The sequence below is a fragment of the Phalacrocorax aristotelis genome, chromosome 7 (genome assembly GCF_949628215.1).
Source record: "Phalacrocorax aristotelis chromosome 7, bGulAri2.1, whole genome shotgun sequence".
In the NCBI taxonomy this organism is placed as follows: domain Eukaryota; kingdom Metazoa; phylum Chordata; class Aves; order Suliformes; family Phalacrocoracidae; genus Phalacrocorax; species Phalacrocorax aristotelis.
Genome location: NC_134282.1, coordinates 6549252 through 6621340, shown reverse-complemented (window position 1 = coordinate 6621340; position 72089 = coordinate 6549252). Strand labels below are relative to the sequence as shown.

Genomic DNA, 72089 nt, shown 5'->3' with positions numbered 1-72089 from the left:
AGCAGAGGTCTCAAAGCCAGGTGGTTAATGAAATTGAATTTAGGAGCGAATGTGATCTGATGCTGAATGCCCTAAAATCTGCATATTTGACTTTGGGGCGGGAGGTTAGTCATAAAGTTGTTAGGCCATGCTTGCAGTTAAATTGTCTTATTTTCTCCTCTGAACTATTTAGAGGGATCTTATTATATTCTTTTCCTTCTTTCCCATTTCTGTCTTGCAATAATACTTCATCTGTTTCATTAATAAGTTCTGGGATGTCACATTTATTATATTCTTTTCCATTTTACCTAACTCCTTAATTTTATCTTTAAAAATGGCTGCAGTGGGAGGACTTTCAGAGCTGGTAGATATTCTTACAGTAAAACTGCTAACAATAAATGTGTCGGCAGGGGCTAGTAACGTTCAAAATGCACAGGTTTTAGTGGTTTGGGGTAGGCTTGCATCTAAGCCGGGCTATTCAAGTGAACAGTACTCCCTTTCCTCCTGCTGATGGATGGCAGTTTTGGGGGATGATTTGGGAGCTTCCCAGCTCCTCATTTCAACAGGACTGCCGAGAGGATGTCGTGTTTTCCAGTTAGCAGAATCTTCTCTGCGTGTTCATTCTTAACGTGTCCAGCACATCCCCCTCCGCGGTGCGAGGGATGACACCGCCACTAGGTGAGATGAGGGAACAGTTTCATGGATCTGAAATACTCGACAGCAAATGCCAGATTTCTGGCTTTTTCTCCAAACAGAGCTCTTGGAGGTGGTTTCTGTTGTGAATTACACTGCCCTGAATCCAGACTCATTCAGGTGGCTGAGTGACGCCTTTAACGTTATTCTCCCAACTTCCTATCTTGAAGTTATTTCCAACTTGGCTATAATATATGCAGCCCCGCTAAGCTGTTAAATAAGAAAGAAGCTGCATAGCACTAAAAATATTTAAATTGCTGCCTTTTCAGATTCTCTTGCAGCTGTCTAATGGGCCTTCAAATGCGCCTTCATTGTTTCTCCGAGCACATTGTGCTGCGAGCCCTTGCAGATAGATTCCTTCTGCTTCCAGAACTCGTCTCTGTACCCTGCCTGAGATCAAAATGAATGCTTATTTCAAACTAATAAACAGCCTGCATTTTCTGACAGACTGTATTCACTAGAGTAATATCATAATGTATTTCTTTTGATGTGTTTGTTTCCCAAGTTGTCAATTAGCTGGAGAGAAAGTGTCACTCTCCCCACCGTCTTTATTTCTGTGACCAGATCTTTTTTGGTACATCATTTGTCAAAATGTCAGCCATGTAAGCTTGCTGGGGGTTTTTATGTGTCTGAAAATATTCTTAAAAGATGTTCTTTCATTATCTAGTGTACATTTAAAGCAAATGCTTTGAAGTAATGTTGTTAAGCTTTGGAAACTTCTGAAGTTGACAACAAAACAGGCGACTGGGAAGTTGAAATTCTTTGGTTTCAGCAATAATGGGTTTTTTTCCCTATTGTTAAAATATGTGACTTGGAATTAAAAAAAAAAATAAAATCCTGGTTCTCCTATTTTCCACAGTAGTAGATGCAAACGTTTCTTTCTTTTTCCCCATTTGCAGCTGTCGGGGTGCAGGTCTCATGGCCTCAGGGATGCGGTTTGCCAGCCACATCCCGCCGGGATGCCATGGGCGTGTAAGGATCCAGGGTCCCCTCGGGATTTTGGGAGGCTCCACGTGGGCGGAACCTCCTCATCTCGTACGTTTTACCGTGTCTGTGCTCTTCCAGCAGGGTGGCAATAAAAGCTTTAATTGTACCTGAAAGTTAAACCGAGTAACTACTCGGTCCACCTTGTACTAAAAGCATTTTATTCCATGGGTCCTGTTAAAATTAAATATTTATAAGTTACCTATAAAGTAAATAAGGATAAAAGCATGGTACTTGAAGTAAAAGGACTGAGGGACTAGAGTTTCCCAGCAGCGTTTTCTCACCGTGTACCACAGTTCTCTCCACGGTTTGGCTGCAGCGTGTTTGAAAACTGCTGCAGATTTGCTGCAGCACAACCTTATTTTCATTTACAGCAGATACCCAACACGGTCTCCAGGGAGCATCTAAGCATGATGATGGTGTTCTCATGCACATTTTGCAGTAAGTGAAAGAAACTGAAGGGGATTTCTTTACATATTTTATTCAAAAAAAAAAAAAATGTTTACAAGAAAATCATAAAATACCAGGCTATAGGAAATAAAGTTTTATTTTGTCCTCATTCTTGAAGATAATTGCAAAAATATTAAGAATATAGTAGTTTAAGCATTGCTACTACAGAGGTACTGATTTACTAAATTTCATTATTATTTAAAATTATCTCAAAAAACCCAAGGAAGCACAGTGCTTATACCCATACAGCTACACAACTGAACTGATGGCTGCAAAGATATCTATGTGAAGACAGGACATACAGATAGCTGTGGGTTTTCTAAGCATAAATATCCGCAAAACCAAATATGCGCAATCTCACAATGGTTACTTCTTACAGAGCCACCATAGTACGAGAATAGAATCCTTCAGAGATGATGGAAGGCACATTACAGCATGTTACATTTTTATTATATGCATTATATATTAAAAAAGCTAAAAGTGGTAGCTTTTGTCAAGTAATTGAATATTTTCTTGTTGACATTATCAGTTCCGCAGAATACGTAGATGCACGTCTGCGTGTGTAAATATTTATCATAATAGACACATTTTATATACGTACATGAATGTGAAAGCCACATTTCTAGCAGCTGAAAATATTTCCTCTCTGGGGTGTTGTTTCTGCACGACAACAGCAAAAGGGATATTATGATTCATTACCCAATATGTAAAGGAACTTTGAATCAGTCTATGTTGGAAATATATAGCCTCAAAATTTGACTTTTTCTATGTGTAGTGATTAAAAGAAAGCTTCTTTTGGTTTTGCTCCCCCTTTATTTAAAGAAAAAATAATTTCCCTTTTGACCCATATATGTATTTGTATTCTGATAAATATGCTCTTTGGTATGGTGGAATGCATGTCCCCTATCTAACATCTATTAGTAATAAATAAAAAGATCTCATGGGAATTATCTAGCGGTAGGAAGAGAATTCCAGCTTTTGTTCTTCTCTTGCAAGGAAATACCGAGTAGAAGGAAAGTATGAATTACCTCTCCAGAACTGTAATGGAAGACTCAATAAGAAAATCATTAAAATGCATTATGAGAGGCAAAAAGCCTGACCCAAAATCCTTCTCATAAGATATTAATGAATGGTTCTATTTTCTAGGTACTGAGAGAGTATTTAAATAAACCTCTGGTCATGCATGTGGTGCTGCCAGCGGAAGCCTGCACTGGCTGATGGCAACATTCATTTTCTGAAAGTCATAAAAGCCGAAAAATGTATGAAGAACTACCACAAACTTAAGCTTGTTGGAAGACAGCGTAACAGGGCCTAAGATGCATCCAGTAAGGAAAATGCTGATCTGAAAATGTTGTCAGTATGCAGACGAGAAATAGCAAACTTAAGCAGCAGTCAGAATAGTCCATTGCTGGAAAAAACATGGGCATCTTCTTCTGGTAGGTTTTTTTTTCAGCATAATTACAGAGATTTCAGTGAAGTCCTAGCCGAGTCACGCCCTGTGAGACAATCTAAGTGCAAAAAAGGCTGAGAAAATGCAGAGATGTTTTGAGTGATCCCATGAAAGACGTGCATTTAGCCGGTCTTGCATTGACACCGGGGAACCGTAACTTGCCGAGGCTCTGGGGGAGTCGCTTCTGCTCAGTGTTCGCTGGCTTCTCCCGCTAGCCTTCCCCAGCTCCTCTTGGCAGCGCCGGTCCCGAGCAGCGCCGCGCCCCAGGGCCGTGCCCCCGCCTCTGCCAGCGCAGGGGCGCAAAGCAGAACTATTTCCGCAATAGTCAGTCATTTACCATGGCAAAGGGTATATCGTGTCGTGCCGACGTGGTTGTGTAACGCTCGTGAGGAGTCATAGTGCTGATATAGCTGTATATCAGTGTGGGATATGTGTGTGTGTGTATGTATATAGATGCATAATATTTTAAAATTATTTGCAAATTAGTTTTTTTAATAGAACCATCAAAGCAAAATAAAATACACTGAGACTTAGATTGTCTCATTAGTTTGAACTACGCAAATGTTTGTTTTCTCTCACGGACGTAACATCCAGTGCCATAAATTATTCTCATATGTTGGATGTCTGTGTGCGGCTGTTTATTTTGGGGTGAGTTAGTTATCCACAGTCAGAGGATCCTCACCAGAACCATCTTTACTGGTCTGGCCGGCTCATACAAGAAAGAGCCGCACGCGATGCTCCCGGTGCACACCACGGCAAGGGGACGCGCCGGCACCGCCAGCTCCCGTGGGCGCCTCTCAGCTGCACCTGCAATAAGTGACCCTCCATGTGCCGGCCGGGCTGTCGGTACCAGCCCGCGGCCCTGCACCACACACCACGTGGCTCTGGTGTAAAGACACGGGAGGTCCCCCTGGTCAGCGCGCTTCTCCTGTCCCGTTCCCGGGACCTGCACGTCGCTGGGAGAAAAAGTGTTAAATAGCCTATTTTTCATCTTAGATAATAACAGAAAAAATCTGAGGTGTTCTTCGAGCTCCCTGTTACAAAACAATATACCGGGGCTCGCAGCCCCGTTCACCTTAACACATAATTTTGTTTAAAATGAGTTAAAATGAGCCTGGCTAAGTCATGTTTCAAAGCGTATCTGCAAGTGTAAAAATCACTGGGTCAGGTAAAATATTTTAACTACGGGTATTTTTATAACTGCAAATCAACATTCCTCACACTTTCATGCACTTTTTACAGCCTTCAGTTATCAAGGCAGATTTTTCTGACTGAAGTGTCACCCAGCACTACCGCGCTGGAGCAGTGTTAGTATATTTGATTGATATTTAAAGCATGCTGTAAAATAATCCCTTAGCACAGAGGTATTGCCCCAGTGAAATAAGGCCTGTGAACTAGCAGTCTCTCGAGTTTTTCATGCACAACAGAACCAGCACAAAGATGCTCAAAAAAAGGATTTAACAGAACTTTGCGGTCCCAGACTCTCCCGAGTCTCGCCTCACTTACCCTCTCAGCAGTATTATTTATCATGTATTTTTAGTTTCAGTGAGATGATCCTTCTTTGTGACCAGCTTGGTAATGTCCCTCAGTTTCAGAAATAATTTAATTTCAGGTTATTCTCTTAAAAGCATTCCTTTTTGCTTTATTCGCTAGGCGCTGCCATGCAGAACACGCTGAGATGAAAAGAGCCTGCAAGAAACCAAACATCCTCAGGGATCTTGAGGAACCAGCTCAGCTTTCCTTGGTGGCAAATAACCTCAACCTAATGCCGGCTCTATCACCATCATTCATTAATGTTACCACTTCCTTAGGAGCTTGCCACTCAAAAGCGGGAAAATTGGGTTATCTATGGAGAAATAGTTCTCAAAATGAACGAAAAGTGTTGGGTGATTTCAGTAGCAGAATTTTTTCTCCCTGTTCCTATTTCAAAGTTTGGAAACTTTGCAGTACGCCTCATGAACGATGAACTGCACGGGATAAACTGTCCTTGGGAGTGTTTCATAGGCTGATACGCGTTCACGTAAGTGGGGGGAAAGGAAGATACATGCAAAGAGAATGGTGGTACCTCCAGATACATTCGGTGGATGCTTTGAAATTAAGTATGTAGCCTTGCCTGTATGAAACTCCGTGTCAAAATACAGCGTGAACCAAGACTCTAGTCAGTAGTTTCATGTCACGTCATTTCACCCTTCCAGGGCATCTTCCCCTTTTGTGCAACTCTGCTCTCTGATTTTCTGAGAGGCCACGCCCGGTATGGAAGGATTCATGAGTAATTTTATAATCAGCTTTTTATTTATTTCTGTATGCACACTAGGTAGAGAAAATATTTACTCTTCATTTGGGATATGACAAAGAAGTGGGGTGGGATGTGTGATGGAAAAGAATTTTTCAAAAGAAAAAGGTAAAAAAGAAAACCTTTGTCTGTGTGCCAAGTCTGCAAGTGCCACATGAATTATAAATCACTTAGATCTGTATAGTTTGAAACTATTTGGGGAAAAAGGGATTGATAACTCTTTACTAGTCCGTGCATTATGAATACAGAAATTCAATTCTCTGTTCTGAATTCTTTTGGAGACATGTATTAATAAGGAAGATTGTTACCTGCGTCTATCCTGAAGCAAGAAATCATTTACTGCAAGCACTTAAAACAAGTAATTAATAGTTTAGAACCTTCTAAGTCATGCACTGCTGATAGGAAGAAAATTCAGTCCATGCCACAATTTTTAACATGTTAATTTTTGATTTATGCTAATTTAAAAAAATTATTATGATTTGCATAACCACACATTCTTTTGAGTGGTACCCTTAACTTGGGAGGATTTGATGATCTATTTGCAAGTATGTATATTCTGAAATAGAACATTTCAAGTTTGTTAGCTCAAGCTCTCTAGAAGTACTAGACGCGGGTAGCTTAGGGTTGGAGCCTACATCAAAAGTTAGATGACTAAGTGGCAAACCGGGTTGCGTTTTGCCTTACTCCAGCAGCCGTTTGAGCAATTTAAGAGCTGTTTTCTCCAGCCAGGCCCTCTCTGCAACAGCAGTCATCCAGTCATTTGTGTAGGAGAAGCTTGCTTCAGCTTTGTACATGAAGGTTGCCGCAACCCCAAACAACCCACTTGTCACCGCTTTCCCTCCTACATCACCAGAAGCCATTTGCATGATCAGAAGGAGGCGGAAAAAGGAGACATAAGCAGGTGTAATTCTGAAAAAAAGTGCCAATCAAATTATACAGTATGTCTTTTTAGTTGTTATTGCTGTTTTATTTTACCCTGAGGTTTCTGAATCCTAGCAGGAAAGTGGAGCATCCTTCAGGGTGTCTGTCACCTGGAGGGCATAACCCAAAGCAGAGGTGGTAGCGGGACGCTCGCTCGCTCCGCTCTCCCCAGAGGGAGCGATCCCTCCTGCCCCTGCCCGTGTCCCGCCCGAGGGGGCTGACATTCCCGTTGCGGTCGGTCTCCGAGGGCGATGGGGGAGTGGAGGAGGGAGGTGAATCCAGTAAGTGAGGATGGAGTAGGCTGGGCAAAGTCCGTCATAGACAAGTTGACTTTCTAGATGTAGTCTGGAATATCAGTGTTAGATTCTGCGTTGTTGGTTTGGGGTTTTTCAATACTGACTTTAATGTAAAACTGTACAAACGTCCTACAGTATTATATCCCAGATCTCTATAGTGGACTATATTCAAAAACAAAGGGCCAAACAAAGTGACTGCAACCGTCCCTGTGGGGGGCAAAAAAGAAGTTTTTTCACAGAAGAGAATTCTATTTTGATGTATAGGGTGGAGTTACACAAGAGCTGCAGGAGAAATGGGACAAGGATAACAAGAAGGAGGTAGTTATCCAAGAGTTCAAAGGTAGGCAGCTGATCAAAGGTTAAATACAAGAAAAGGAATTATTCTAGTCAAAGATAAGACATTGTAACCTAAATAGATGTTTGGCTTCAACTAAAACTCTTGGAAAATGCTTTTGCGCTGCGGGTAAGTTCTCAGCCAGGCAAACTTTTTTTATTGCTTGAAACGTTATATGGGAAGAGAGTGAGAGATTATGCTATCACTGAAGGATGGGATATCTCAATTTTCATTTGAAAATGTTTCTAGTTATAAAAAGTAGAGGGCAGAACTGATTAGATCCATTTAAAATTGCAGTGTGTAGAGGTGGCATGAAAATATTTCGTTTTTCTAAAGTTAGAGATGGAATAGGTAGACCCCGTAAAAGCATTTTCTCAAGCCTGATAGCAGCACGGCGTGCTGAACAGAAAGCAAAGGCTGGCACTGAAAATGAGAAAAGGAGGAACTGAGGGGGAGATTAGCTCAATTGTGAGAGGTATTTCATTAAAGGAATCAGATGGAAACTTGTAGAGGAAGCAAGAGCTGCCTGGTATGAAAAATAACAAAACATGCTTCCCGAGCATCAGTGCCTGCTGCAACGGAAAATGAACCCAGGAATATTGGATAGCAACAAATTAATCTGAGAGCTTGTATATGCAGCGCAGGAAATTCTATTTTCTTTTCATTCATTATTTAATATAAGGGAAATGTATAATATTGAAACAGCAGAAAAACCTTTGACTGATGCCTTGCTGTAAGAAAGCTCTTAGCTGTGGTTTAGCCTTTGGACATCAGTCCTTCTGCCAACCCGAGGCCGGGGCTGACCGGTGTGTCCAAACATGAGGCAGCTGCCAAACCAGCGTTTCACTCGGTCGCCTCAGAGGTGGGGGCGACGGGGGACCACGCAGCCACGGGACGAGGGGAGGGCAGCGGGGCTGCGGGAGGCCACTGGAATTGGAAAGAAGAGGTATCGGGGTGAAGCTGAGGTGGCACGGGAGGAGGGGAGGGGAAAGCTCTCCTGTTGCTTGCCAGCAAAGGGTCTCCAGTTAGAGTGGCCCACAGCTCACTTTCCTTGTTTAAAATAATGAATTGTCAGTAGGTGACAGAGAAAAGCATCCAATGCTGCAGCCCTAGGGTGTGGTTTTGAGAAATTCAGAGTCCGCTGCCATCCAAAGCCAACAACCAGAAACTGTCTTAAGCCAAGAGGCAGGAAAGAACCAGGCGTGCCGCAGGCATGCACCGTTTCCTATACCACAGAGAGACGGCACAAGACATAGCAAAAAATTATGCAGATCAAAAGCAGTTTCTGTGAGTTGCTAGAGAATCATTTTAACGAGGGTTTCTATTTCTCCTAGGATTTGCAAACATTGTTATCATGTTATTACCCAAGGAGATATTATTTACTGGTGTTAATACAGGAGGCAAACCTTTCCCCTCACCTGGCTCTGATTAATTAGCTTTACCCTCTGGTAATGCCTGGGTCGGCTGCTGCTGCCCAAGCCCCTGATCGGCGTCGCTCACCCCCCCGCAGGTGGCAAAGGGGAGGGAGGGAGGGCGTTAATCCCAGCGCAGTGGGTAGTGGTGGCAGGATCAGACAGCAAACCCAACGGCGTTTCCTAACAGGACAGATCCTCCCAGAGCTTTTTTTTTTTTTTTTCTTCCTGTCTGTTCTAATCCAAACGTCCCACACAAATGATAAGATAGAGGTGTCGGGGTGTTGCGGGGAATTGTGTAGATCAAATAACAGACAACAGAGAGGAGAAAAGAGATGTTGCAGCTGCTATTTTAAATGAATGTACCGAGTTGTGCAGTCTTTTCAGAGGAGGCAGAAAGTGTCAGATAGCATTTATTAAACATATATCTGCCAGTGTAAATATTGTTAAGAAATGCCATTTATTTTCTTATGAATCTTTTAAAAATAAAACCCAGCAGAATTAAATATATTAACGAAAGCAATAACAAAACAAAAGACGTGAAATGGTTGGGCTTGAGAAAAAGCCCAACTCTTTCTCAAATTTCCATTTGCTGGGTTCATGGCAAACATTACAATCGCAAGTCACAGTGTTTTACTGTCCATTACATTCATATTCATGAGAAAATAACACAGGCCGTCGGATTTTCTGTAATTTTTAGGCAGCAGCTTAGAACATCAGATTGCGTTCCTCAGTCCTAAATTTTTATCCAAGTATCAAAACCCGATACGAGGTTATTTTTTTTAACGGGCTGTTTCAAAGTGAATTGAACTGTCCTCCTGACACCTTGTACAGTTACAATCCCCAAAACCAGGGAACTGGAGGGCTGTTGCATCAGCGCCTGTACACGTCTGATTTAATTCCAGCTCCCATGGCTGTGTCCTGACGAGCCCTACGCTTGGATACTCAGATCTACACAGAAGCTGAATATTTTCTATGTTACACAGCAGATCCTCCAGCTCAGCTCTTCCCATGCCAGTGCAGAAATCCATGGACCCAGAGGGACTCATCTAGACTAGATTCTTTGCTCTCCTCCATCCCCATAGTATTTTTAAGAGGCAATTTATGGCAAATAATGTTTTTAGGGCATCCCACAGGAATGTCACTTTTATTTGCCTTTCCTGCACCGAATGCTCAATGCAAATTGCTTCAATTTTTAAAAATAGCTGGAATATATTAGTATCAGCTGCTTTATGGCCTGACCCTGAATATGGGGTTTATATCAGTGGGAGTAAATGGTGCACTATATCCGCCTGAAAGGTCTCATGAGATTGTTAAAAGGGAACCGCTGGTCAGAGAGCATTCCTAAATTGCTTATTACATAATTATTATAATGTGCGTAATGCCTCATATGCATTAACAATTCAGCTGAAATGACTCTGAATTTGAGAATAACCATATAAGTTAAAACCCCCTTATTTTACATAATAGAATTTATTAACAATTTAAAGAAAATATATATAGTGTGTGTGTATACACTTATACACACAGTTATTAATTATAAACGTGTAGCGTATACCAAATGTGTATTTACACACTTAACCTTTCCACAAAGGATAATTTGAAGTGTTACGTCCCACTGAATTAATTTTTAAAGTTTCAATTTCAATTCATCTTAATTCAAAAATTCACAACAGTTCATATAGCAATATCTTTGTATTACTATTAGCAGTGAGAACACCCCCCAAGCTTGACTTAATCCGCAGAACAATACGAGATTAGTATTTTCAGCAAATGTAAGGAGAAACGTACAAACTCTTCACTACTGGTGTAACTTCTTACTAAAATTTCCCAGTTTAGCTAAAGAAAACACTAAAATTTCATAAACTGATGTTAGAGAGAAAAAAAACAAACCACCCCAAACCTTGCATTTTTATAAAAGAGAATGAAAATATTTCTCTTCGTGCCTATCACTGGGGTTGGGCGAAACTTTAAAACATATGGCCATGCTTGTTTGCTCGCCGCCTCGAGGTAAGTAAAATGGAAGGAAGGCAGCGAGAACACCTCGTCCCAACGGGGAGGTAGAGGTGAGCTCCTTGCAGCCGAGCAGTGAAGACCTCTGGAAACGTTCCCCCCGCCCCACGCCGTCCGGAGCGGTGAAACTCCGCGCCCTTGTCACAAGCCAGACCGCGCTCCCGCCGTGTTGCCAGATGTTGCCATCCAGCTGTTCCTTCCAGGCTCCAAGGAAAAATCCAATTAACTGCGCGTGTGTGGCAGCTTCATTAGAACAAGCACAGCCAAGCGTGACATGGTTTTGTCTTTTACATTAGTGGAATAGTAATTTCAGGGCCATCAATGTCTCTTTAGCACAGTGATGTCTGCTCCTGTTCAACAGAGATACGCCACCCCCAGACAGCCCATCCACTCACTCGTACACGTTGTACCCAAGAGAGGTCCTTTGGAGTAAGAGCATCATTTGGAAACCCTTTGGAGTCACACTCAAGGCAAATGTGAGCTGATTCTTCATCATTTCCTTCCCACACCAATTAGTGGCGGTTCTCCGGTAAGTTGCTGTAAGTGGGCACATCGGTTTAGCAGTGAAAGAGCTGCTTTCAAAACGCAATAGTTTCATGGAGGAAGAGCTAAGCGAAGGGAGGAGTTCTTGTATTGAACAGCTCACTGCTGATATCCCTCAGCCACAACATGAGGTGGGAGGAAGGACAATCACATAGCAGCAGCTCTCAAAAGGCAAAAAATGCAAGCATCCCGACTACCTTTTGGTCAACGAGAACCAGAAACATTTATAAAATCCACTTTTTATATAGCATATGCTATAATAAAGCTAACGGTGAAACCTGTAGCTTCTGTCATCTTCCCAGGTAGCAGTAATAGCAGGTGTGGTACTGCAGGAATTAACCCTGCAGCTTACAGACCTGGGTTCTGACCCAAAAACATTCTGAAAACACTGGTATTTCATTATTGTTTCCATAGGTTTTTGAGTCAGAATCTGTTTAAGGTAAGTCACCCTCTGGCTATTACAGGGCACTCCTCTGAAAATGTCCTCCAGCTCCTCAGCTGGCAAGGATGTAATTTACAGAGCTGTCACCGCGATAGTGCTCATCACGTCATGGTTGCTAGAAAGAAAGCTGCCAGCTATTTCCAGGCTTGTGCTTCGTCTGTTGTATTATTGAAGAATTTTTGGATTATTCCGCTTTCCAAGCATGAGAAAGGTAATGAGATCTGAATACTACACATTGCAACAGCCACGTAACCATATTTAAAATACAAAGATAAACTACTAAATGGTGCAGGAGACTGCAGAGAGGTTTGCTATACTTGCTGTCTGAGAACTAGGAAGGAAAAGGAGTGAAATGAAACCCCAATTTTACGGTTTCTCTGCTTTCTCGCTCTTTAAGACCAAAAGCAGAGCTTTCTTAGCAGGGGAAACAGAAGCCAGGTGGGAACCTGCCCCAAAAGAACCACCTTGGCCTTTGCAACCCAAACATGCCACATTTCTTCAGAGCATGTTCTCCCTCGTGTCGGCTGCGTGGGCTCGGTGCACAGGGGCAAACACAGTGGTTGCCTGGCTGGTTGATGAATTGGTAATAATTGGATACAAAATGCTTCTGTACTGCGAGGTATTGGAGGTCGTGCTAGCTGTCATTGGAAATGTAATTTCCTCTTGATTCGTGGTGGAGTTAGGGACCTGGCCCCCATCCGTCCCATCGCTGGCTGGCTGGTGGCCTTGCGCTCAGGCTAATTCGGGGCGATGGAGCACCGCTCAGGTTTGTACGGCACCTTCACTGGTGCGGCAGTGAAGAACTGCAACATTAGCCATTCCTTATGTGGATAAAGAAATAGTTGAGTTTCTGTAAACCAGTCGGGATTGTCTGCTAGTACCTGAAAAGCTGCGACCTGGAGGTGTTTCTCTGTATCTGCTGCGCTCCCACAGCGACAACACTCACATTTGGTCATCTCGCAGAAGCACGTTAGCCAAAGCTGGAGGGATCTACCCAACCACCTTTAGCTTTTACGTGCAATTGCTGTACGTTACGACGTTTCCCAAGTCCTTTGCATGCCGAGGGTAGAGCAACTGGAATGTCAACGCTTTCGTTTAATCTCAGCGCCTAATCACACAGCTAGGAGGCAGTTTCGTAAAGTTCATTAACCTGTTACTTGACCTTGATTTAATCTCCAAGCCATGGTCGTGGTCTTCAGCTGGGTTCAAAGGCCATTTTTGCTCTGGGAAATGAAGCTGGACCTGTGCTGGGACCTGTGCCAGGTGCAGGAGACACAGGTTTTAAAAACCAGACCTAATGTTTCAGGAGTTGAGCCAAAGCCCATAGAAAGAAATTCACGGACTCCCGTGAGGTTTGGATCAGCTCTGGGATGAGCTACTTAAACCTTAAACACTGTTTCAAGACAAAAAATCCTATACCCATAAGGTCCTGTTTGCACCTGGCTGTTCTCAGGTGTGGTTCCCCTGAAACCTGAATGTTATTAAAATAAAAATTAAATTAATTAATAAAATAAAAATTAAAAAGTGTTAAAAATTAAAATTTAAAAAAATTTCTTGGTAAAGAGGAACCCCACTTATTAATGATGAAATATGTATTTACGTATGCAGATATATGCACGTGTGTGTATATATATGCGTGTATTATGTTTATGTATATAGCATGGATAAATAGATATGTGTGTATATATATTTCTGTATATATGTGTGTATAAAATGGTTATGTGTTTACATACCTATGTATAAAGATACTCTCTCCCTCAGGCAGATTTCAGCTGTACGTATGACATGAAGAACCCTGCTGAAAATGGTCAAGGTTAAACTTCCAGTTTGCTAAGGAATTAAAAATGCCACCGCCTCGTTAGGAAGCGAGCTTGCCTTTTGTTCATCCATCCAAACCCTGACGCAGGTGCAAAACGGTACCGGCTCAGTGCAGGGAGCTTCATCACCCAGTATCCTGCTGCGGCCGTACCAGTTCCACACGGGACGCGTGCGGGGTGGTGGTTTGCGTGCACCCTCCTCACCTCCAGCAGTCTGTTGGGTCTTTGACACTTCTCAGCTGCCTACACCAGGGCTAACCCACAACGTGCCACTCCTAATGTAACTCTGGTATGTTAATACTAGGGAAAAGTTAGCAAAAAATTTTAATATGCAAAACAAATTTACAACTTTTCACAAGTACTCTTTTCTTTGGATTTATTTTTTTAAGAAAGCCCAGGACAGCAGCCCATAAAGTTCAGAAATAGGATATTGAAAGCAGAACTTCATGGCTTTCAGGAAAGATACTGTGCCTTCAGTGAGAATTTTCCGGTGCAATGGGCAGCAGGATTGCGTCAGACCGCTGGGTGCCGTTATGTTATCTTATGACTAATTTTTTAAGCACCAGAAAGCCAGATTACACAGAGAGCGATAGCCAAAAAATGCTGTCCTCAACACGAGTAGTATGTTTGTTGCTGCTCACTTAATTCTGTTGAAAACTGCCCTGTGACTCAGCACGGCTCAAGGGCTTCAGTGGGACTTCCTGCAGCAGGAGCTGTTTCACAGCACCTGTGCGTATCTGACCCAAAGAGAAGCATCGCATGAAGAAATACTATTGACCTGAAGAAAATGCCACCCGGTTCAGCGTACAGCTTCTCTGGTCCCCGCCGAAGGACCGCGATGCTGCACAGATATTTCAGAAGTGAGCTGCGGGCCAGGCTCTGCTGGGCTGCACGTGTGGTACAAACTGCGGGAGGGGATGCTCATTTCCCAGGCCCGTTGGAAGAGACACGGCAGGGAACACCTCCCTCAGGTGCCCGGCGCGTGTTTGAAGCTGTGATGTCTCAGTCTGTGCGAGTTCCTCATGAATTATTATCTTGGGGACTCAGTAAAAGCCTTCCTGAAATGCAGGTAGCTCAGCTGATGTGCTGAGCTTCTCATAGCTGAGAAAACAACAATGAGATTCCCCAAATAAAAATAATAAGAAGAAAAATGATGAGAAGAAGCTCTTGGAAGCCTTTGGCTGTACCTAGTGTTTCACACATCAGTCGGGAGGGCGCAAAGTGGTAGGACATAATGTGACAGGGAATGGGTCGAAGGCTCAGCAGCCAGCACCTCCTCTCTCTGCAGCGACGGGACATGTCCTTCATCTGCTTACTTACGCAGCTGGTCATCGCTAGCTCTGGAGAAACAGTGCAGTTTGTTCCTTCAGACAAAAATATTTCTCAAAATGGTAACTTTAGCCCTAAACGATCATTTTCTCTGGATTGCCAATTTCATTATTACTTTATGGGGAACTTTCAATAAATTCAGCTCTATAGTTACACTGATCCACCTATGAGGTATTGGCTACTTAGCTCTTTTACCACAAAATTTTAAAGCAGAGAGGAATCCTTTAAATGAATCTTAACCACGGCCACTAGAGATTACTACTACCTCTGACAGCAGTTTATTCACATCAAACTTAATTGTAAATGAGCTTTACCAATCTGTTTAGATCACATGCTGCATTCCTGGGAGAGAAAGTGTCTTTTACACAAATTACTACTATAGTAAACATACAACAACACTTCCTTCAGTGAAATAAACACTCGGAGACCAACACTCATTAGTTAACCTTGAAACCTAAGGTTTAATTTTACAACTTCAGATCAAAACACTGGGGAACACAACTGTCTGGCTAAACTCGTAATAAAAAATAACAAACCTCCCAAACCCCTCAACTTTAAGTGAGTTTTTCAAGTAGCTTAGTGATTTATAGATCAACAATTTGGACATCATTTCATGCTAAATCAGTAATATGAAAATATTTACTTTTACTTCGTTTGGCCTTAAAAGCTTCTCCGCAATAGTGACTTATATAGGCATAATTTAAATCAAGATGAAAGTTAAATAAATAGAGGCAAAATTATGGCCCAAAATCCATGCAGGTAAAACCAACGGTACCTTTTTTAATGCAATTTGGCATGCATGAAGTCAGCCAGAAATTCTACTCTGAGAAAACATGGAGTTTTACATTCAGTCTCAATTTTGACAGACGAAGTTACACTGAAGTGCCATACTGTTCAAAATAGATTTCGTACCCCATAGACATCTTCTAACTTTCAACAATACTGAAACATGACAGCTTTATACACATGATGCCTTAATATGAATCGACTGCACTAGTATGTTTTTATAGTAAAAAGTATTCTAAGGTGACAAAGAGGCACACTGAAAAATAATTTTAAAATAGTGAGAAAGTTCAGCGGTATGGCTGGTGTTATTCTGCAGGCAGTTTAGCTCCACTGCACAGTGTAGTCTTTGCCTAATTCAAGTTGAAGCTTGGTGATTGTCAGGAGCTGTAAAAAACCAGACAAAACAAACAATTAGTAACTGAAGATCTACTGCTTTGTCTGTGTTCGGTAGAGAATATAGTGGCTTCTCATTTTATAAGACTTTATTACGCTTCCTTTGCTTTTGTGTTTGTATCACTATAAACATAGCTTAACCAGCATAGATTTTTGGATTTCTCATCATGAGGCTCTGATCCCTTCCCTTCATTCAAAGGCTCTTTTAGGACTGAGGTTCCTTTTATTAAAAAAAGAAAGAAAGGAAATTTTAAAAGGCAGCAGAACTTGGAACACATTGTAATTCAATGGTGCATACGAATTCTGCTTTTTTCCCCCCACCCAAAAGTCAGCAGCAGAATGAAAAGCTTCCATTCTCTTTTACATTTTTAACTCATCTTTTTGGTTATGTCCAAAACCTATACAGTTCTGGCTTTCCATGAAAGAGAGGAAGAACTAAGACGTAACAGAATACTGCATTTCCAAGGAACGGTGGTAAGATCCCAGTAACAGAGGAGGTCCAGCACCCTCCCTCTACCAGGAAACGGGCAGGACTGAATGCCTCAGCACTTGTTTCATATCTGAGAGACGCTCCATAGGAGTGCCGCCTGGAATGGCAACACAACCATACACATTAATTTCAGGTGCCCTTAGGAGTGCTTGACTTGCTTGTCCAGGGAGGCGGGAGGGGGAAATGCCCTGGACAGGCATGACCCATGCAGATGGAAACCCTGGTGCTCTGAAGTTGGTGGAAGGTATGCCACTAACTTTAGAAGAAGTGGGATTTGACGTGTACATGTAGGAACCCAGCGCTGCAATGCCTACAGGTGATATATGACACGACAGGCTATGAAATGGTGGTAGGCAAACAGGGCTGGGAAATGAAAATGTTGTCAGACAAGACTGACAACAACAGGGCCATGCAGAGACTATGGAAATACTTGTAGTTGCTTTTCCTTCCTTCAAATCTCATAGGGTGCAAGTAAGCTATTAGGAAGAGTGGAAAGAAAGCACAAATCAAAATCCACCACTTTTCGACTGTCAGAAGCAGTTTGGGCTCCTCAGGTGTAATTTCTGTGCTTAAAAGCTCCACACTGCAGAATATTCACTATCTATTAAGGAGTACCTTATATACTCATTACCTGATGGTAGCTTATGTATCTTTTTGAACTATATTTTAAATATGGCATTTCAGCAGAAAGCTGAATCTCCAAAGGTTTAAGAGCACATATTCAGTTGTGAAGGTGGCATTACCCTGCAAATAGCATCTCACCTTCTTGGCGGCATTGTAGTCCATGGTGTGAGGCGATGCGATTGTCCTGCCGTTCTGCAATACGGTCACCTGCTTAACGCTGGTGGGCACCCCCAGGACTTTAATTTCAGTAAACATTAAGTTGTTTGGATCAGTGTAACCGTGATGCAAAACTGTGACATCTAAAACATTCTGAAAAGACAAAAATAAATGACAGAGATTGTCCTTAGACTGGTACAAGTCCACTTGAGCTTTTCACTTACTTTCCTCTCTTCTTATTTTTAAAATTATTTTAAAATACCTATATGTTGTTATTTATTTTCCAAATGTTGAAGGCTTTGGTTTTCTTCACATTGTTAATATGGCTAGATCCTGGGCTCTGCTGTGCCTTTAATTGCCACTCGGCTGATAGTTGTGAGGAGCGAAACAACCAGATGCTCTTAACCCCTGACGTGGGCCGCAAACCCCTCCTCACTGTCTCAGGGACAGCAGCTGTGCCTCGTCTCCTGGTTTCTATGAGGCCTGATGCAGGCTCTGCTTTCCCTGCTTTATGCCCTCTCAGAACTGCTCCTCCCTCAGCACCCACAGGCCCCCCCTCATTTCCAGTTGCTGTCATTTTAAGTAGATTATGGGCACATGGTCTCTCTAGGGTTTAACCAGGTCCAGCAGGTCTCCAAAGAGCAAAGGCCGCGTCAAGCAGCCCAGAGGTGGTGCCTGCTAGCTCACAGCCCAGGTGTGATCCCATACAAATGTGCTATGATATAATTCTACATATTTAATGCTTGGGGGGTATTATTTTAGTGTGAGCATTTTTCATTGTTGGTTGATTCAAGACCACTTTAATCAGGTTTTTTCCTTACGAACTTTTTTGTAAGAGCAGGAAAACATGCATTAATTTTATAATCCCTTTGCAACTGCAAATATGGAATATTAGCAAAACTAACTTCTGTTCCTTAGCAAATAACAATCAATTTTTTGAAAAAGACAGAATTAAATGAGAAGAAAGAACAGTGTGGATAAGATTAGAAGACATTCTGGCACCCTGGAAAACTAATGAAGTAACGAAGTGTATTTTCTATTACAAAAGAAAAAGCATTTCTTTTAAACCAAAAGTCCATATAATCAGTCTAAGTTAATTCTAGATATTCAACTTGTTATGATAAAAATTGAAACCCAACATACTAGAAATGATAGTACTTAAAATAAACACTCCTGTTCATTGACTTCGTTACCCAGGAATACATGCCAGATTTTCTGTGTTGAATAAAGAGAAAAAGCAATCCTGAACCGAGGCAGCGTCTCCGCACCAGCCGCTGTGCAAAGCTGTGCTGGGACTAAGCTGCTTCCTCTGCATTCCCATCAGGCCTCTTCTTGCAGGCTCTGCAAAGTGGCATGGCCACAGCAGCAAAACCCACCATCTCCAACGGGATGCGAGATGTCTCAATGGAATACATTGACTGGGGTCAGTGCGCACATCCTAGGACCGGGACGCAAGTTTATGACTCCAAACCACAAATACGACTCTGGTTTGCCATCAATAGGAGGGCACGAGCAGGACTCACGAATGGGGCAGGTCATGTTCCCCCCTCTTTGTCGTTTTAAAAAGTGATTTCTTTTGTGGTTGCCAGTGACTGTGTATCTTGCTGCTTCCTCCCAGAACTAAGATTGCACACAATAAATAAATACATTCTACAGTGGCTATGGGCAAATACACTACAAACACAGATGCCTTCCTTCTGGCCCTGTGAACTTTTCTTTCTTTTTTCTTGGAACAGAGACTTAGCTTGAACAACAAGGGAGAGAACAACAAGGAGGACCCTGAACATGCTAAATGGATCAGGAACAACTTTAGGTGCTCATCCTTAAGAAGAAACCCAAATTCTTTGATGGGCAGAGGTATTTCTTTGTGGCTGTAAGCCAGGTTCAAAGCCTTTTGTCCATAAAGTTTCCTGTGCGTAGCTTTCAGCTTTCTTCTCACCAGCAAGGGCTGGTTTTCCTGGCACAGCTGTTCTGACCCATCCACATGCTCCAGACATCCTGCATCGATATATGCTTTCACTTTATAGAAATAATTCATGAAATAAACTTATACTTTCACAATTATAGCAGCAACTACAATGCCATAAACATACACCCTATTTAACAATACGCTGAAATTGGTAACTTTAGAATTATTCTTAAATTTGTTCTTAACACAGTTTAATCACATTACTTGCAGTCCATTTGACCATGAGCACAAATTAATGTTAGAGTGGGATATCTAGACATTATGAAGCACCAAACTAAAATACCTTTAGTTAAAAATATAATAATAAACACTTAAAGTGAACATTCATAAACTGTGAGATAACATTACATACCTGATTGGCAGTAAACAATGTTAGCAGATACACACCATCTTCATACGCATCTGTTAAAAAGAAAGAACGAAATGTATTCGCTATCCACCTTAGTTAACACATTATCAACATTTCAGTTCAAGAATTGTGTCCATTCACTGTACGCAAATATATGGCATGTCTATCTGTACATAAACAAACTTCTTTATTTCCAGGAGGCATATGCTTTTAGACATAAAATAGTTACTTACCGGACTGCATGCTATTTAAATGAGGACAAAATAACAACATTTTACAAGTAAGGTGCAAAAGAAGGCAAACAAACCACATTAAGCAAGATCAAGGATGTTGAGACCTGCAAGTGGAAAATGTTTTGCACTGAAGAAGGTGTGGGAGTCGTTTCCCACACCCGCCTCTGTTCGCTGTCCAATTACATGTGACCAATGGTGGACGTTGAAGCTTCTTCGAAATCGCTGTTGTATATCTTATCGATCCTATTTTTCGGCACTAAATGCACTCAGAGTAGTGCGGATAATCGTTGTAGGTTCTTGCCTTTCTGCACTGACAAAACCGGATCACAGGCATCCTGCTGCGGTGCACCTTGTAATTTATGCTGATCTCATTTCTCATCAGCCTTCCATAAACATAGCCACCATTTCTGAATCCCAGTGCTGACAGGCAGTGGGGTGTGTGTGAAGCACCTCACAAATCACTAACTGCATCCTGCAAACTTCCCTGCACATCGTGATGCAAAATAACACCGTTTTCTGCAATACTTGCAGTGATCTTGGGTGACCGCTTATTGTTCTTGCAAAGGTAACACAGGCTGGATGGGAAGGATAAATGACATTTAAGTATCTCTTATCTGAAGATGATTTAGAAGTATTAATGCTGAGGAAATTACTTAAAGCTTCCCACGTAATCTATGGTTATGGCTCCCACAGGGTTGAGGACACGTCTTTGTTATCTTTGTTGCCTTAGGTCCAGGGGGCAATTTCATTTGTGCAACGTATTAATTCTATAAATCACAGCATTATGCAGTTTAAATCAGGAAAAATCATTTCACGATAATGCCAATCGGAAGGTTTCATTTCCGTTTTGCCTCTGAAGGCGTGTTCAGATACGTCCTCCAGAAAAGCGATTGCTTTGGCCAGAGCCCATCGTTTCCACTGGCTCCTGTTGCTCCTCCTCAAACACCCCACGCTGCACTGAGGACTTCTAAGGCAGGAGCAACCACCAGCACTTCCTTTCCAAAGCGCTGGCTAAGCCATGCAGTTTCTTACAGCCTGGAGTTTCCACTGTGACAACTGTGTTACTGTTAAAAACTGCAGAGGGAAAAGCTCGGAAGTCAGCACTGAGCATCCTTTGCCTTTCAAGGACTGCTGTAATTTGTTTCATCTCTCCCCGCTTCATACCCTTGGGTTTTCCTTTGTCCATTTTCACTTGGGCTTTGAATATCTCCAAGAGTGGGGGTTCCACAGCCTCCCTGGGCAACCTGTTGCTGTGTTCAACCATCCTCGCAGCAAGAAGGCACTTATGAGGGCATGAAGCATCATACATACCGATGCGAACCCCGTCATCCCAATAAAGCTGTCCTTCGGCAAACAGAGTGTCATTCAAAGCGACGGTGAGTCCCATCGGGTTCTTTCGGCTATGGAAAACAGAACAATGTTTCCTCGGTTTCCTCAGCCAATCACATTTCATGTCTATCAAATGTCAGAATATCTTTTTTTTAAGAAACATTGTTTGCCACTCAGTTGATGTCCCATAGTCATCTTCCTAAGCCTATACTATTGGATTTAAGGGAGACATTAGGAGGAAACCAAAAAGAAAAGGAAGCCATAAAGAGCCAGTGCTGCCGTGCGTGTAGCTTCTCTGAGGGCTGGTAGTATTTATATGTAATTGTGCAAAACTGAATCTTAAATTTTCACTGAATCTTACCTGTAAAAAGTTGTATTAGCAGGTCGTTGCCAAGCAAGGATGTATCCGCCTCGAATATGGAGGTTGATATGCTCCAAAGGAGCTGGTAAAAGTTTGAATTGTCCCCTAAAGCCAATATCTTCATCCTATTTAAGAAAAAACCAAAAAAGTTTTCTACTGAATTGGTCTCATTTTACAGTTTTGGTGGGGGTTTTTTTGTGGGTTTTTTTTGTTTTTTTTTCTTTTTAGAATGAAATGGTCATTTTTCACTGGACAGAATAGTTAAGAGTTGTTACTGCAGGAGTAACTTCAAAATGCTTTTAAGAGAAATTCTGAAATTCTATATCTATAAAAGACTGGCTTGACGTTAAGTGACTTCAGCTGTACCAAAGGAGCCAGTCAGATGAAATATGAACTTGTGATTAACAAAGTGATTTTTGATGCCTGCACTTCCTTTTACCAAACCTTATTTTCTGTGAAAGATGATGTGGCTAAACCTGTTTTGCCTTTCTCTATTCCAGCATTCCTTACAAAGACCTATGTATATCATTTGAGGGTTAAAAGAAGTCAATAGAAGGACTTCAGATTAAAGGTATTATTACACCGTTTAATTTACCCTAATTCTGGACATATTATTATACATCGTTGTACAGGAATCAAGGAATTTTTTGTCAGCTAAGTAGATGTTACATTGCTAAGAACTGATACTGAATGCAAGTTTGTAAAAGGGAGAGAGAGGGTTCACATCTCACAACCACTCTCAGCACACCCTGCTGCAGTCTGAACAGCACTTTGAAGAAGACATATAAAATATAGCTTTTAAAGGGACTTACTGTGTAGTAATCATACCAGCGGGCATTGGGTAAGTAAGCATTCACTGCTACAGCATTCTGTAATTAAACATATGTGTTTTAGGTACCTTAAATCAAAAAGTGAAGTTTAGCTAAAGTGACTTTAATTTTTTTCATAAGTGCTTAAAAACACACCTGTTGCATCACAGGGCTGATGAGCAGTGCGGGTCCCCAAAGGAACTGCTCATATATTTCCCAGGTTGTTCTGTCTTCCACAAACCTGCAAGTTAAGAGAATAATGATTAGACATTGGGTGCTGAGCTTTTCCAAAGTGTTCCATCTTTAAGACATTTTTGTCAGTAATTGAATCTACTATTCCTAGTATGTACTATTTCTTCATCTTTATTCTAGTATTACTTATTCATAGATCAATTAATACTTGCCATGAATGCATAAAGATCCTAATGTGAAACATTACACAAATGCAAGCTATTAACTTAGCTATCTTTTTTTGCCATTTCTTTGCATTAGCTTTTCAGTATATTTAGATCACAATACTCAGAAGATCTGTTGTGCTTGGTCAGTTTTAGCAATAACAATAAGATTAGGTAGTGGGCAGACTGGGAACTACTTTCTAATTTGCACCACTTTTTTCTTAGACAGGTGCTTAGAAAAAAACAAGTCAGTACATGCAAACAATTCAGTGTTCCTCAGCCAACACACACACGTACACTCTAGACCACATCTAACTGGACAACAGGAGTTAAAGCTTTTGCAGGCACTGGCCGGCCCAACAAAAGCAGAGAATGCTTTGTGTGTCTAACAATATATTTTAAAAAAATTATCTACATCAGTTTGGACATGCACAAAAAAAGCCATTTTTCCCTACAAAGTCTTCATGATTTGTGGCAGAATTCCCTCTTTTTTGCTTAAATTTTTTGTCCGGCTCTTTATGCAACATCTGGTTTTTTTGATTCTACATTGCTTCCTCTAATAAGGTTAAAGGTGAGATTTAAATTTTAAATATTACTCCTAGATAAGTAAATGTTCAATTCTGCATAGTGAATAATGGAGATCTAGTGCTGTTCAAGTAGGGCTTGATATTGAAAACTCATATTCTCAACCTCGTGTCGTCTTCTTGAAAGGAAAATTGCCGTAGCTAAAAGAAAATTTTATTATCAGGAGGGTCGTAACTACAAAAGCTTTAGTGGAAACTCCTGATAGGGAGAGCAAAGGAGTTGCACTTACTCGTGGAGTATGGGGCGGATCACAGTGCTGCCATGGGCATGGGCGTCATACATTAATGTGTAGAAATAGGGTAACAGGGTGTATCTTATATTCAGCACGTTCCTGGAAATCTCCTCAAACGTTGAGTTCCAGGACACAGGATCCTGCCTCTGAAAGAGAAGAGACCGTTGTTATTCAAGCTGGATTGTTCTGTTCACAAAACTTAAAAGACAAAAATCAACAAAGCAAGAAAAAGGTGAGGAAGTTTCTCCTCAGAACTGGAGCACCTTCATTTATTTATTCTTCAATTAAGGAGGAAGTGACGCTGAAATCAGTAGCTATCACTCCAGCCCTAAGAGGGGAACGTGAGGAAAGCCTGGGGGGAGTAGTGTAAAAAATGCTTAATGCAAAGTGTCCCGAGGGTGTGGCACATCCCAGCGTACATAATTTATGATCCCTCTTTTCTGCAGGGCAGCACTCAGGACTTGCAAGAAGAGACCGAAGCACTAATGACTGATGTCAGGGAGCACTTCCAATCTTTATTAAATGTATTGAATAATACCTTGGCAAATTGGGTAAGACTGGAAGCAACCTGATAACCCTCAATCTGCATTTTTAAAGGCTTTAAATTCCTATCAAAAGGTGTGCCGCTGCAAGATAAATCACACCGTTTTTGAAAAGGAGACTTTAATCCATTAGATATATGCCATGTAAATAGCTCTACGCTGCTAGACCTCAAGCTTTAACTGGAAGAGAAGTGCTGTTTCTTTCTTTTTTTTTTTTTATTTTTCCAGTTATCTTCTTTTACAGCTTTCTACAATATAGTCCTTAGCCAGCACAGCCTTACATTTAGGCGATTATTTTCCTTTACTCTTAAAAGACATATAATATCTGATGGTGGCAAATGTGCAAAGCAAGGAAATTGCCAGGTCTTACCCCAGAATCTTATTACACTGTTCCATTTTCTCAGTTGTTGTATAATTATGGGCAATTAGGGCTGAGAGCACCAAGGTCAGTTTTGCTCCTTTAAGTGCGTTTGCCATAAAAGCGCTCTATTTCAGTCTGGCTGCTGTAGTGCGTTTAAACAAAAATAGCATACGGGGGAAAAGATGTCGGAGTTGGATTCAGTCAAAGTAAACTTAGAATATGCTTCCTTCAAGTGGTCTAAATCCCAGAGCAGCCCCTCTGTGGGCAGAAGGCCTCCCAGGTGAGGGGGAGGCTTACAGCAGAGCTAGCATATAAAGACAGACATTTATTTGATAAAGAGTCAAACGTGCTCTTTTCTTGTCCATCTACCTTGGAATGTACTTCTGCTTGAGCCAGGCCAGTTTGTGCAATGTCCTGGCTGGTCTCTACATGCGTGCTGCAAAGGCCCAGCCGTTAACAACTGTGAACACCTGGCAACTCACCCTTGTTCCTTTCTCATTGTGGTTCCTCGAATATGGGTAAAATGCGCCCAGCTGCATCCAGCGAAGACACAGCTCATACTCCGAGTCTTTGAAGAAGCCACAGATATCAGCTCCTGTCTGAAAGTTTAAAAATAATCCAATTGGAATACTATAAATTCATGCACAGCATCGAGATTATTAAATGTAAGGTAATAAGTCATCAGCTTACATAAGATATTCCAAAGAGACTGAACTCCATCATACCTGCAAGGAAAAATAATTCAACATTACTAGCTGGGTTTTCCCCCCTGTTTGTATGCTATTGGTCATGTAGATAATACATACTGTAATACTAATGCTGAATGAGAAGAATAAATCAAAACACAAACTCCAAGATTTCTTTAACGTGCCATGGTTTTCTGGTACAGAAATAGATGGAGGCTGGTTGGTCAGGAGTAAAGAAATGAGTGGCAGGGCCAGGACAGGATTGTGGCCAGTCCCAAGGGAATAAAAGAGCTCCCAGCACCCAGAGCAGGAGCAAAGTAAAAAAGGACTTGCCCATGAATTCTACTTGCTGAACTCAAGGGCTTATTTCAGCTACAGCCACATGAATACTAAAAGCAAGTAGATGACAGCAAAGAAATTGCTGCACACAGTTAATTGAACACAGATCCTTTTCTTTCTACATACCAATAACAGATTTAGCTAGCTGGTCCCAAGCTGCAGTGTTATCACTGAGCCAGTGTCCTGCCCATCTTCCGCTACTGGGATATGTGGAACGGGTTATAACAATCCCACGCTCCTTGGTCGCACTCTGCAAACCACTGACATTGAAAACAGGAAAAAAACCTAAATTATATGAGAAATATTACATGACAATTTATTACATAAGATCCTCTTTGAAAATAAACAGAAGGGCTTATATTTGCATAGCAAAAGCAGCATCGTTGCATGCATGAATATGCATACATCCAACCCAGATGTGCTTTTTATGGCAATTCACTGTGATTCACACATACACAGAAACAGCAGTGTCAGCCAACCTGTAGCTGGAAAGAGAACTGGCAAAACAAGGATGTGTTAAAATACAGATTTTCAGCTCAGGCTAATTAATCTGTGGGAAAATATGAATGTATCTCAAATTGCACATTTTCTAAGGGCTCCACAATGTGTTCCAGGGCACATTATTCTCTTCTTAAAGTACCTGGAAACTTACTGCAACAACTGAAAATAATTTAACAAAACTGACACAAAAAAGGGGGAAAATAGAGGTGCCAGGAATATTGGAACTGTCAGTATAACACCAGTTGCCAAAAGGGTATTGGAACAAAAAAAAAAAAAGTCATGGATCTGTAGTCAAACATCTTTGGTGTAGAAATGCCAAGATGACATGATCTCAATATGAAATGACCACCATGGCTTTGTCTAGAAGCAAAAGTATTAAACAAGCTATTTCTGCTTGGGGCAGGTAAGAGGCCTTACAGCTAAGGAGTGACTACCAGTGAGTGTGACTAACTTGGGTGACCTCTTGGTCTGACCACATTTGGCTTCTTCATAAGCAAAATAGATTTCAAGCAGAGGTTAGTAACCTTTTGAGGATGGTAGGACTTCTTTCCCTTTCCCAAAGTAGAGGCAAAAACATACAGGGCAGAAAACATACAGATGCTTGGATTTGGGGGATAGAGGAAACAACTAGCACCACACAAGGACTGTCGTGGACTTTTCAACATGCTCTGGCACTAAAACCCTATGGCCTTGCTTAGGATCATTGCTACTGTCAGGGGAGACTGCAGCTTGCCAAAGACTCAGAAGAGCTCCCGAGGCCCTGGAAATGTGGGTGTGAATGAGCTGGATGGAGAAACAATTCACCAATTAATCACATTACGTCAAATATTAAAAAAAAAATCTTAAATAAGGCCTTGGCCACTGCCACAGAGCACCTGCACATGTAACCAAGTAAGCTTTAGAGAAAAAATTTAAATATTAGCTGAGTCGAGGAGAATTTATGCTTCCTAGTTGCTCCACCAAGGACACAAGCACCTTTCTGTGCAGCATATGCCGTTGCTCTATGCTGTGTGCCTGGCATGGAGGCATTACTGCTCCACTTTCTTAGGACAATTCCTTTGCAGCCGTGCGCACATACCGTGACTCATTACAGCAAAATACTAAAACGCAGTACTAGTTAGAAAGCAACACTGATTAAAGCACACGGCTCTCCAATGCTAGCTCCGCAATAACTGCCTAAACAGCTGCTTCAATAAGGCACTATTTATTTATTTTTCTACAGGATTTGCAGCTTTAGTGACACTATAATTACAGCAAAAATACACAAGTCACTTAAATTACCGTAGCAATTAAACTAGACTAATGTGCTGTAATTATTTCTTCCAAGACAAACAGTAAGTTATCTAGGATCTTTTATTTCTTTGTAACGTACTATCAAACATTTTCAGCCTCTGCTTGGTTTACTCTACTTCAGCAATGCTTTGGCAGTTGCAGCTAAAACTTCAAATGTAGAGAAAGTGCATGTTGTGCGTAGAACTGCTCAAGGATGAGCACGGCCCGAGTGTCCTGCTGACCCGAGGTGCCAGCTCTCTGCTCCAGGACTAAGTCAAACCTGTGTCCAAGAAAAGCAATTACTCATGTCACAAAGCCCAAATTCACCTCCAAACAGTTCCTGTAGTCCCTAGTAAGGCTTCTGGCTTTCAAGTCTATGCAAAACCCTCATTATGAAAGAACAGTGTTAAGCCAATATCCAGAAGCTCCTCCTGCCTAACAATGGAGAACGGAAATTACAGTTACATAAAAAATTGCTGTTCACTTTTAAGTTATTGGCTTTTGTGAAGTTCTGCGTGCACACAATCTTCTTGTTTGCGTGGCTTACTATTAGAACACATTCTTACTGCAACATGACTTCAGTTGCATGATTACTCCTTCAGATAGTACCAAAGAATAAATCGGGAGCTGAGATATTTTAAAAAAAACAAACCTCACATTTTTCTATAAATGTCAAGTGCAAGAATATATGTATAAGCTGTGTAAGTTATAGCCGATTCTGTCAAAACAAGAAAATATTTCACTACCTTTCAGTTCATACTTAATACACAGAAGCAATGGTAATATTCCTCTTGGCATTAAATTACTCTCTCCTTGGGATGCCCAAATCGCACGTGACCTCTATGAGCAGAGGTATCAGACGTTCCTTCCTGTCCTGTCAGTAATTTCGCTCCTGCCCTGACTGGCAGCTGCAATGGCACGCTGCCAGGTAGAACACCCGCTCAGTCAGAAATTCAAGCAGCCTTGATATTTTCCTTCTTTATGCTAATATCAAAGTTACCAAGGGCTTTAAGGTCGTTAAGACCTATAAAGAAACACTCTTTCCTTGCTTACTTGTTGAATTGGAAATGAAACAACACGGGTAGATTATCATTAGATCAGACCTTATCTAGAGCAGGCCGGGGTACTCTTCAGGAAGGAACAGATAACGGCGTTTGCCTCGGAACCGAGAAAATAAATTCTTAAAAGTAAAGGCATGTGCACACGGGTTGCATTTTAAAACTCACTGCTTCCCCTTTTCACTACTACTAGATTTCTTTTAAATAGAGGGCATAATTGAGCCCTTCTTAAACCAACAGTGTTAAAAAACTATATTCATTTTCCCTCACTAGATGTATAGAGGAAGGCAAAAATAATATCAATGCCGGGAGCAACCCAGGCCATCCCAGCAAAACCTAGAAACAAAAACTATTTTATATTTTAATTACAGTAATTATTGAGATTATCGTTGAGTAATTACTGTTCCCAGCTGCTGACCAAAATGATCAGACCTGTTCTCCATTCTGCCTTGTGAATGAATACCCGAGCGCTGCCTTTTGATTGACTGCTCTCGTTCACAATGCAGAGCATCACCCCAGGAAGGCCTTGGTGGTGGCTGCCTTGTAATAGAAATCTCTGCTGAAAAGGCAACATGTTGTGTTTGAATGCGTTGGGACAAGGAAACGCTCGATGGCGAGTAATTACATCCAGATTAAACTCTATGAGAAATAGCACTGTGGCCATCCTATTTCATAATGCAGGTCTGCAATTAGGCTTGCACAACCTAGCATGTATATGGATGAATCCTCAGAACTGGCATTGCAAGAATTGCTCCCCAGAGAGGTGAGCAATAACTATCTTTCGTATCAGACTGGGGAAACTCTCTTTAAAACATACCTTGAAAATCGTGTCCGCTCAGGGTCAGTGGTTTTAAAGCTGCTAAACTCAAAATAAAGACTTTGCCTGCTTGTCCTGACACAGTTAGGGATGCACCTGCAGGTGTAGACGTGCCTGAGCTGCTTTGGGCTTTTTCTTCTTCTAGGTAGCTCCAGTTGCACAAGGTATTTATGGCAGTGAAACCGTGGAAGCACAGCTTCAGCTCAGACCTGTGCAGACCCACCTCACCTTCCCTTGCATGTCCTTCCAGCAGGTCAGGCTCGTACCACCCTCTCTTGCACCACATGCGAGATCACTGTGCTGAGCAGCAACATCACTGAAATTATACCAACTGCAAGAGCTACAGCACTGCTGCTCAGACTTCTGAGCGTCAGAACTGCACTGCTGGCTGAATTGAAGAACTGAAGATGTGAAGAGAGGTATCTCAGGCATGTTAAATAAACTGATGAAAGTTTTGGCCATAGGAATATACACACAGACTATTCATTTTCTACAGATTTTGCAGACAGACAAAAGTATGCGAACTTCACTTACTCTAGGGTAGGTTTTGTTTGTGACCATCCATAAAGACTGTGGACATCGTAGTGTCTCACAGGGGTTCCGTCTGGAAGATATTGTTGTACTTCCATGCATGGAGTTTTGACAGTTAATCCGTCTGACCGGTATCCCAAATCTAATGGAAAGGGAGCAAAAATATTTATACTTTAGTGATGAACATTCAATAATGATTCGTGTTACTTTTTCTTAGTTTTCATACTCTCTTTCGCATTCACTCTCTTTTAGGCATGTATACTGTCATGGTTTCAGCTGGGATAGAGTTAATTTTCTTCACTCTAGCTGGTATAGTGCTGTGCTTTGAAATTAGCATGGAAAAAAACCTGTTGAGATAACACACAGATGTTTAGGCTGTTGCTGGGTAGCGCTTATACTAGTCAAGGACATGTCCAGCCTCCCATGCTCTGCCGGGTGCACAAGAAGCTGGGAGGGGAGGGGGCACAGCTAAGAGAGCGGATTCAAACTGACCAAAGGGATATTCCATATCATGTAACGACATGCCCAGTGTGTTACCTGGGAGGGGCTGGCCGGGGGCGGGAGGGAGCAATCGCGGCTCGGGGAGGGGCAGCGTCGGTCGGCGGGTGGTGAGCAGCTGTATTGTTCGTGTTTCTGCGTTTTTTTTCCCCTGTTTTCCCTTTCCTTCCTTTTCCCTTTTATTATATTAACATTATTGTCATTATTATCATAATCATTTATCATCATCATTTTATTGTAATCATTAAACTGTGCTTATCTCAACCCACAAGTTCTTTTGCTCGTCCGATTCTCTTCCCCATCCCACAGGGGTGGGGGGTGTGTGTGAGCGAGCGGCTGCGTGGTGTTCAGTTGCCAGCTGAGGCTGAACCACGACAATACTCTCATTTATTTATTTATAATTCTAAAAATATCTTTTCCAGTTTTCTGAAATGGAATATTTCTAATATTCCTATGTAGGGATCTGGGTCTGTAAGTGTGTTAATGGCGCAGTTACAGATGCTTTTACTGAAAAGGCTCAAAGAGTAAACAGAGTATATCCAGATACAGAAGATATTGCAAATCTTTGTAAACATTGTCACATCTTCCATATAAACAGAAAAATGGTGGGGCAGGGGGTATGGTCTGTGTCTGAATATTAACTTCCTGACAATTCCTGAGAAACTATTCCTAATAACCTAAGACAATTGAAAGCAACAGGATTATGCTAATAAACTATTAATAAATAATTACTAATTAGTACTTGTTTACACCAGTACTTCAGTAAAGCCAAGCTAAGAAAGCTAAGTATTTCCAGTATTTGACTGTATAGGTAAATGGTAATGAGAGGAGACACAAGTATATTTTCTAAATTTTTAATTAATTGCATTATTCATCTGAGAAAACTGCAAAACAGAAAACTACATTCTCTACCATGCCTAAAGCAAAGTATGTAGATATAAAATGGATATCAAAATCCATATGCAGGCATGTAGCTGGAAACAACTTTATTTTTAAAAAGTGCCTTTGAATTACTGCTCCCACTGAAACAGATGGGGTTGAAGTGTGTCCATAATCTCAGGAAAAAAGGGCCACTTTCAGTTACAGGCTGTGGTTTTACATACCTAACTTTAGGCATTTAGGCCACATATACCATATAAGAAATTACACAGTAACTAGGATGACCTAAAACTGTTTTAAGGAGTGATCAGACTTACGAGGTATATTTGGTGGCATATTTAGGAGGTCATTTCTACAACCATCAATGGTGCCATTCAGGAAAGCTGCTGATTCATTCATGTCCTAAAAGCATAGAGCAAAACCTGATTGTATTTGCTTCAAACTTGAAAAACAGACAAAATTCTAAATTACAAACAAGCAGCATAGTAGAAGTCCTCAGGAGCCCTAGCAGCTGCAGTCTCAGACTGCTGTTCCATGTTTTCTTGACACGTTCACATGGTGCAGGGACAGGAAGCCACAAAGTGTTTCAAGGGAAGAAGAGTGAGTCTGGGCTCTGTTTCCCCTGTGCAAACAGTGTCATAGCGGAGGAAGAAAGTCACGACATACCAAGGCAGTGCAAGTGTACAACCTAGAGCCAACGTGGTGCCTTTGGCTGGGGGCTCATGTTCTGCCTGGTGCTCTGCTTGCTTTCCTTCCAGCCTATTTTTTTATTTCACTTAATGGCAATTTAAAACTGATACCCTCTGAGCTTCAACTGCAGTACATATACGGTGAAAAGTGGCCCTCTCTGCTAGTGTCTGGCACAGAAAAAAAAAAAATCCAGTAATCAATTCCATTTCTACACTTACTATCCACAGGCCATCAAACTTGACGCTTCTCAAGGGGTTGGTGGGATTATTGTAGAACTCCAGGATTTCTCTCTTCCACCATCCCACTGTGGAATTGCGGAAGAAGTCTGGGAAAGCAACGTGTGTTCCATCGATCTGTAAAAATAGTAGGAAAACAAAACAGATACAGGATTGAAAGCATCCCGCTGTTAAAATGTTGGAATTTGTTTAAAAAATTAAAAATTGGGAAAAAAAAAAATCACCTGTTCACTAACTTTTTTCGCTGTCAGGAAGGCTAGCCAGTTTCTGCCCCTTATCCCTCCCATGAGATTTATCAACAAGTTTGCTGCTATTTTCCTTAATTAATGTGCTGCTTTGTCTGTATTGGAGTCCCTAACCAAACCATGTCAACATTTACTTGTATTCGTGTTTGCTCAGGCAGTGACTCATTGACTTGTACATTAGGAAGAAATGGCCAGACCTTTGTTGGACATTTTAAAATAATCAAACCACACTAACTATAAACTGAGCATCAGCAGACAGATAGATATAACCATTCCTCCCTGATAGCTATGTGAATGACAACACAAACTGAAGACAATTCAGTTTGTAGCATTTATTCAATGTGTCATTTACAGCCAGGCATGAATATACCATCAGCAGATTTTCCCCCTATGGCTAGCACTGAAGTCTAGGCTGACACGTTGCTCGCTTGGGTACAGCATGCCTCTTCCATCATGAACATTTTAAGAACAGTACCTTGGAATATATAATGTCATTGGTATTGGGCCATTTTATGAAGATATCGTCCTGCACACCTCTTGAGAAGGTAGGATAATCGGTTTCATTTCCAGAGATGGTTGGATCCTACAATTAAAAACACTTTCATGCTCAAAAAATAAGTTTAGAAATTCTGTTGAATATGTTCTGCATTCTGCAAAGATCTATTGACATTTAAAAGCAATATTCAAAACTGACCAGGATAATGATAAATCTCATTCCTTCTTCTTTTATTCTGTTAATGAGAGCTGGTAATCCAGCAAAGTGTGTGCCAATGGTGAAGTCCAGTCGCCTTTCCATATGGTCAATATCTACATATTGGACATCCTGCAGTTCACAAAAACAAGTAATATAAAATGATTATTTTTCTTTTTTTGCCAAATACATATTTATTGAAAATCTGCCAAAAGTAAACTACTGAACTTTTGAACTGTAAAATTGGAAGCAGCTGTAACTTTAAGCTAAAGCAATTAAATGGATATTACACAACCTATCAGCAAGTCCAAAACAAAATAAACCTCTTACTACTGCATCTAGTCTGAGGATAGAAATTAATACTTGATAGAGAAAAAAGTCCTGGATTTGTACCTATGTGTATGTACACAGAAGCTGCACATATGTTACTATATCTATAAGGAAACAGTGGAAACAGTTGCTCTGTATTGAAATAGTGATGTTAATGACATTTAAAATTAAGAGACACATTCAATTTACAGTACATTTTCATTAGATCTATGTGCTATTCCAACTTTCCCAGCAATAACCTGTGCCAAATCATAGCTGACTTGACACAGAGCAATATTCCATTCAAATGATGCTGCTTCATTTTCTTTCCTGCTTGTTTGTCTTGTCGATCACTGCTCCTTCATAGCCAGCATGGCCTGAGTCCATGGCTGACTAAGGCATCTGAGTGCTTCTTTGGTATGAATGATAAGGAAAATAAAGCAGCCTGATGCCTACATTTAATATGGCCCAGAGTGCGCAGAGATGTTCAGCTCTGGCATAAAACATAGTCTGCTCTACTCTACCATGATGGTGTTCGGTGTTTTTTTTTGTTTGTTTTTGGTTTTGTGTTTAAATGGTCATAATTACTACTCTGAAGCCAAAAGTTCAGGTGTGAGGTCAAACATTAACTGCTGCCAGCGTACATAGGGAATTCCAGCTGCCTTCATGCCCTCCACCAGCTGGGCGATTTCAGAGTCATTCCTGTAGCCATAGCGGCATAACTGGAATCCCAATGACCAGTAGGGTGGCATGACTGGTCGTCCAATCAGCTGAAAATAAGAAAGAATATTTGAGATGAGTAGGTGAAAACAAACCAAACCAACCAACCAACCAAAAACCAGCATTAGTTTGTAATAGAGTAAGAATCCTACTGCAGTGTACTCCTGAACAACAAGTTCTGGTGTTGGGCCCAAAACCATGTAGAAGTCGAGAATTCCTCCAGTGGTGCGGTACGTCAGGGCAGGCGTTGGCTGGAATGTCACTTCTGGAAATGGAAGAAGTAAAACGAGAAAAGGATGCCTGGATTCAGCACTACTGCAAAACACTGACCAAAAAAAAATACATTGAGAAAATAAAGTTTTCTTACCCATTGGATTGCTGTTAAGCAAGAGAACTCCATGAGCATTGCCATCTTCTTCAAGAGCCATGTAAAATGGATGATAACCATAGGAATTCAACTTGTACTGCAAACAAAATAAAATACATTCTACTAGGGAAACATTGCAAGCATTAACTTTTTTACATTTATTAATAAAAATGTAATAAAACTCAAGACACACATCTGCCAAACGTAAAACAATTAAACTCCTAAATTATATACTTACACCTACTACATACCAACAAAACATACCTACAGAAGATCACTTTCAACTTCACAATTTGAGTCAGTCCTGTTCAGAACGACCAGGCAGGAATGAAAGCAAAGGTGTTACTGCCTTTAAAACTTGCTAATGAGAAAGTGCTTCCCCGGGACAAAACTTTCCCTTCTTTTCAAACAGTAGCAGGTGTCTATATGACCAGGAGATACTGGTGACATTCTGTTATCTTTCATTTACTCAAAAATATATTGAAACCTGAACTGGAAATTAGACCTATAATTAACCACCACTATTTCATTGGTCATTCCCTGCAAATTACAAACGTTGTGCTATCTCGTAGGAAATAACACAAATATACACATAGCAATAAAATTTCTGATTTACCTCTGTAAGTACTAATTTAATCCCAAAGTAGCGGGAGTTGTCCTGACTTATGTCTAGCTTTCAGAATAGTTAGCTGAGAAGAATAAAAAAAGGAGGACCATGCCGCTATTTGTTAGCCACATTTGTTGTCTTCCAACATCTGACACATTGGTCTCACCGGTCACAAACAAAGAATAGGTTTAGAGAAGACCTTTCCATTAAGACACCATCCAAATTATAAGGCATGATAAATAGGATCAAAGTCATTAAGGGTGGCCAGGACCAGTGGACATCCACTGGACTTTAAAGTCCTGCTGAACATCTTGGCACTTTAGGCTCATTGGTCCAAAAGCTCCATTTGCTTCTACTTACAGTAGGAGGCTGATCTCTTGTGAGCGTTCCCCAGGTGTGCCAACTCATGTTGTGTCGAAACGTGGTGTGCTCAGTTTCTCCAAATCCATATATATACTGGGATGCTAAGCGGGTAGAAATCTGAACGAACGTGTCGCTGAATGTGAAGGTGGGCAGCTGTGAATCCCAGCTAAAATGGAAAGAGGAACACAAAAACAATCATATAGTGTCTTCAGTGCAGTGTTTAGCTGGCAGGCACTTTTTTTTAGGCTACTCTTTTTCTCTGAAAATCTCACTCTTCAGTAAAGGTGGAATAAAACTGTTATGGTTATTGAGAAAATATAAAGGACATGAAATGGGGATGTCTAAGAATTTGATACACAGTTCAGAGACACAAAGTCCGCTGTGTCTCTCAGAGAGATATATATTATGCACAGGCATCATGCATGGCAAGTTGCATCATATTTTGGCAATTTAGTGAGAAAATGTGTTTCAGGAGAGTACGATGATATTTTCCTCCCAGACTGATCCTTGGTGCCACATGGAATACAGTAAATAAGGTGCTTTTTACAGTTCCCTGGACTTTTTGTGCAGATTACACTGAAACTGTATTCATAGGTCTTATTTGCTGTAAATAGGCATCTTTACAGTTGGAAACAAAACTGCAACCTGATGGTGCTCTGCCAAAGAATTACATTGTTCCAGGAGGCTGAATTGCAGTTTGAATGATTACTCTGGTTGGCAAAAAGGAATTCACCTTGCAATTAAGTTTTAAGTACTTCAAAAAATGATATAAGAATGTTTTTTTTTTAATAAGAAACATAACACATGGAACAGCTAACATCTTTGTTCTCTGTTTTCTATCTCTGACTTAAGCTTAATCAAGGAAAAAAATGAAGCTCTTGTCAGACTTGTTAGCTGTCACGTTACCAAATCCATCTGCATGTTAGCTGAGACATAATTTTCTTCTTTTTTTTTTTTTTTTAAATATAACCATTCCTCCAAACTGAACCAAATGATCAGTCCTTAATGATCAGTGCTGTGGTCACCTAAGGAAAATTTTAGGAAGTGTAGAAAATTGTTGTGCCTCCCAGAGATTTGGGAACTACACAAGAAATGGCCTTTGCACTTCAACATGCTGTAGAGGATACTTAGCAAGTGTCAGACTATGAAGTGACTGGGGAAAAACCTTAGATAATTATGAGAAAAAATAGGATATTGCTCAGGGCACCTTCTCTGTCTTCGCCCTGGTCAGGGCTCTCATACAATGCAATCGTGAAGCCACGTCCTCTGGAGCAGCATCTGGCATTTGGCAGGCAGAGCCATTTTGTGGGAAGGATAGAAAAGCCAGTCTTGAGGTATTTAAAATGTAGTACACAAGAAAATGGTTTGGCTTGAAAAGAGCTAACGAAAACAAGTGAAATAAAATAAAATTATTATGGCTTACATGACTGTTCCTGTGCTTTTGCGCCGAACCTGTATCGCAAATGGTTTTTTCTGAACTGATACTTCATAGAGTCTTTCCTTCTCCGTGCTCGTTGGGGAGCCTGGGAGATTTAGTGGTACTGGAACCTCATATCGTGCATTTTGATAATCATATATCTATGAAGTAAAAATCGATTCATTTCAATGAATGAGTTGTTTGAAAACTTACCTACAGTGACAGAAATCTGAATTAGTTGAAATGAATACAGAAAATTATCGAGAACACTGATATAAGAGTTTTCTTTCAAGTTGTATTCTTTAACCAATTCTTTTACAGTATTTGTTTTTTTTGGGGAAAAAGTACTTAAGGATTTATTTTGGATCAGGAATGTTTGCTCTAATCATTTATATATATGAATTTAAAGCACACACCTATATCTAAAATATAGCTATAAAGTATGGTAAATACCTTTCTGATTAAACTTTTAGCCACCTATAAGAGATTCTTTTTAAAGTTGTTTGCATTCTGAAAGCTGACAGAAGTTAGTTTTTGATGCTTGGACATTTTAAGCCATTACACTTCTTTCAGTGTTATTAAATGAAGAGTATTAAATTACAGTTTAAAAAATAATGTATTAAAAATTTTGGAAGTAGAATGATTAATGCAAAAATAAACTGTACAATCATGATAATGCTTATAGATAAATTTACCCCCCAAAAATAAAACTTCTTTAGTTCCAGAGTTTCTGCTTGACATTACACACATACACTGACATTATGCCTTTGATTAATATAATTTCATTGTAAAACTGAGTACAGAGTTACTGGACAAAAATAGATGCAAGCTAAGAGCAATAGCAAGTAGCTGGTTAGAAGGATGAACATATTTAGGCAAGGGTGCTACTGTCTGTGTAATATCAAATTGACTGTAAACAGCCCTTATAATTTCCATAAGAAAGACCTTTTTTAACCATGGGACATTACATACTCGTAGAAGTTCTGGAATGGCATTACCTTAAATTGCAGCATGTTGTTCAGATGATATTTCACCTCCAAGCGTAGTGTACTAATTGGTGCAGTGAAATTCTCATCTGCCTTGGTCTTGGCACTGTTTAGGGTGAGGTTGGCTGCCAACCCTGATGAGGTGTATTCTACTTTGTCTACAGAGTAGGCATTGTTGGAGCTATAATAGCAGTGTGGAATATCCAAGTTTGATGTTACCTGATGCAAACAGAAATAAGTAACATGTTAGTGAGCTAAACTGGCCTGCTGTATTTTTGTTAGTTATTAGCATGGAATGCAAAACTCCCATGTTTATTGTCTGTCAGGTGTAGAATTTTGGGAAAAACTTAATGCTGCTAGTGAACAATAAAGAAGTAATACAGAATCCATTGATCTCTGCACTAAATCAGATAGAATCAAACAATCCAGCGAAGACTGTATAAAGAGTTCAGTCAGGAAACTGAATCCTTGCACAATGAAGGCGGATTTAATTTCCCTGTGTCTGTGATCTTCAGCTCAATCCTACAGCATGGCATAGTCTTGGCCTGTTGAAATTCCTAAATTCCCATTGCTTTCTGGTTTCTGGCACACAAAAGGGGAAGTGTACAAAATTTATCGGATATTCAGGCAACATCAGATGAGACCTTTCCCATGGCTTTATTCACATGAATTATCCTTAAAATATCCACTGAGAATTACATCCTATTTATCTAAGGTCTCCTGACAGCAAGATCAGAATTACTCTCAGTTTCCTGCTACAGCTGAGCATAGACACTCAGACTAGGTATTCGGAGGTTAGATGAGCTGGTGTAGGTTAATGCATTACCCTTCCACCTCTGGATACGTACTATCAATTGTGCCTAGTTGTTCAAATGAAACTATGCCTGCTCCGCACTTCCTAATTGCTAATGAATATTTATTCATCTGTCACCACCAAATTCAAAGCACCTTTTAACTAGAGCAAGTGTTCAAAACATACCCAGCCCATAACAGGACCAGAGCTCCATTTCACATCAAAAGCCATTTCCAACTGTCCAAAATTACAAAAAGTATTCCCAATAGTTCAACAAAATCAGGACGTCCATCAAGCACTTCAGCTGTGGCTGGTTCAAGAGTAGCTAGCAGAGAATGTCTAAGCGGTAAAATTTAGGTTTAGAGGAGCACGGAGGAATTTATTTGGAGAGACCCTCTAAAGTTCAACCCTGCCAAGGCACACTGCTCTCGTATGCCATGAGATATTAATAAATAAAACGCTCTGGTAAAGAACTGCATGTCAGGGTTGTGATATGGATATACCTCCTCGACACAGATAGAAACAATTAAGTTCACATACGAATCAAAAATTTCTGGGGGATTCAAGGATTTGACTTAAAATGTGCTTCAGTGACTATGAAGGCGAGAGAAAAAGCGGATAAGCCTTGCAGGCCACAGTGCCAGTGAAGCTGAAGACGCTGACCTCAAGTCTATTCTATTTTTTCAAAACACTGATATTGCTTCTTTCCATCTTTCAAAAAATACCACATTTTTTCCTTAATTTCTGATATACTTTGGAAGAGATTACGTGGTTGCCAGCTACTTCAGTTTTTGTGAGGTAAATAAATCTGCTAGTACAGGCCAGCTGATGTCTGTGCCCCTGTTTTATTTAAATCTGACAAATCTGCCAGACTGCTTTTCCCACTGTAATATCTGTAAAGAGAAAGCTATGATTCTGGGAAAATTTCTGTCTCGTTAGTTTAGAGAAATCATTTCTACTTACTTCCCAGACACAGCCAAGTTGTTCACATTTTTCTTGTGTTGGGTAGGGACTGGGACAACAATTAAACCTTTCATTGACACTCAGTTGTTGAGTCCATGTTACTGTGTAAGATTTTCCCAGTTCAAGCTGAAGTCCTGTTATATGAGCAACCTATAAATATTAAACAATAAATAGTTATTAAATCTCACATCACATTCATCTTTCCTTCAGCCAGCAGAGATGCTGGTCCTCAGGAACAATACATTTTGCCATGTGACAACTCTCAGAAAACCCCTGTCCTGTAGTATTTGATATAGTCACACTTTTACAGATAACAAATTACATGCAACCGATATTCTTGCAGATAAAGGCTGAAAAATTAAGAATCTAAAAAAGGAGTCAATCCCGCAGCTTCCTTGGAAGCAAACAGGAGTAAAGGTAAAGGCACAGCTCCTTCACCTTTTGAAATACGAATGCAAGAGGTAAGAAAATGTTAGAAATATTTCTATTTTTATTCAGCAACTGAGATAACATAACAGGTAACACATAACTGAGATAACAAACAGGTGCTTGTCATAATTAAAGAGGATGTACAATGTAAGTTTGAAGCAGTGCCAGCACTATCCTTAGTGTGGGAAAGCACTTTCATGAAAACTTCTCACTAGCAGCAACACATTCACTTGCTTTGCTCATAAATGCACTGTGTTGCTGCTTTCCTGTATTCATCCTGTGAAAAATTCTGTAAAAAGTTATAAAAGTTTAAACAGGGCTCTTGATTTTGTTTAATAAAAAGAAATAAATAAAAAAATCCACCAATGCTCATCTAAACCATAAACATTTTGTATCCTCCTCCAATATCAAACAAAATCACAAAGCCATTCCTCCTCTTGGAAATTAAATTTTCTACATGAATAACTCTGCATAGCTAAACTTTCTGTTGCACTGAGGGTCTGAGAGCAAAACTTAGATGCACTTTTTATGCAGCTGAGTTGAATGCAATAGTACTTTTGTTCTGTAGTAAAATACACGATGAGTTCTGTTGAAATGACATTAACACTGAGTATTATTCTTAGCAACATATAAAATAAAGGTGATGCAATTTCAAAGATGTTTACGTCCTATTTTTCTGTATTGTTTTACCTTTTCTAGAGGATAATAGGTGATATTAAGTGGAGAATTTTCCACAACATTGTTCTGAGATACAGTAACTGCCGTTATTTCCTGGAGCACTCCCAATATCTTGATTTCTTCAAATTTCAAGTTGTTTGGATCAGCATAATTGCTGTTTATAGCATTCATTTGTAGAACATTCTGAAAAACAATATAGTGATCACATTCTTACAAAAACCCCTGCCAAAACCCCTCCCGAATTAACAATTTTTTCTAATTAGATCTTCATGATCTTCATACTGTAGCATAAAATAAGCCTTTTTCCTACCACGTTAATTATTGCACTGCTTGATGTTCTTACAATAATGGTTTTCTAAGACATATATAATATATATTATGCTTCATAGTTGTGGTTCAGCTTCCTTTTTTGCTTGTTTCAAAAATAAGAAAAGGCTGACATGTGTCTGTGACGGGGCAGATAACCTGTACTCAGCTGTGATCTCACCTGGATCTAACAGGTGAAAGTTCATATCCACTTTTCCTGATATAAAAATATACCAGTTCCTATTCAAAGAGTGGAACTGTACCACGGCTGTCACACGTGGCAGTGTATAACTTCCTTATTACTCTCCATGTGAAAGTTTATGGTAATATTTAATTCAACTTCATTACAGTCACCTGATGTTTTGCCTAAAAGAGTTTCAAACTCCAATAGGAACTGAGGTTTCTTCCTCTACAAATGATTATATGATTAGATACGATTAATGAAAATAATTAACACAAGTGCTTCCACCTTCTAATCCTTTGTGTCCACTCCCATGTTTCTATGCATTCTCTCTCAGCTGTTGCCCTGTTGTTTCACCATGGCAAGAGGAAGAATACCTTTAGCCAATATTATTATACATAAAATATTATCGTATTACTTGGAATCCTTGTCATCATATCTCTGGTCAATATCGAATAGGAACATTATCTGGACTTTACACTGTCATAATTTTACTCTGCCAAGGCAGTTGCAGTTTAAAAAAAAAAAAAAACCAGCAAAAAACAAAGCCACTTAAAACGATGGCATGAAGTAGATTCTGTGGGTTCAGACAAGGCATAGGTCGTCCTGTCACTCTTAGGAAATGTTCAGCTATGTTTTTGCAGTGTACAGGAACTTTTTTCAAATTTCCAATATGTTATTGAGTCCCAAATACTACATTCACCTCCTTTCTCACTCTGTTTTAGCTACCACTGATGCTTTATAGTTCTCTTGCTCAATAAATACTGCTGTTGAGCTTGTTACATGAAAGGGGACAGGAGTTCTTTAGATACTTATATTAACTGGGACAAGAAAAGACAATAGCAGATTTTCATCCCAGTCAGATTACAGTAATTTGAACATGACTCCTCTTTGACTTTGTCAAATAGCTTGCTTCTCAGTAAATATTACAGGAGAATAAGGAGAGAGAAAAGAATGCCCTTTGAAGATACTCTTGATAAAAACTGAAAATGAAAATAAGATCATTTAAAATAAAATACTTACATTGGAAACTGTAAACTCATAGTAAATGTAGGCTTTACTCTCAGTTGTACCTAAAAGATAAAGAAAGAAGCTACACTTGCTGTGCAGAAAGGAACAGCATTAAAAACCAGTCTGTGACACTGCTAGAGACCAATGAATAGCTAATTATTACCATTCCTGTGTTCAGAGGCTGCACTGAGCCACTCAAATATTTAACTTTGTTTTTGAGGAACTGACAGTTCTCTTATACTTCTTTTTTCCTTAGGGCAGTCTCCCAGGAGACCCAATTTTTCCAAAGTTTTCAAAAAATTATTTGAAAAAAGCTTTTCTAAAATATACTACGGTTTTAGTTTGCTGTTATTCCTTCTTAGCTTCTCTTAATTTTAGAGCTATGGCTCAAGGTTAATCCTTAAAAATACACTAAATAAATGCTTTTCATGCAAAGACAACAATAATATTAACAATCTGTGCCATGGAACCTTAAAAGGGGAAATCACACACCACTGGTAAAAAGAAATACAAAAGTTGAGTCAAGCAATCTGGCATTTTTTTCCATGTACAAAAAGATAAATACTGTCATCACAAGCAAATTGTAAATGGTTTCCCTGAAAAGACTGCAACCTGTAAGTTTTGGGCAGGAAATAAAATCATAAGATGTTTTATTGTTTTGTTTCTCAACAGAAGTGAGCCCAATAATAGCTTTGTTATTTTAGGCCTTGACAAAGGAGTACACAGGGCTGTCACCCATACGTATAGCAACCACCCAAGGCCTTCAATATTTATGGCAGCAATAATCAGCCAAATCACAGCTCTATTTCTTAGGAACATCCCAAACTTCCACAAAATTTAAAAGAGTAGAGACTTGAAAGTTTTTCTGAGATATATATTTGATATACTTGAAATAACAAAAGGGAGTTACAAAGGACAAGTGCAAAGGACAAGGTAGCTACGCAATTAGGAAAGGGGGGGTTGCAATTTTGAACCCCAAGACGAACTTGGTTTCATGGAATTCCAGTCAGAGCCCTGGGCTCTGCACAAGTGAAACAAACAGATTGTGGCTAAGGATGAAGCAACTAGAGGATGACCAGAAAAACTGGACCACTTAAGGTTTATCAGTGGTGAGGTTAATTGACATGAGTAAATCTCTGTCATCTCCTGAACATCTAAAGACCTCTCCTGAAAACATAAATGCCTAGTTAGACACCTTGCCTATAAAATACCACCAGGAATCACTGTCTGCAGGATATCTACCTGATTTCAGGACTATAAATTAAACATGCACATAACCTTGTAGCGTTACTTATTTTACCTCTGTGGTAATGTTATTCCAACCTCATTCTTATCTGCACATTCTTACTGTTGCAGATTTCCCTATTTTATAACCTACACTTTATTCCAGCTAAAGAAAGCTCGGACACTTTTGCCATTGACAGCAGTCTATGGATACAGCAGGACATGAATTAGAGAAGGTTGGGTCTACTTGGAATGCAACAGTATTAACGGGCATGTGCCAGAACCAAAGTCCTTAGCTCTGAACGTTATGGTTCATGGCAAACAAAACAAAAAAATCTGTCAAATACTAGTCCTTAAATGATTTTGATACAAGTTTGAGTATTTTGTACAAGTTCTTCAAAAAGTAATTTCAGAGTAACCCTTTGAACTGCTTGCTGACTTTTCTAATGAGTATGTAGTAAAGGACAAAGGCTGCAAAAGCAGCCTAAAGGATTTAAGTACCCCAAATCCTTTTAGCTTAATGGAAACAGGATGCCTAACTAAATCCTCAGAAATCCCACAGAAAAGCCCACTGTTCAAGCCACTCCATTTTTCAAAATTTCCCTCATCTCAAGATTAAAATGAAGAATATATCTACATATAATGGAAAGGCTCTTTCTATGGCTCTGGAATGAACTCTGGGTTCCTTAGACATGCATGTAACATGCATGCAACAAAAATACATCGTCTCCAATACCGTATTTTCGGGTTAACAAATTTTCTACTGTTTTCACAAGCAATTTGAATAATTCCAGAGAGTCAGTAACAGTGCTAGTTTTTCATCTTCTACCAATTTTTAGTGTCAAACACTAATTATGTGCGTTCTTGCACCCGTTGAAACTAATTTGGGTATATACCAGAACATATATCAGTCTTGACAGCATGGTTTAACAGCCAGCATGCTAATGTACCAAACCTTTACGTACTGAAGGCTATACTGAAACATGAAGAAGAAAAAAATAAATTAATAATAGTGTTCCACAGTTTTCCATTTAGAACTGGTGAAAAACTATTGACACATGAGCAAGTATTCACAGCGTGTTACTACAATGTCTTACTCTTGCTCCATGAAATCAGCAGGAAGATTGAAACCTGTAAGTATTAATGCTTTGCCCATCATAGTTATTGCACTATTGAGAGTTGCTCACCTGCAGATTCTCCGTCATCCCAGAACAAGTCCCCAGAAGCTGCATTGTTGTCATCCAGCGCAACTATAAGTCCCATTGGATTCTTGCGGCTGCGGAAAGACGGACTCTCTGTCTTACACGTATAACAAATATCTAAGCAGTCTTAATACATCCTTCATGTTCAACTTCAGAACATGACACTCAGTGCGGTTGCAATGCTTTGAGAATTGCCTTCGATATCAGTCCTTGGTTGCCTTTCCTTTTCATGTAAACAGATTAAAATACATGGCAAGTTTACAAATAGCCATGCAAATAAACCTGTAATTAATCACTGAACTTGTAATATAAGGAGTAGCGGAAGTCTGGTGTGGCTCACAGTTACTCCCATATTTCAAGGTGAAATCTCTAAATGCAATGGGCTGCTGCTGATTTGAAAGTCCTCAGCCCAGCCTTGGGGAAAAAAACATAAAAAAGAAAAAATTCCTAACTAACGGTAAAAGCATCTGGTTTTGAAACATACCTTGCAACGGTTGTGTTAGCCGGCTGCTGAGTAGGGTAAATAAAGCCTCCTCTCAAGTGAAGTCCCAGTTTGTCCGCTGGCAGGTGCATACTGGTCCATTGTTTTCTCACTGACATTTTTGCCCCCTTATTGACAGGGATGTAAAAGAGAACAGGTACTTGTGTTACTCGCTGCTGTGAAAGTTTTCTTAAGTCCTGCGTTTCAACTTAATGTTTCCTTTTAGAAAAGGCTTAAGTTATGCAAATAGCGACGTGCAATGGGCACATAAAGGTAAAACAACTGCACATCAATATGATCTAATGTCATAAATCAGCATCGCTCACTGTTTAGCTTTGGGTCAGTCAATGCAGAGAGCAAGCCCTGTCGGGAGTCTGATGTGAATATGGGAATCTGACGGGAACAAAGTCCTTTTACACCCATCCAAAGGACCATCACAGCGGAGGGGAAACTCATTTGCAGACGTGAGGTTAGTACCCAAAAATTGCAGACTCGCGTGTATTATGACTAGGATTATTCTACTTTACTCTATTTCCCACACGGTCTTTGCTCAGCCTCTCTTCCCAGCTCCTGTGCTACATTCCACACCTCTGTGCCTTTTTCCTGAGGTGCTGATTCATGCACTTAACCCACCACCCTTCATCCCTTGTCTCACCGTTTTCTTTCCTGGGGCCTTTACTTTAGCTCTCTGTCACCTAGGCAGGACTGACAATCTTAGTTCATCACATAGCCATTTAGAAAATCTCCCATAATTTCCTCTGCATTTACCTACTGTGTCATACTCGTACCACACTGCATCCGGAATATATGCTTGAATTGCATCCACTCCCTGAAAGGTGAACAAAGAGACGACTTTCATACCTCAAGGCAACTTAATCGAAGAAACTACATTTTCCACTAAAACTAAAGTTCCCCTTGAGAAAACCATTGATACTTCTTTTCCAACCTTAATGATTCTATGATGCTATGATTCTTCTCTTGGCTGTTTTCTTTAGTGGTTTTTATGATCATGTCCAGAAAGGAGGACAGCAATCTAAGAACAATTTCTGCAGAGCTACTGCGAGTCAACAGAATCACGGCTCTACAAGGCAGCAGCTCACTGTATGCAACCCAAAGTCACAATGCGCCAAAGCCAGTGGCTCAGATCGTATCCACATGCGTCTCTCCATCTTCTTTACTTTCACATTTTTCTGGGCTGGCGTCTTTCAGATTCTTGCTTTCAGGTTATGTATTTAACAAACGTCGTGTGTTTCTCCATGGCATATGTGCTACTGGCATTAACAACCATTATTTACAAGATTCTGCCACAGAATAAGCCACCATCTCTTTGTTTTCTCCTTGCACCACAGACAAGCTGAAATACAGCAAGAGAAGCTGATTCTGAAGGAAATTCAGGGATGATACAAAGTTGAGGTGAATCGGAATATCAGACCAGACGACTTTGACTCCCTAGAGGACTGGGAAATAGGAGTGGGATTTAATAGCACAAAGTGCAAGACTTTCCATTTTGGCAGTAATAAAAATATGCTGTGGGCTCTCTCGCTGGAATCAACAAAGGAAGGTGGGAGGGCGAGGAAAAAAGCAGCAAAACCAAGGCTTGCTAGGAACGCATCAACAGCCGTTAGTCAGTAATGTGATGTACCCAGGGAAAAAAAAATATGCTAAGGGTCTAGCAAAAAACGTGTTTGCACTGGAAATGGAGTTGTGTTAATACTAATAGACAAGGCCCTCTGCAACCTCTTTGCCAACAGAGTTCACAGGTCTGGTCAAGACAGAAGAGTTCAGACTCGACTAGAACCACAGCAAACTTCCTGACATCCTCAGGGAAATGGCAGAGCCTGTTTTTGCCGCTCAGTTTGTTCAGCATAAAAACACGAGGGAGAGCGTGATCTCAGCAGGAAATGCATATATAGTAGAGAAGCTATAAGCTTTAAGCTGAATAACGGAATTGTCTCAAGACTGAACAACAAAGGCTCCGAAGTGGCAGGTGGCTTCTAATCAGAGCAATAAAAGAGTGACAGGAATAGCGTACCTTGGGGATTTTATGCTGCAGTCCCCTGCCAGAGGAAAGAGCTGGAACTGGTGACTCAGCATGTCCCTGTGCCCCCTGAAGCGGTTATCAGATAGACAGCAAACCAGCCAAACCTACCGGGTCAAGTACAGGGGAAATAAGCAGCCCAGGCCCCCACAGGAACTGCCTATCGACACTCCACGTCACTTCATCAGAGTAGAACCTGAGCAAGTGGGAAGGATGTAGCAGTAACTGGTTTCTATGAACTACACCATCATCAGCAATCCCAATATTTCATGTTACTGATTATCTAAAATCATGTTGAAGAGTGTCAGGACAAAAGTGCTGTGTTTTGGTTTTTTTTTTTTAAATCTGAGTCAACCTGAAGATGAGATGTTAAGGTCTCACTAGTTTAGTTAGTATTTCCTACGTGTGTGTGAAAATGTAGGTGCACGTGTGTTCTTGACAGAGCTTATCCAGGAGTTTCCAGGCAAGGAAACATGTATTCTAATATGCATATAGCTATATATATATATAGGTGGAAAATACTTTGACTATCTGACAATAACATCTCATAACAACTCATAGGGTTGACTTACAATAATATGGGGGAATATGCAGAAGTTACAGATGATTTCTGATTACTCCAAAACGGTATTTCATGAATTGAGAAGTTGCCTGCATATATTCCAATGTGCATTTTCACAGCTACATCAGTGTTTAGAAAGTCCCTAACAACATTTAATGTGTCTGGTTTTTTTATTCCTCATAAAACTCTCACAAAGGCTGATCAGGAAACTTACTCATGCAAAACTGGCCGTACAACCGTGTCTCCTTGAGTGTGAGCTTTATAAAAAAGTGTGTATAGGTAGGGCAGCAGAGTGTAGCGAATGTTCAAGTAATACTTGGAGGTTTTGACCAAAACTGAATTGGGTCCAAACACAGCCGGATCCTGAGCCTGAAAACAAATGCCGGATGATTATTATTTTCATCATGCAGAAAACCCTCTGCCAGACATGTGAACAGTGGCTGCTGTTTGAGAGCGGTAGCAATTCAAAGGTGCACATCTGCACGGTGTTTGCCTTCTGGGTGGTGTGACCTGAGGTCCTACTCGTGCAGGCTCCCCATGTTTTGCACTGCGTTCCCTCCTTGCCCATCTGGAGTGAGGGTGCATCAGGGTTAGCCGGGGCTTCATCCTGGTGCGTAGTCAGGTATATGCTAAAGGAATCCTAAGTGCCATTCTGAAGAGCCACACTGCAGTGAATGCTTGCCCTTGGTTGTAGGCACAACCAATGATGATGAAACTGTTGCCAAGTAAGTGTAGTCTCACCTATATGCATTAACCCTTATGAAGCTGAACCTGTCAGATCTAGGATTTCATAGAGTTTATGGTTCTGACGTTTTCAAACTGGTCAACTACACAATCATCAGTGATAGTAATTACTAGTGATACTATTAAAGGGAATGTGGTAGTGTGACACATAGCAATTTTTTAAGAGAAAGCACAACTTACCATGAATCCTTCACAATTGTGATTCCTGGAAAATGGGTAAAATGCTCCTACTTGCATCCATCGTCTGCAAAGTTCTTCTGTGGTGTTGTCAAAGAAACCACAAATATCTGCTCCAATCTTTAAATAAAAACAGAATGTATTGGGTGTGCAGTACGCTGCACCTCTGATCTCTATACAAAACTTCTAGTGTTCAGAGATGGATTAATTCAACCTTACTTGCTAGCCAGAGTGAACTGAGCCATTCAACACATTTGTATCTTTCTTCTTCCAAATTCAGCTATGTGTTAAACTGATCACTAGCTAACACCACCCATCATTCCATTTCTTCCAAACCTCTACCTTCCTTTTTGGTGCTAATATACAAACATTAGGAAAAAAGCTGGAGTCATACAAATTGAAACCATGGAAAGGAATTTGGTTATTCCTTTATAAATGGATGTCTCTAATTTGAAATTATAAGAAAAGGTGTTTCACGTTGACCACTAGTGTTTAAAAACTAGGAGAAGTAACAGGTAGCTTGGAATATATAAGATGTTTGTTACCCATGTTAACCTCACCATACACACAGAGCCACAGTAATCAAAATAAGTGGCCTAAACCCAAAATCAATAACCGGGGGAAAAAAAAAAAAGTGTTTAAACGAGATTCCTAAAGGGGATTAATTTGGAGCTGAAAATGTGAGATGGTTATCTGGATAGTGTTTGATGAGATAATCTGTTATCACTGAGGTAGATTTACTGTTTATCCATATGTTTTGAAAGAATGCCACAAACTAATGTCATACATAAGGAATTCCAAAGAGGTTAAAGTCCAGCATCCCAGGTATTGCCCATTTTAAGTGATCCCATGTTGCTGCATTATCTCCCAGCCAGTGTCCTGTGTGCTTTCCTGATCCAGCAAAAGTAGACCTCGAAATAAGGAAGCTTCGTTTTCCAGGAAACAGTGCTTTGATGACTCTTAAAAGGAAATGAGACTGGAATTATGCAAAGGAAAAAATACAGCTTGGACATCAATAGTTTTATATAAGGAGATTTACACTGACTGATTTACAATAATTATTCATCCCAGGGATGTAAACTCCCTTACAGTTAACCAGGGGTCTTTTAGCAAAGTTCAAGACATGAGTTTTAAATAATCTTTCTGTACAGCTATGACAACCAAATGTGTGGCACTTACTGCCAACTTTAGTGAGTAGATTTTGCCTTAGCTGCACTGGGTTAAATACAATACAGTATTTTCCAGGAATTTAGAAATTGTGAAGTGAAATCTTTTGCCATTTTGGAAAATGCAGGCCACATACTGCTCTGAAACCTTTTTGTAAAGATTTTAGGATGCATTCCTTACTTCTGTGTTGATATGGCCATGGAATATCCATAAAGACTGTGGACATCATAATGTTTCCCCCAGTTCTGCACTGCATCCATACAAAGTGTCTTGGAAAACATGAGCTTATCAAGAATACCTTCAATAAAGGAATACAAATATAACTTTTAAAGTACATTTTTATTATGGATATTTCCAATGTTTAATGCACATTCATGACATTCAAGCCCTTTTTTATCTTTAATGTTTTCACTAAAGCCAGGATTATTACTACAAAACCAAAATGCTACTCTTGGCTGCCTGTTTGGTTCCCCTTTGCTCTGTGACTTTTTCTACTTTTGATCTTTGCACCTATGCAAGGAATAACTGAGAACTATGCTCTAAATTCCTAAACCATTGTCTGACAACACGTTGGCAATGGTTACTTGAACCTAATACTTAATATAAACTATGGACTCCATTTTAGTACTGCTTACATCTTGAAAACTACTGATAGTGAAAGAAGATCGTTATATTATCAGACATAATTAAAGCAATGACAATATTCAGTAATAGTTTGAAGACCAAAAAAAGCCACTTACATAAACCACGCTTTCAATAAGGCTCAAAGTATACCGGTATTTTCTGTCAATAGTAATGTTCAAACCTCACCCATAAGAACTATGCTAACATCACTTTGCATCCTTGTAGCCAATTGCACAGTAATTCATAAAGTTTTTGATATTTTGCTTTCTCATTAAAGTAGATGGACTTACTGGGAGTGAACGGAGGATAGTTTAAGTCATTCTGTGCACAACCCTTTTTTGAGCCTTTGATGAAGTTGGATACTTCATTCATATCCTGAAAAGATAAGAAGCAGAATGTAATAAAGTTTCCTCAAGTACATTTTCCTGACAAAGTCTTATGTTCTATTCTCTTATCCTTTAAGGAATAATTACTTAGAACTAGTACCATACAGTTAGGCACGAACCATATAACTCAGGTACTGACCTGGTCCATTCCTGCATTAATAGAGGGCTCGGTGTTGGACAGACTTCTATATGCAGGTAAGCATCATGTTACAAGAGCTGCACCTTATCCCTCCACAGAAAGAATCTGCAAGAAGTGCTCATGTATACATTGTCCCTACCTATGACCAGCTCCACACACGTCTCAAGGAAATGTGTTTGGGTTCGAGCATATATTTGGAGAGAAATGCAAAGCCAGCAAATGTACACTGTGACTTTCTGTCAAAATACACCAAGTGACTAGATATGTTTAAACATCTCTTTTATAATACTTTCCAAGCCATTATACTTTAAAACTTTGCTGTTTCCTTCCATTAATATTTTATTTGGCAGTGCTGTAAGTGCACTTCTATGTGCATCCCTGAATGTGCTGCAGGAAAAGCATGCATGGAAGAAGAGAGCAAATCCATCATGGAGCACTGTAGTCTTGTAATGAATTTGCTTCATTCAAATTATTTGCTCACTGTAAGAGAGCTGTGCAGTCTTACACTTCATAGGTTGACTTGATGGGACCACCGAGTCAGCAAAAATAAGTGAGGAAAAACTCATTCTATCGCATAGCAGCCTAAGGACTGTATTTTGCCATACAGGTTAATTTAAAATTGTTACAGCTTTTTTAAAATGGATGGCAAAATATTCAGTAGATTTTTGTTTTCTTTCAAAATATTTAAGAAAGAGGAAGTAGGAAAACCACAGAAAGAATAAAGGGAAGAAGGCCCTGAGACAGGGATTGAGAAGTTTAAGTACAGATTTCCTTCAGGCACCCATTCTTAGATGTTCCTTTAAAGGAACAGGGTGTTCCTTTAAAAAACTAATCTGGTAGTCAAAATGTTTCTTAATCCCTTCTGATTTCCATGAACTGTAGCTAAAATCCACTGTGCTAGAATCTATTTCAGTCCATTTGTCAAAAAGCCTGTCTAGGGACCCTGATTTTTCCAAATCCGTATTTGGAATGGCAATTGCAGAATCACTATCCAGAAATTCCATGAGCTACCTGAAGCACAGGTACATAGGTTATATGTATGCAGGAGCTGTTTAGGACACATTCACTGAGCAGGTATGCAGACCTCCAAATATTGCCGCTGTGAGTACAGGAGTGTGATAGCATTTCCCTTTATCAATTGAAGCATTTTAAAGTGCCACTAAACATCCAGAAAACAGCACACTGATCGTTTAAATGCCATGATCAATGATTCAAATTAAAATTTAAAATTCAACACCAGAAGACATACACATCCTGCACTGATTTCAGGCTAGTTACAGTAAACATCCCTTTCAAATTCAAAGCCAATTGGTTTTTATAAACATCTATCCTTGGTTATTTTAAAAAATAAAAATAAAATGAAAATTCTGAATTACTTACAATCCAGATCCCATCATACGGCACTACCTTATAAAACTGTTTACATTCTTCCACCCACCAGCTAGTGCAGTCTGGGTTGGTGAAGTCTGGGAATACAGTTTCCCCTGGCCACACCTGCAATATTAAAAGGGAGATAATTAATTAAACTTTTAATGATATTAAAAAGAGTTCATAGAATCATAGAACAGTCCAGGTTGGAAAGGACCTTTAAATATCACCTGGTCCCGCCTTTCATGGGAAAAAGAACCCAGATGAGATCATCCAGTACCCTGTCCAAACGCATCTTGAAAACCTCCAGTGATGGGGACTCTACCATGTCCCTGGGGAGGGCGTTCCATTGATTCATTGTTCTCACTGTAAAAAATTTCTAGTGCAATTTGTACCCATTGCCCCTCGTGTTCTCCATGTGCTTCCTTATGGAGAGAGCACCTCTGTCCTCTTTGTAGCTGCCCTTTAAGTACTGGAATCCTGTGATGAAGCCCCCCCTGACTCTTCTCTAGGGAGAAAAGACCTAACTCCTTCAGTCTTTCCTAACAGAGCAGGATCTCCTGCTCTCTGATGATCTTTGTGGCCCTCCTTTGGATCCTCTCCAGTCTGTCTGTCTGTCTGCATCTTTTTTGAACTGTGGGGACTAGAACAGGACAGAGTACTCCAGGTGCAGCCTGACAATCAGAGTAGAGTGGGATGATCACATCTTTATCCCTGCTAGCAGTGCCCCTGTTGATGAAGCCCTGGATCCTATTTGCCATCATTGCTACAGTAGCAAACTGCTGACTCGTGTTCAGCCTGCTGTCCACCAGGTTCCCCATCGTTAGCTGTTGAGGGCAACACTAATCTAGTGCTCTGATGAAGACTGTTGAACGACAAGCTGCTAGAGTGACAATACCTTGCTTGCAGAATAGAAGGCAGAAAGAGTATGAGTTTCTTAACTCTGGATTTTTCAGTTGCTTTTCTTTTAAGTCATACAAAGAACAATACAAACCAGAACAATTTCTCAATAGAAGTTAAAACGATAAATTAAAAAGATAATGTGAGAGCTGGCTCTTCAGTCACAACAGAAAATAAATAAGAGCTGGCTGATGAGTTGTCCCTTGAGCCTTTAAGCTACCTTATTTTTCCTTTTTGTTTAACATAAAAAATTGAAAAAAAAAAATGAGGAAAGGTTAAGAAGTATCATATCCTAAATGAGACCTTACAAACTTAGTCCTCACTGACAGGTAATTTTACTAAAAGAAGCAATTTAGAAAATGAGAGTATAAAAGGAGCCCCCTAACCTAAATTAAACCATAAGAGTGACAACAGACCAAGTTGAAATTCATAAAAATGCAATTACCTCCCCAAGTAATGGTGTTACTCCATCTGATTCATTAACCCAGACTTTTTTTCTCTCTCCCCTGACATAGCTTCCATATGGACTACCATCAACTAGATTTTGTGTGCTAATAGCAGGATCCTAAAAAAATTAGAAAACAAAAAATAAGAAGAAACCAGGATACAGTCATAAATTATTATAGAATACTAAAATGTTAGGCAATAATTGTAATAATTATATAGAATAAGTAAAGAATAATATAAATAGTTATAATGATAGTACATTACAAGGAAAAAGAAATAGTTAAAGGGAAAAAGAAATAGTTAAATGCTTACCAATATGATAATATATTTCTGTCCATAGTCATGCATATAAGCTGCAAATTTAGGGAGATCTCGAAACTTCACTTTGTCATAGGTAAAATCTTTCTTTTCCTCCATGTAGTCAATATCAGTGATCTGAGCATCCTGAAAGAGAAGGGAGTTCAGCTTTAACATGAGAAGTGATATGTAAAGGTTTTGCGTATTAGTCCAACAAAATTCCTTCTGACAATTCCCCTTTCTCCTTTAGTGAATTTACTGCTGGGACTTTACTGCAGCCTGGCAGAAAGTATGCTGTCAGGACCACTTGCAAACAGTGTGCATCTCATCTCATATTTACAGCCCCAATTAATGATACTGATACACCTTTTGTGCCTAAAAAGACCTTCATTTAACATTAATAGAATTTAAATTACTGTATGTATTGGCATCCTTTCTAACAGCCCCTGGATGCGGCTATTTCATTGCAGCTGCCTGACTTGAAGAGCTATCCCCTTAAATCCAAACATTCCTTGCTCAACTCTTAGCTTAACATTAGGGTATTTTTATTGTATTTAAGCTATCAGGCTAATGTAATCTGAAATCTAATTTTAAAAGTCAGATACACTTTACCTTTGGCTGTCAATTAAGAATAATATATGGTTCCATAACTGTCCACAGGACAATTTAAAAAAAATTTCCTGGATTAGGTAACATGGGAAGATAAGTGGATATAATTGGAAAATATAACTGAAGAAGTATTATCATGAAGTGCTGAAGTATAACTTACTGTAATTAAGCCCTGCCATGTCCCACATTCGGATAATGGGTCTGCCATTAAAATGCATAAATACCTTTGACACCAGAAAATATTAGAAAATATTTATATTAGAAATTTACTAATTTAAACTGATGTGAAATGGACCAGTTGCAGAACACCATAGTCAGGACCTATGGGTCATTTCTGCTGCAGAGCTCTACCTTTACAGGGGTGCTGTCTTCCTCAAGCCCCATACTTACATAAGGGAGTCCAATTGCCCTGTTCCTCTCCACAACTCTCTTCACTTCATCCAGAGACCCATAATTCCAGCGGCTGAGCTGGAAACCTAGGCTCCAGTAGGAGGGCAGTGCCGGCAGTCCCACGAGCTGCAAGTTGAGAGCAAAAATCCCATGCACCATCAGTGGAACCTGCCTGTGTCACCTCAGCACCTGTTTCCCTAGATCCATATTCCTCAAATCTCTTTGAATAATACACACTAAGTTTGCATGTGTGAAATGAGTAGTCCATTCCCAAATGCAATATTTTTATATGTTCTTTTTGTTTTGTTTTATTTTGTTTTAAGAAATACAAATATTTTGGGATAATGACCATTCTTTAAGGTGTCACTGAAACGTAAGCAGATCTCAAGAAGTACAAAAGACATCAGTGATATCTTATGACTATAAAAGCATGACATACCCATAAGCACATTATCTACCCTAAAGTATTGCCACATGAACAGGAATTTGTCCTTATAACAAGAGTGAGCCTCAGCAAGGAAGCATAAGTTACTCCATATAGACCATCTCTAGCTCCAATGACTGCTGTGTAAATCAGTCAGGCCAGACAGACTGATGAATTTAGCAGCTACAAAATTCTTGGACCTTGAGCTGATGCATGGTCTGTGCTCCTGCATCTCCAGCAAAAGTAGTGCTTAAGTTTCAGATGCCTATATGGGCTGGCTAAAAACATCTACACTCCAGCTAGTGACTACTAATGACAGCAGTCACATTAGGGACATACTAACAGCTATTCTTAGTTAAATATATACTGAGTATACTTTGAGTTAATAGATAACAGAGTGAAGATATACTGTCATATAAAGCTGTGGAAAAGAAACCCAACACACACACACAAAAAAAAGCCCAGACAAACAAAAACCCTCAAAAAGCCCCAAGCACTTTTAAAAATCTGTTCAATACATAGTCTCTCTGGCTAAAGGTACCTTCAGGTACTCCTGGACTACTTGCTCTGGAGTGTTCCCCAAGAACACATAGAAGTCAAGGATCCCACCAATGGTTCTGTAGGTCACTGCTGGGGCAGGCTGCACCACAAACTCTGCCAGACAAAAGCGCACAAAACCAATTCTGAACACTAGCTAATTCTAAAACAGCTTTGTAATTTTATAATAAATGATTAGAAAATTTAAGAAAAAAAAAACAAACAAAAACCAAAACAAAAATACATAGGAAACCCAAAGCCATTAACTAAACTGGCAGTGAAGAGGAAATGTATTCAGATGACTCTCTTAAATGTCTATATTTCCATTACTTTACATCTTACAGAGGAGAGAATCAGAAGAAATCCAACGGCTCAACCTTTTATCTTTAAATTTTTAGTACAACTTTCCAGCCTCAAGAGATTTGAAGAGCTCTGTAAAGCATACATATATGCATGCTTATCTGAAGAGACTAAAGGGCAATTACTTTCAAGTATTTTACTCACTCCAAATTTAGGCTGCTATTCTAGCATCCTGCAGATCCGCACAGAGCTGCACAGGCTTTGGATAGGTTTCTTACCCTCGGTTTCCAGAGCAATCTTTATGTTAACTGTGCGCTACTTACTGCTTACATCGTATACGCCAAACAGTACAGTTTTGATCCCAATCCCACAAATCATTTAAAAAGATATTTAATTGCAATACGCAGAGATACAGAGAAAGCTTTCTTACCCATGGCATTGCTATTCATTAGGAAAACACCAAAGGAGGCTCCAGTGCTGTCTTCCAAACACAGGAAGAAAGTTTGAACTCCATATAAGTTATGCATTGCCTTAAAGGATAAAAGAGAAAAACTGATTAAAATCGAATAACATGACCTGTTCTGGGATATTTCAACATGTACCCCGGGTAGAATCTGAAACTTCTCAAAATATTGCAAACAACAACAATAAAAATCCTGACACCATTCTACTGTTCTGTTTTATCTTTCCTGGCATTCTTCTCCTTTATGAGAACATTTTCCATTAAAACAAAAGTTTCCCCAAATATATAGGTAACATAAGCAAGCAGATGTGATGGAACTTCAGGCCAGCCTGTATATATTGCAGTACTATTGCAGCACAGGTCACATCAAGTGAACAGTAGAACTGGAAGGGTGTTTTCATCACCTTTCACCAGAGATTAGTTTTTACATGTAATCTATATTTATATTCATCCTGCAAGGCAACCATTTTTGTGTCTAATCTGATCTATGGAAATAGGAGAGTGCCTTGCTTTTTTTTTTTCTTTTCTAATGTTTTTTTCCCACTATTATTAGCAACAAACACCTTGGAAGTGATAACAATCATTGTAATAGTTATGCTTATTCCGCTGCAAAAGAAAACTCAGAACAAATTAATGAGAAGTAGAACTTGAGCAATTTGAAATAAGCCTAACTTATTGACTGTTGACTTAATGAGTCAACACTCATTACAGCCGTTCAGGTAAGAACTATCTTCAGCCAGAAAAGACAGTGAGAAGGTCTTTCAAGGTTAGCGGTATGAATTCCAAAATATTAATTAATTACATGCAGTGGTCTCTCCACCTGGTTTCTGTTAGTATAGCTCCTATTTCAGCAAAACACTGCCGTGCTCTCTCAAAGTAAAGCATGTGGGTTGTTGTTTTATAAAAATGAGGTAATAACAAGAAAAAGTCCCATAATTACCAAAAATGGGTGCCCCAGAAATCATTTTGCAAAGAGACAGCCGTACAGACTATAGAAACAAACAACTGCTGACAGACGTATTTTATCTTGTAAAGAGACAGCTGTTAAAGAGACCTTTTCCTTCATTTGCCGAGCTACAAGGATGTTAACTGAAGAAGCATGTGTCATCTGTACTGAATGCTGCACACAGCAATGCATTAGCACATATTATTATTTATTTACCAGTAGAATCTGAATACTCTCATATATTATTTTTTATCAACTGGTTTTCAACTGCATGTCAACACAAAAATCAAAATATTTATAAAAACCTATTCCTCAGGAAACTTTCATCAGTACCATCTAGCTTTTAGTAATAACAGGCAGTGCCTGAAAAATCTTTGATGAAAAACTCAATGGATATTATTAATGTGTCTACTGCATAACAGGCTTGGATTCCAGATGTCATCTGCAAATAATGAAACATAGTAAAACCAGTCCTTACTCCAGAGGGGCCAATATCTCTGCTGAACATGGGCCAGGTTTTCCAGTTAACATCGTGCCGGTACTGCTTATGCACGTGCTCTCCCACACCATATATGTTGCTGCTAGGTAGTTTGATTGATAGCTGTAAAAACTGGTCAGCATACTGCAGAGGTCCTATGGTGGTATCAAACCTGATAAAAAAGTTAAAAAATAAAAAAGTACTTTACTTTTTTATCGTTGCAGTATCTGCAGTATCGTTGCAGAATCGTTGCAGAATCGTTGCAGTAACTGTTTCTACTCCTGTTCGTTAGAGCTAGATGGCAGGTTCAGGTCTCCATCCAGTGACCTGAAGGAGAGGGAGGTGGGACAGTGCAGGGCCGGAGCAGAGCGGCACTTGCACAGATGAGGAGATGAGAGTGCCTATTGATCCTATTGAAACCTCTCATACAAGTGGCCCATCTATTTTCAGGGGTACTGCAAGGCAATGGACTCATTGGTTCACCCTCCTTCCTTTATCTCTGCTGAGCCATTGCAGCTGTATCGGTGAACCACACTCCAGACTCCCCTGACCAGCAAAGCTTCAGGTCGTGACCCCACCTGTGGTCTCCGATGGTGCTGTCGCAGGCATCCTCACTCCTGACATAAGGAAGGGACCGCCTGTAGGGATCTTTTTCTACTGCCAGGTGCCCCATAACACGGCCAAAATGTGGCCATTTTCTGTCATGTAACATCAATGCCAGGATTTTGGTCATGTTTATCTTAGAGTTAAACCAGGCTTAAATAGAGAGCAATTGGAATGAAGCTGGTCCTCAGATTTGGAGGTTTTCCTCAGCTTCATTAAATCAAGGGCTTACAGGGATCTGCAGAAACACAGTCTTTCCCAAAAAGCAGAGAAAATGACTGACTGTGAGACGACAAACTACCTCAACATGTATTAACATCATACACAATCCCAAAGGAATATGCTTTTATCTACTCACTTTATGTAGTTTTAATTAGAAAGTCTTTTTACAATTGTATTTTCATGTGATATTTGTGACACTTAACACTCACGATGTTCATACAGAGGAGAGCAACACAACTTTCTCTTGACTTATGCAAACACGGCCACATTAATTTTAAGGGGCTTTACAGATGTATTAGTGCACTATAACTACATTTATCACGATGAGTATGTCATTATCAGTAAATGTTTTTACGCATAAAGGGGTCCTTAAACTATTAAATAAATGCACAGTGCATTGGTGATTACAAAGACTGCACAAACAGGAGACAAAACCAGGGGAGTTGGGGCTTGCTACAAGTTTAATGTCCTCATATTCCCGTTTCTTTTTTTTTTTTTTAATTAAAGATACTAACTCTTGAAAGCGCCTTTGTAAGTCAAATCCTCAACTGACATGTTCCTGTCCAGTTTTAAGGATTCTAAGGACTATCTTGCCCATCTGCTCACAAACTCCATTGCAACTAGCTTGGTTTGGAGGGGAAAGTCCATATTTCCAATGAAACTATGGCAATCTTTCAGGCTGCCTGCAAACGATGCTGGCGATAGGCCAGTCAGAACTGTCTCTCATTTGGGGGCTCCAGTATACGACTGATGATGGAAGGCCGTACGCTTTATGACTGTCTGGATAATTAGGACTTTTGTTATGAACTGCAAGATGAACCGCACTTCCGATGTGGCCTCCCTTATGTCTGGTTGTTGAAGAGCTGGGGGGAAGCACTCATCCTGTGTAAACAAACATATCAAGGATTTCTCTCAGAGGGGCTGCCCTTACCCCAGCTGACAACAGCTTTCTTTGAGATGCTCACGCTCAGAGTCAAGCACCACTGTAATGTTTTTCTTTACAGACAGAAAATGCAGCCACTGTTATCAAATTCAGCAACAGCCCAAGGAAAATACAGACAATCTTCCAGAGCACTCTTCCAACATGCTTCTATTGGGCTAGATGCCTTGTTCCCCCTCCACAGACCTGTTCAATCAGTCATGCACTGCTGAATACCAAGTCCATCTTTTGTGCTCTCTATAATGGCAAATCAATCATTATAGAGGATTCTAAGCAAGAAAACAATACGAATAAGAGCACAAAAGTAATCGCTAATTAATTAAACTGGAAGCATTGATAATCCAGCTGGCCTAGCACTCTGACAGGTAATCATTCTTGGACTGATTTAATAAGCATGTTCATCCTGACACTTCCCCCTTCTAATGGGTCTTAAAGCCACGCCGTTAGGGTTGTAGGCTTGCTTTATTCCTTTATTTATAGCACCTAAATGGGATGAAAGCATTCCATCTACAACGCCGTCAAATATTTCACTTACAGCAATCCACGACCAGCTGATCAGTGGCTTGTACCGGCTATTCTTGGATATCACAGGTGTAAAGGGCAACCTGGTTTTGGTGATTCAGGCCTTCAGCATGATTGCAACAAAGATGATAAACAACACAAGGAAGAGTGCTCCCATGCAATTTGAAGCACTGGCAAGGAGTCCTTCAGATAATAAAAATTCCCCAAACTGATGGAACAAAGCAGCTGCAAAGATTTCCCTAGTATTGGAGGAAAGGGAACAGAGAGCCAGACCAAAACGCTTTTAGACAGAGCTCTCTGTATCACAGAATGTGAGGGCACCTCACACACGGCCTCTTGGACATACATTGCCTGTGTGGTAACACAGGCTGTCAGAGAAAACCACGGACATCCGTGTTATCCAGAAAAAGCACCACCGTTACTTACAGCACTCTGCCGTTGCTCACTCTGGTCACCACGATGCCAAAGGGGTTCTGCTTCACGTCCACTTTGTAGTTTAAATCGGAGGCTGCGGATCCAGTGAAAGATTGCACGTGCTCGTGGGGGACTTCAAATCTTTGTGTTTTAGGATCAGTGATCTGCACATATTTAAACAAGAGAAGCGTTGGACTTTTAAAAACAAATGTCTAATTCAAACACATTCCAGCATTAACATAGAGTTCTGGCTTAGGATATTCCCAGCCCTATCTCAGTCTCCCTTTCTGCCTTCATTGTTATTAATTTCTAACTTTCAACATTCATTTTCAGCTACTGAAAATTTGAGAGATATGGATTTGATGGATAGACTGTTGAGTGGATGAGGAATTGGTTGGATGGTCACATCCAGAGGGTAGCGGTCCACGTCTGAATGTCCAGATTGAGATTGGTGAAAAGTGGTGTCTCCAAGGCATTTGTACTGGGGCCAGCACTGTTTAATATCTTCATCAATAACTTAGTGGGATCAAGTGCACCCTCAGCAAGTTTCCTGATGACACCAAGCTGAGTGGTACAGTTGACACATCTGAGGGTTGGATGCCATCCAGAGGGACCTGCACAAGCTTGAGAAGTGGGCCCATGTGGGCCTCATGAGGCTCAACAGGGCCAAGTCCAGGGTCCTGCACATGGGTCACGACAACCCCCGGTATCAGCACAGGCTGTGGGATGAAGGGATTGAAAGCATCCTGCAGAGAAGGACATGGGGGTACTGGTGGATGAAATGCTGGACATGAACTGGTGATGTGCTCTCACAGCCCAGACGGCCAGCCATTTCCTGGGCTGCGTCAGAAGAAGCGTGGCCAGCAGGTCGAAGGAGAGGATTCTGCCCCTCTGCTCTGCTCCTGTGAGAACCCCCTTGCAGTGCTGTGTCCAGCTCTGGAGCCCTCAGCACAGGAAAGACAGGGACCTGTTGGAGCAGGTCCAGAGGAGGCCACAAAAATGATCCTAGGGATGGAACACATCCCCTGTGAGTAAAGGCTGAGAGAGTTGGGGTTGTTCAGCCTGCAGAAGAGAAGGCACCGGGGACACCTTATTACAGCCTTCAGTGCTTAAAGGGGGCTTATAAGAAAGAAGGGGACAAACTTTTTTAGCAAGGCCTGTTGCAATAGGACAAGGGGTAATGGTTTTAAACTAGAAGAGGGTAGATTTAGACTAGGTGTAAGGAAGAAAATTTTCACAATGAGGGTGGTGAAACATTGCAACAGGTTGCCCAGAGAGGTAGTTGATGCCCCATCCCTGAACACTTTCAAGGTCAGGTTGGATGGGGCTCTGAGCAACCTGATCTAATCGGACATGTCCCTGCTCTTTGTAGAGGTGTTGGACTAGGTGGCCTCTAAAGGTCCCTTCCAACCCAACCTATTCTATGATTGTGTGAGTCACTTGCCTCATAATACTTGACCCTGTATTTCCCTGGCTCAGCAGGAACCCATCGCAAGAGGAAAGTCTCCCACAGAAGAAGCCCTGCTCAACCCATGAACACCCAACATTCATGGCACGGACCGTTGAATTTTCCACAGAAAACAGAAATCACTGGAAGAGCTAATGTTGTCTGTCAAAATGATTGAGAGACATATCCAGGCCATAAATAAGAAATAAGTAAATACATTTATTCCCAAAATTTTCCTATGATGAGGAAAAAGGTAGATAATATAAAAGCTGAGCTTTTCAAAGGTCTCAGTAATTTTTCATGCAGAAATCCCACTGTGCTAAACCCTCATTAACCTGATGCATTGCAACAGCAGAGAGGACAAAGAAAGGAGGAGCCGAGCACTTCAGTGGGAGTCATGAGATTGTATTAGAGGGATTAATCCAGCCCTCCTGACCTCACTGCACAGTAATAGCCAGCCTAAAATCTTGCACAGGACATGAACCTTAAAACAGCATAGAAAAAAAGATTAACCTTGAACCGGAAGCGATTTGGTGTCTGATACTCTCCTGTGAGGAGGACAGTGTTGATATCATTTCCAAAGAGGGAAGGTGATGGCAGCCTTGTTAATGTAGTCTCGAATCCTTGGGAAAAAGATGTTGCAATGTGATTGTGTTGAACTGGACATCAGCACATGCATAAATTGGAGAGGTCAGCCTGCAGCTTACCTGCCTGAGTTGATCTTGTTGAACCATCCACTTTATACCCATGATTTGAAGGGAAAAAACACCAGGGCACACTGGTACTGCTCTCAGGACTCCAGCAGCAGCCACGCAAGGTGCAGGTTATCTGATTCAAGGACATGAGGGGCACAAATGAGTTGATTTTACGTAAACAAATCCTCTGTACTAAAACAGTTAAAATGCACATGGAACATATTTTACCCCAAACACCAGAAACCTTAATAATATACGCAACCAGATCAATTCCTCCTCTGAATCTCTATTGAGTGAATCCAGTGGCACAGAATACACTAAATAGAAATGATTTTTTTCTGGATTCAGATTGGAAACTTGCTTATTAGACATTCATTCTTTCTTAAAACTACAAGATCCACAGGCAAAAAGAAAGTTTGAAAAGAATTACTGAAACATTTGAGCTGTGACAGCTGCAGTATAGTCTGAGCAAAAGTCGCACACTGGAAAGGGGGTAAAAGTTATAGTTAGCTTAACATCTGGTAAACATCTGGTTAAACATCTACATACTCATAATTGATCATCATATGTAGTATCTACATTTTAATATAATTTTCCAGGACCAGAAATGTTCAGATTGCTTCTGCAGAACCATCAATCAACCATAAATCAGCCATAAATCAAGCTGTTCGTTCTTTCTTTTTTTTTTATTTTTAAATCCCCAAGCAAATAAGCCATTGTTTAAAGTATGTATTTCAGTGTAGTGGCACCAACCTTTACACTATATTTCAGTAGTCTTACAAGCTTTGCTGTTAGGAATTAACTTATTCACATGCTGTTTGCATGAGTTATGTTTGAAGATAAGATTTGGGTAATACATCACTAAGCTTCCACACGTTTTCTCACATTAAAACCCCAACTCATTACTTAGGGCAAAGGCCAGTATTAACACAAGCTTCACTGAGGACAAAGGGCAGTGTGCATAAGTGATCTCAGGTATCCAAATCCAGTATGCAGATCTTCAAGACCTTTCCCTCCACCTGCCCGCTAACAAAAGCTGTTTCTGCCTTCATCTGATTGTGCTCAAGTGTTTTTGGTGTTTGTGCCATGTTTATTTAAAATATTCTGCAGCTTGAAACAGGTGGAGATGGTCCAAAATCTCTACTGCTGTTGTCCTTGGTGGCACTTGGTTTTGGGTTATAGAGCCCAACCTGGTCCGTGAAGGTCAAATTCTTCTCTCAGCCTCTGAACAGAGCAAAGATAAGACAGCTCCAGCCCAGAAATCACACAAGTGCTGAAGGAAAGCACAGAGGGGGCTCACAGAGTCACTGGCTTGGGAAGTCTTAGTGGGTTTATTCAGTAGTGATTGCACATAGCACAGAAATCTCTGCAAAACCACCCCAGATAAAACCCAGATTCACCAAACAGAGAAATGTTTATCCCTCTGTCACAGGCTCATCTTATCAGAAAACATGTCTGCTGTCATTTTCATTAGGTTCCAAGCAAAAAAACCACAACTGGGGGAGAGATATAGTGACTCATTTTCCCCCACATCGACCCACAGATTAATGCACTTTTTAAGGCTGTGAAAAACCCATGCTCATGTTCCACCTTCCCAGCTCCCACCACAAGATTTCCTTATTTCCCATTTTATAAACTATTTCAGAGTAAATGAGAAGAAGCACTAATCCCTTCCAAGACTCCAGAGATCACAGCTTTGCTCCCTTACTTCATTTACTTCATACGTAGGGTAATATCCTAAATACACAAGAACAGAGTTTCTCCCTTCATCCTTTTATCCCTTCCTAGACCAGCGACTCTCTCATGCAATGCACAATAGCTTGAACAACAGATTTTCCTAAAGCCTGGTAGTTCAAGCATCTGCATTCCCAACTTCATAAACATGCTCTTCTTTTTCCCCAGTTACTTCTCATGAATACTTGTTGACTATTTGCAGCAGTTTCTTTACAGTCCAGTGATGTTCTTCTAGCTAGATGTTATTCTAGTGGATTTGTAAGCTATAGCTCTGTTTTTGTGGCACACTGAGCTTGCTGCATAAGGAAGTAAATACCTAAGTGCAAGATCAGTTATGCCTGACACAGGGAAAGGAGCAGAGTTCATCCAAAGACACTGGAGAGGATGTTATAAAAGCTATCATTTAGTGTAAATAAAGATGTGAGCTGATCACAGCCTCTGAGCTATAAAACCAGCATAATAGACACCAATACACAATAAAGCCAAAAGGAAAGTCAAAGCTTAATTAGAAATAATCCTGGATACAAGGAAACAGTTTACACCAACGTACAGTATGAAATGACTTCTGAACATTGAACTGAGCAGCAAAGATCAAAAGAATAGCTTGCCTATGAGCTGAACTAAAATGTTTCCATTATGTGCACCCAAACAAACCTCTGCCAGCAGGATATTTGGGGAAAAAAATACACAAGCCAAACCAAAAACAATACACCCTTCCCCCAAGCTTTCAGAGGTATCAGTCCAATACGGACTACATTAGCTCTGCTCGTGGTGGTTCATTTTTGGCTGGTCGCTCTTCTTGTCTAGTCAAACTTCCTGGCAATTTTCCACAGCAGTGAATAGTTAATAAATATCTACTTTCTTTCAGCATGTCTGTCTTCTTCAACCCCGTGACTGGTTAATAAATACCTATTTGCTTTCCATACTATCCTATGCAATCCTACTCATTTTCTGGCTTCATCTGGGACATCTTCAGTGAATATAGAAACCAAGACAGACACTAACCTGCTATATGAGCTTAGGCAAATCATTATTTTCCCAGCTGCTGTTCATTCTGAAAACCACTAATGGAAACCACTGCAGAAGAGTTATGTTATTCTAAGCAGGTACCTGTAGCTTTACAGCTCTGCTGGTTGCTGTGTTAGAATAGCCTAAAGAAGGACAATCAAAATGCTTCCAGGAGAAAATTCATACAGGAATGAATGGAAACACTGGGGTGGGACTATGGCTTCTGTCAGGCATGCACCTAACAGCTTTTATCAGGGCACAGGTTAAAGGTGATATTTATCTTTAATCCAGTGAAATCTGCTCCCTGGTCTTCACTAAGAAAAGAACAGATTCAGGAATAATTTATTTTACCTCTATTTCCAGAGCAGGTACCCCAATGTTCAAATCTTCATCTGGCCCTACTTTTCTGCTGGTATCTATAATTTGATTATTTTTAATTTTTTCTAATTAGTGATGGTAAAAAGGAAAGGCAGACTTACAAGAAGGTTTACAGTTGCAGCCAGGGCAAAATTATTTTCCTCACTGTATGATGAGTGCAGCACTTAATGTGGGGTGACTGGTTCAAAGGTAGTAATTAAAGATTAAAGTGATCTGCATGACTGCTCCTACTGTGGTGTGCTTGCTCCTGGGAGATGCAGGAACCAAAAGAGCAGAGGAACAGGCTGTGATTTGAGCCTTTACTAACCCGTTCACCTGCAGGACTTTATTGAACAATATATCATAACAAAACCCGTGGCATGACAGAAGCTTTAACAACTGTCATTTCTGGAATTGGACTGGGAATTTCCTCAGAGATTGAGGGAGCTGGTTAATCATTTTTTATACTCTGTGAATGACATAAACATCACACATAATATATTCACTATTTTTTCCTCATAAGCTTCCCCCCGAAACCAAAGAAAGATGCCAGGCATCCACCAGCTTCCATCAGAAAATGAGAACATCCACCATAAAGATGAAAAATAATAATGATAATAAAAATAACAATAACAGCCTTTCAAGACCAACTACTACAAAAATGTTCTGAATGTGACAGCACTGAAAAATTAAGATGATACTTTTCACTAGGAATCTTAACTCATAGGTTCTTAGGCCAAAATGTAATTTCTAAACTCTGCGCTCTCCCAGATAAGAAACACCACAACCAAGAAAGGAAGACACTGAGATTAAAATTGGTTCTGAAAGGAAACTGTGACCACGTCTTTTATATTATAAAATTATTGTCCATCTGGGTAAATTGCATCCTCACCTGATCTTCCTGAACTGTTATAAATGGTAGTACTTGACCATCAGACAAAAACAAACTGTACAGGCAAAGCTGTTAAAAGTAAAGAGTGACCCTCTTTGGCTGCTTGATGTCCGACTAATTTTGTTTCCGCCTACCCCAAAACCAAACTACTGGGGAGTACTTTGGCATTGGTTTTCAGACTTTGACAGCAAACTGTTACAGTGGCTAGAAAAACCTTCTGTCAATGGGCTGAAATGGGTTATACAGGAGTTACACTACCCTGCAAAGCGTTCAGACAATCACAGATTAAAAAAGGTTGAGAAGACAACTGATACAGCAGAGAGAAGTTAAATTTTTGTACTGAAGCATGAGGCTTTATGGGATAAAGCTTATTTTCTGATTTTTTTTCTAGAATGGTTTCAGACCTTTGTTGCTACTTGATCCGGGATGCAGTCAATTCTCTCTGCTATTAATATGTTCGGACATTGTGGCACAAATTCTGTAAGGGAATTAAAATAATGGGTTATTACCAGGATATCCAAAATATATACTCTAACCGTTAATATAGATTCAAATGAGTGCAAATTATTGATAGTGCGATTTATCTTACCTTTGAAAAATTGCACAAAACTATTTTACATAAAGGGATTTTTAAGTTTTTGAACCTATCGGGGACATTGATAATTATTTCTTAAGGTATATATTAATCCAAGTAAAGTCCTGTAGTTCAATGTGCATTGCTTCTTGTGAAAATATATGCTAAATTAAAATGGGAAGGACATTTCTTTTTCTTAAATGGTACTGTGCTCTGCCATTCTCACAGGTGCTCCTTCCTCTGAAATACTGTTCTTCGATAGGAGCTTGAATTACAGCATCAAGTAAAAGCACCTTAAAGCTCCATAAAGTTTCTCCATTAGGTTTCAGGTTTGTCAGATTGAATTTAAGGTGACCTTTTGGCAGTTTTAGCTGACAAAAGGGTACAGAATTGTTGTTTTCTTTTTTACTTGACATATTTTTGAACAATGTATATATTTGGAATAAGAACTACGAAGCGTAAAATCTTGTCTCAGGCTGAGATGCACACAAATACATGGACTCGCCTCATTGCATTATCTGCAATACAGGCACTTGCACTTTTTTGCCCAGGGAGATTTGTACTCATATTGTGACTGAAACAGGCAGAAAATATGCAGATATTAGAGTATATGGGCAGTTTTACTAAAACATTAAATTGTTTGTTTTGTACTAGCAATTATTTTATTTTTACTGCCATATTCCTCTCCAAGGTTTTTGCTTCAATCCCTATGTGCAAATAGAATTACTCACACAAAATGGAACTGTATGTGACGGAGGGTGCTCTATATCACCTCCCTGTAAAACACGTGGTTTCATTGGTAGGAAACACTATAGGTTTTTATGGCTATAATGTATGTTTCACACAATTTGGCTGCTCCCACATAGTCTCCCTGACCCCTTGGGTTTTTTCAGTGTTGTCTTTTTTATATTCAAAAATTCTGAAATTATACCAGTTCTATGTATATAAAACAAGTCCAGTGTTGGGTGGGTGGAAAGGATAGAAGTTCTTTTCAGTACAATAAATTCTGAGTCATGCTATTTATTATGTTCATGACTAGTAACTTTACTGATGTTATCTCTAGGAAGGATTGACCATGGTTCATCTTTTGGTCATGACAAGAACATAACAGTGACACTAAGACTCAGTAATTTACAGTACCTTTTGTTTTTTTTAATCACTTGAATGTCCATTTTCCTGAGAAGTCTGGATCAAACAGTGACAGAAATGAGGCCAACAGTTAGTACCTGAAGCTCTGGGGCACTACTACAGTCTCAGCAAGCAGAGGAGAGCAGTTGTCACTCAGCGTTTTTGCTCTGGTCCTACAGCAGCAATGGGAAGCGCTCACCTCTAGTTTTGACTCCGGATTGTCCTGATGCTAAAAGCCCAATGAGGACACAGGCTATGATCGCCACCAGGCAGAAGAGGACAATCAGCGTGATTTCCAGCTCACTGAACTTCCTCTTGCTCATCTACACCCAGAGAAACACCATCGGTATAAGGAAAACAGAGGGAACAGCTCGGAAAACTCCATACATTACACTATTAATTTAATAAATTAGAAAAATCTATAAGCTATTCAGGTTTTGAACCATATCCCCTAATCCCAGGGTTTAAATAACACACTCCTTGAGGACTAAGTGCAAAAAATCTCTTATTAAGGCTAATTCACACAGCGCAGATTACTGCGTTATTACACCAGTGGGCAATCACCGAGAAAAGTATTTTGTTCCCCGCAAACCACTTTACGCACAAAGAACAATTTTCTCCTGAGATTAACTATGGAGTTTCTTACTTGTTACTGAAATTACTGAAACAGAAAACAAACAAAACCCCATTCCTTTTTTTCCTTCTTCTTTTTTTTTTTTTTTCCAAGTTTTCTTTCCTTCTTTAGAACAAACACAAACTATACCCTGGTTTATAAAGCCGGAGTTTAACTGCTTAAACATACTCAACAAAGCCTCTAATGAGCTCTGATTGCATCTTGCGACACATGGGAAAGGCAAAACATAGGCAATGGGGTAAGTTACTTATTTGCAAAGTGGGAGAATATGTCATGCATATCATCCCATGGGATTTCACAGGGGCTGCAGTTCAGTGAGAGCAGAAGGGACTGCCACACAAGGCACACTGGTTGCTGCTGAAATCACAGCTGAAAGGAGGGAGAGGATGTGGGTGGAGTCAGTGCCTTAAAATGCTGTGTTTTAAACACTTGTGGTCTTCCCAGTGTTGCTTGCTTGTAAGGCACAGCGGAGGAAGGCGTGCTGGGCCAAGAGGGCTGTGCTGGCTGCAGGGCCAGCTGCTCAGCCCTGCGCAAAGAACGGCACCGCGCCACTGATGTTGAACGGCGCACCAGCAATAAAACGAATCGAAACTGAGCTCCAGCATCCAGATCAATAGACTCTGGCAGCAGCTACTGCTTTGTGTATTTGGTTAAGAACAGTTAACCTTATAAAACAGCCTTAAAAATGCAGAGAAATTGGTTCTTTTTAACCAAAGCAAGAAAGTGCGGGAATACATGTGCTGTGCACTGGCATATCAAAACACATTCACATGTTTTAATGATGACCCAAAAGAATGAAAAATACTTTAGAACAAGCTTTTGTTTGTGCGAAATAACAGTTTAAGTTTACTGTGTATTTTTGATTCCCATTTCTTCCAAGTATAACCTATCACCCCACCCTCACCCCAAATCATGGAAATCCCACAGCCCCAGGGATGAATGAAGCAGAAAAGCAATACTGGCCCATCAACAGTCCCCAGAAGAATAAAGCTAGTACTTAGATAACTAGGTGCTTTGTGGTACGGTGATGAATAAAGAAGCTTTTATAAATAGCATAGTGCTGTTCGTACTTTCTCTATTAATATTTTAAATATTATTATGATTATTGTTACTCCCCAGGGAATATTGTATTTAAAGTCTGCAACTAACTTGTATATTGAAAACCATTCATCTTACGGCCTCTTCTTTACAATGAGGAGATCATATTCCAGCAGTTCCTCTCCTGAGTTCCCTTTCACATGCCCTGAATACATGCTGACTTGGAGTCCTAAAACGTAACGTTCAATTTTCTGAAAACGTGAATTTTATGTAAGTTCTTGTTATCCAGCCAACCCCCCTTCTCCCACACTATAATGTTGCATTTCAGTTTTCTCCTTCCCATTGTCTCCCTAAAACCTGAGACTTCTGAAATAAGGCTTTATAATTTATATATGTATATAAATGTGATGTATATAAAGTGCGCTTTTGTGATGTGTACTCAGGAGAAGGGTAAAGTTCTCCAGAAGCTTGGATGCAATAAAATGAAGGACATACCTTAAAGCCCCTCTTCTTCCTTCATCTGCTGCTCTTGATTGTAACTTTCATCACCCAAACCGATGCTTTATCCTTTGCTGTTATCAGTTATTGCATTGCTTGTTGAGCAGCCTACCAATGGCAGGTACATACATAATTACAGGCAGATTGCAGAAACTCTTTGGACTAAACACAGTTACTGTGATTACAGCAGCCAAAGAATGCCTGGTTAATTAATAACATTTTGGTTCATTAAGATGCATGGGGTCCTGCAAGTAAGAGAAAAGTGGCAATAAAATGCCAATAAGCTCATCCATGTTGCACGACTAAATAGTTTTTATTCTCTACTTTTTCCATATCTTTGTTACTAGAAACTCCATAGAACCTTCACATTCTTTGTCCACCATTTCTGCTTTAAGCACCACAAAAAGTCATTAAATGTACCCAGAGGAGGAAAAGAGCCGTTAAAATAGTTGCAGGCGAGAACTGAATTTATGACCATTAAAACTTTTTTAGGAATGAACTATAAATATTAATTTTAGTATTAATATAAACAGATTTCATGGGATACTAACAATAAATGTCAAAAGCAGAAGAGAAAGATGAAAGACTAACATAGAAAAGAATTTATAGGGAAGAGGCTTCAATCACAATCTTAATATGAAACCCTCATATGTAACTGGGTTTTGTCTATTTCTCACAACAGATAGAATCTTAACATTAGATCTTTATTTTCCAAAGGAGTGCTTTTAATTCATACTATTACAGTATTTAAAAGTTATTTTTCAGTAACACAGAAATGGCTGAGAAGTGCCACTTGTATTTTTTTAACTGTTCCCAAATTTATTCAATTTCCTGAATATTTCACCTCCCACTGTGAAGTGCAGGAATAAAACAGATCCTCTCTGAGCACAAAGGGAATGGTCCTCTTTTCCTTTGTCAGCACTTAAAAGAAACAAAATCAATCATACATAAAGAGCACGGGGGCTCTCCTGTAACCATCCATCTTTACACGAATCAGTGCCACCACTTTCAATGACTCTGTTTTTGAAACGCAGCCTGGTATTTGGCTATCTCACCCTCTCCGTCTCATTGTAACGTCATGCATGTCCGCATGTGTGCAAGTAAGCTCTGGAAATGGAATTCTAACATCCCTCTCAATATTGCTAATATGCTGCTTTATGAGTGCATACAAAGAAATAATGGTTTCACGTGGATTATGAAGATATCAATGGTTGGGGAGGCCTGGGCTTTTTGTCTGATGTATATCTATTTTCCAAGGTTTATATCTTCATTTAACTGTTCCAGGAAAGTACTCAGTTCGGCAAAGCATTAGGCCATGTGTTTCAGTTAAACATGTC

At 40.1% G+C, this 72089-nt stretch overlaps 1 protein-coding gene across 1 annotated transcript; it reads right to left on the bottom strand.

The window, feature by feature from the left end:
• Window positions 1–15390: 15390 nt before the first annotated feature.
• SI (sucrase-isomaltase) lies at window positions 15391–70918 on the bottom strand. The gene is made up of 47 exons (XM_075098559.1): window positions 70750–70918; window positions 68782–68905; window positions 67285–67358; window positions 62902–63022; window positions 62708–62817; window positions 60760–60911; window positions 58047–58218; window positions 56590–56689; window positions 55864–55976; window positions 54899–55024; window positions 53915–54046; window positions 53601–53720; window positions 52268–52381; window positions 50653–50737; window positions 49919–50036; window positions 49359–49530; window positions 48575–48691; window positions 47865–48019; window positions 47200–47284; window positions 45823–45879; window positions 45054–45178; window positions 44555–44643; window positions 42156–42205; window positions 40658–40828; window positions 39539–39688; window positions 37795–38001; window positions 36803–36957; window positions 35377–35545; window positions 34410–34506; window positions 34195–34307; window positions 33967–34092; window positions 33017–33145; window positions 32798–32905; window positions 32060–32194; window positions 31469–31553; window positions 29778–29916; window positions 25722–25855; window positions 25261–25295; window positions 25053–25169; window positions 23665–23813; window positions 22612–22696; window positions 22459–22515; window positions 21647–21771; window positions 21268–21356; window positions 19727–19776; window positions 17388–17558; window positions 15391–16126 (listed from the first exon to the last, which is right to left on the bottom strand). Exons 2-47 carry the CDS (start codon window positions 68903–68905, stop codon window positions 16064–16066), a joined length of 5370 nt encoding a protein of 1789 aa, XP_074954660.1. The 5' UTR covers window positions 70750–70918; the 3' UTR covers window positions 15391–16063.
• Between the last annotated feature and the right edge of the window lie 1171 nt (window positions 70919–72089).

Excerpts from the sequence above, each read along its gene's own strand:
- SI (XM_075098559.1), bottom strand. The coding sequence starts at position 68,905 with ATGAGCAAGAGGAAGTTCAGTGAGCTGGAAATCACGCTGATTGTCCTC. Across the intron at positions 58,219-60,759 it reads GTGAGCAACGGCAGAGTGCT|GTTTGATACCACCATAGGAC; the intron begins GTAAGTAACGGT and ends CTTTTTTATCAG. Across the intron at positions 48,692-49,358 it reads ACCTCTTTGGAATTCCTTAT|ATTGGAGCAGATATTTGTGG; the intron begins GTATGACATTAG and ends TTTTATTTAAAG.